Here is a 67,871-nt window from a genome sequence, read left to right as displayed (position 1 = left end):
TGAAATTTTATAGTTCTTTGGCATAGTATTCTTAAAACAATGTCGTCTCAAACAATAACTAATTTGTATCTGATTATCTTCGTGGTGGGCAGGATGTATGCGACTATTCTAAAACCTCGGGTATAGTAAGGGGAATTATTCCTTAAGGACACTCCGTTAAGTCGGGGTACTTGGCTTTATATTTCTGTTTCATCTTAATTTCTGAAAAAATAAAACACACTTCTTAGAAAGATCACTTTGATCTTGTTTTGAGGGTGCTTTTGTACTTCATAGTGTTCTTGTTTTAAACTTGAACTAGTGTTGAAGTTGTTGTGCCTAAATACAGATTCATGTACCCGAAATAATACATAAAATAACAATCTTAAGGAATAAATTTTTTGCAGAATCTGTATTGCTTGTTTTTCGAGATTAAAGCTTTAAGCTTTCTACTCCGTTTGAACTTAAATAGTGATTCGAAGAAATAAAATCTTCATCACAAGTTAAAGATTATTCAGTTGACGATTGAAAGTCATAAAAACTGCATCGTAACTAGAAACAAGAAGAAGAGTTTAAAGTTGCTTAACTTTATAAATAGTATTCTAAAAATACCAAATTTTATTGTCTTGCGGTGACAGGAAAAATGACTAACGAAAGTCAAATGCAAGATGCGGCTATGACTATGGGGGAAACTAGCATTGCTTCAAAAAGTCGAGTAAATGCTCCACAACCAATGGCACCTTCGGATAAGCCCAGAAAATTTGCGGGCATTGGCTTTAAGCGATGGCAGCAAAATATGTTGTTTTACCTCATCACTCTATGCCTTCAAAGGTTTACTAGTGAGGATGCTCCTGAGGTGCCTGAGGGAACCTCGGACAAACAGCATTTCATGATTGTATAGGCTTGGAAGCACTCAGACTTCCTTTACAGAAATTATATATTGAGTGGTCTCCAAGACGACCTCTACAATATTTATAGTAAAACTAAGACATCGAAGGAATTGTGAGGGGCACTAGAATAAAAATACAAGACAGAGGATGCGGGAATTAAGAAATTCTTTGTCGCAAGGTTCTGGACTTTAAAATGATAGTTATCAAATCGATTTTGTCTCAAGTGTAGGAATTGCAAGTAATCATTCACGATCTCCTAGAGGAAGGTATATCTTTGAAAAACACCTTAGTTGAACAAATTAAAAATGTTCTTAGTACTCACATAAACTGTTTTGTAAATTTGATTGTGAATGATGCTTTTCAAGTAGCAGCGATCATTGAGAAGCTACCACCTATATGGAAAGACTTCAAAAACTACTTGAAGCAAAAACGCAAGGAGATGACTGTCGAAGATCTTATTTTCTGACTACGTATTGAAGAGGATAATAAAGCTATCGAGAGAAGGTCAAAAAGGAATTCTGCAATTAATGGAGCAAATATTGTGGAAGATGACCAAAACAATTATAAGGAAAGGAAGTAAGTTGAACAAGGAAGCAATCAACCCAAGAAGAAATTCAAGGGAAAATGCTTCAATTGTGGAAATATTGGCCACAAGTCCATGGATTGTTGTACCCCTAAGAAAGGCAAGAAAAAAGACCAACCAAATATGATTGAGTCCAACAAAAAATGTGATGATCTGTGAGCTGTGTTTTCAGAATGCAACTTGGTGGAGAATCCTCGTGAGTGGTAGATGGATTCTGGTGCCACCCTCCATGTTTGTGCCAATAAAGAGTTATTTTCGTCATTCGCTCCAGCTCAAGTAGAAGAAATGATCTACATGGCTAACTTCTCTACGGCTAAGGTAGAAGGAACAAGAAAAGTGGGCCTAAAAATGACTTCCGAAAAGGTCTTGACACTTAACAATGTCTTGTACGTTCCAAAATTATGTAGGAACTTGATTTCCATTTCACTTCTAGACAAGAACGGATTCAAATGTGAAATCGTTTCTGGAAAAATTATAATTAGGAAAGGAGAAGTGTATGTAGGAAAAGGCCACTCACCGAGGGCCTTTATAAGATGAATGTAATGAATGTTGAAATCAATAAAGGTTTAAATTCTTCTTACTTTCTTGAGTCTTATAATTTGTGTCCTGAACATTTAGGCCATGGTAATTACAAAACGTTACGAAAACTAATTAACTTAGAGGTTTTGCCAAACTTTGAGTGCAATAAATCAAAGTGTCAAACCTGTGTAGAATCAAAGTATGCAAAGCATCCTTATAAGTCCATTGAAACGAATTCCAATTCCTTAGACTTAATACACATTGACATTTGTGATATGAATTTAACAACATCACGTGGTGGGAAAAAGTGTTTCATAACTTTTATTGACAATTGCACTAGATACTGTTTCATCTATTTGTTATATAGTGAGGATGAAGCAATAGATGCATTTAGACAATGATGTGTGAGCTAATGCTAACACATTTGAGGCTTTTAACTAAGAATAATTACAAAGTATTAAGAAACTTTTGTCGTTTTTTATTGTTTTATGTTTGATTTTGCAGTAGAAGCTATGATGCAAGAAAACCAACAAGGATGGAAACAAAGGAGTTTAAATCTGAAGTAATTCGAAGAGAAGTGTGGCTGATGATATTTCTAATAAGTCATCATCCCAGTGATAAGTTATCAGCTTCATCTTCAGCCTCAGACAGAGAATGCACCTGAGTTGAGAGTTGTGATGACATTTTATGATAAGCCGTCAAGGAGCTGATAGGTCATCAAAATTGTCGTCAGCCTAAGGCAGAACATGAGAGCTGAGGTAGAGACTTGACGATATTCGTGATAAGTCATCAAGAAGTTGATAGGATGTCATAGTTTGTCGCCAGCCTAAATCAGCGAGTATCAAAAGTAAAAAGGAGTTGACGACATTTGTGATAAGTTGCCATCCTCCTGATAGGTTGCCACGAATGTCGTCACCTAATTCGAGGGATTATTAAACTCTGTGATTTTGTTTTGTTATTTAGGCTAAACTATTTAAAGTCTTGTTCAGGATTTTCTTGAGAGTTCCAAACATCTTTTGGAGACACGTATTTTGATATTTTCTCTCTCTAGTTTCTTGACTTGAACAAGAAATTACTTTAAAGAGATTATTATCATTATTTTGGGATTACTATTGTGATCGAATTTGAGAATCTCTAGTTTCTATTCATCTTGTGGTAAGTTTATCTTTCAAATCATGAATATAACTAGTTATTTCGATTATTACATCATGAGCGGCTAAATTCTTTTAACCTGAATTATGAGATCTAGGGTTAAGTCTTGATAAGGTGCCAAGTGTTCAAGATTCAAAAGGTGGTAGGACTCCTTGATAATTCTGAGGTTTTAATTATCATCAATTGGTTGCAAATGATAGATAACACCTGCTTTGATTTGCTTGAGAAAGAAATCAAATATAGTGGGAAGTGAATTATTAACAGTGACTTGAAAGCACTAAAAACTTCCATTTAATAATTGACACTGTAACAAGGTTGATTAACCTGAGGTAAAATCTGGTCATGAATACAAATTCCCTAAGTCCGAGAGGATTAGGTAATTAAATTCTTAAGTAGGTCGAGAGATATTTAGGCATAACTTCGATAAAGATAACTTGTTGTCCTACCTACCGTGAGAATCTTGAGCCACCATTAGCATCTGTCAAGTACCAAAACCCCTAGTGAACATAATTTTGAATTTTCCATAAACTCTTGATTACGAACACTGTAACTAAAGTGACCAACACTTACTTGCTAAACTAAAAGCCTCCATTTCAGGAAACATCCAGCTATCAGTTGACCTATGGGATTCGACCCCAACCTAGTTGGGTTTTATATTGACAACGATCGCTTACGTCCTTATTAGAGAGTTGTAGTTTGACCGTTATCAATAATGGCACCATTGCCGGGGAATACGGTTGTAAATTGAAGTTGGGTGTGCTAATTGACTGTAAGTCAAGTTTCCTAGTTTTAAGTTTATTTGTTATTTTTGTTTATTGTAGGATCTTTGTAGTGTATGCCAAGCACCAGAAGTTCTGAAGAACCATTATTACCACTTAATCCAGAATCGCAACGAATTGGAATAATGGCAGAATAGCAAGAGGCTGACAGATTGGCAGCCTTAGCTAGAGCTCAGGTAAATGTGCAAAATGTCGGTCAACAAGCACGACATCAAAATCCTGAGTATGAAGATTTGGGAGATGAGGAGTTTCTAAATACTGGTAACCTAAGGCGTGCAGAGCAAGTAGCTGCACCAGTACAGCGTAATGTTAACAGGAATCATCCATTCTGAGAAAGGCAAGAGTACCAGCCGGTTCAGTATAACCTCAATGATGATATGATGGAATGGATGGAGCAGGTAAAATGGGTGCAATTATTCCTCCACCGTTGACACTTGGGGCTAAATTCAACATTACAAGTACTATGATTCAACTCCTCAATCTGAAACGGTTGTTTGGTGGCCTTCCCGGGGATGACCCGAGCTTGCATCTGGTGAATTTTGTCACCATCTGTAAATATTTTGATAAACCAGGAGTGAAACAGAATGCTATCCAGTTGATATTATTTCCGTTGTCTCTGTCTGGGGAGGTAACTTTATGGCTAAATGAGCTGATACTCTATTCTATAACCAACTGGAGGCAGTTGAAAGGAGCTTTCCTAGAAAGGTTCTTTCCGCCTTCTAGGAGAGTACAGTTGAGGGATGAGATCAGTAACTTTAGGCATCTCCCAACTGAAGCCTTGCATGAAACCTGTGAAAGATTCAAGAAGAAGCTGACATAGTGTCTGAACCACAATATGATGGACATATACTTGATGGAGACTTTGTACAGGGCTGTTAACTTTGTGACAAAGCTAATTGTAGATAATGTTGTTGGTGGTTTGTTTGTTGATATTACATTCCCATAGGCTTTAGAGATGCTAGAAAGAATGACCAAATAGAGTCAGGCATGGAATACCAGAGACTCTGTGGTAGCTAGCCCCACTGTGTTTGGGGTATTATTGCAGAACAACGCAAAAGAGATGAGGAGGATGACCAAGACATGGCTCACCTTAAAATGCAGATGGACTTTCTAACGAAGCACTTTCTATCAAGTAAGACTGATAAGGTGAAAGTTGTGGGATCTCAGGATTGTGTTGATGCTGATGCAAAAGAAGAGGTGAACTATGTTAATAATCAGAGAGGGTTTCCGAGGCAATGGCTAAGGGAATCAAGGTTGTAATTATTATGATAAGCCTGGTTATAAATATAGGGAGTTGGGAAATTAAAAGAACAACAATGATAGGAGTGGGCTTTATGTACCTTCTGGAAATCGTGCGGCTGCTACAAAAAGTTCTGAAAAGATATCCATAGAGGACATGATGGCTAAGTTGTTGAAGGGAGTGGAAGCTACTAACTCTGGTGTGACTACCATGAAAACTGATCTATCATCTATTAGTCAGTTGGTAAATTCACACTCCACCGCAATCAAATAGTTGGAGCAGCAGATGAGACAACTCTTTGAAGCATTCAACCAAAGGAAGAGAAGAACGTTACCAAGTGATACGGTCCAAAATCTGCAGAATGATGGAGATTACCACTGGAAGTGGTAAGATATTACCTGGCCCTTCTGTGGGCAAACATGCAGTTGATGAAGTAGTTGATGACGAACTGAAAGAAGGAGGTCCAGTGGAGTCTGAGAAGATGGATAATTCTGATGATGCTCTGGAAAAAAGAGAAAAAAGAGAAAAAGAAGGTAGTGTTGAAAACTATCCCAAGACCACCACCTCCCTTTCCTCGGTGGTTGAACAAAAAAACTGATGGTGCAAAATTCAACAAATTCATGGCAATGCTCAAGAATTGATAATAAATGTACCTTTGGTTGAGGCACTTGAGCAAATGCCAGGATACGCGAAGTTTATGAAAGACCTTGTCACAAAGAAATGGAAGGTTAGCCATGAGTCGAAGGACAGTCTTCTTCATTGTGGCGCTATCTCTACAAGGTCTTTAGTAGAGAAAAAGAAAGACCCGAGAGCGTTTACCATCCCGTGTACCATTGGGTACCTGAATTTCACAAAAGCGCTATGCGATTTGGGAGCCAGTATAAACCTAATGCCACTTGCGGTGTACAAAAAACTGGGTTTAGGAGATCCTGTCCTGATAAACATGCAATTGGTTATGGCAGATAGGTTTGTAAAGTGGCTAGTGGGCATATCACATTATGTATTGGTAAAGGTAGCCGACTTTATTCTGCTTGCTGATTTTGTAGTCCTTAACTGTGAGGTGGATTTCGAAGTGCCCATCATCTTGGGAAGACCATTCCTTACTACCAGAAGAATGATCGTAGATATGGAGCTGAATGAGCTGAAGTTCGGGCTAAATGGTAAAGAAGCACGATTCAGAATAGACTCATCTATGACACAGCAAAAAAAGATGAGTGTTTTCTCAATCGTGGATGTATTCTATGAAGATGGTAAAGAGGTATCAGCAGGTTATCTTGGAGAAGTCTGAGCAGTCAAGATAATCAAGTCGTGCCGCGACATTAAATCAGGCGTTATTTGGGAAGCAACCGAAAAATTTTATATTCCAGCAAATTATTTATTTTTTTAGTTAGGTTCTAGTGCAAAGAAAGTGGAATTGATGTATTCAGCCAAGTGCTCCTAACGATATTTTTTACGGGCTATCACAACTATGATAAGCCGTCAGATTTATCGTCAGAGACATCAGATCTGAGATAGGGTCTATTAAGGCTGATGACATTTTTGATAAGCTATCACATTTGTGACAGCTTATCAGAAATGTCGTCACAAAAAAACCCCAAAATTTGCTGAAAGTGTGGGCCTAGGTAAAAAGATCCAACCCGACCTAAGACACTTTCTTTCCACCTTCCCGCTTATTTCCTCTATTTTACTTAAAGTTTTATTTTCTGTCCATACTTAGTTTATTTTATTCCCTTTTTCAAAATGTTTCCAACTAAAACAAAAGAAAGCTTCCTTGTGTGTGTGGGTTTGCAATCAAAATCGAGAATATTTCTTTACTTTCTCTTGCTCGTGTAATCAAAGTGAAGGTACCCACTAGGTATGCTCAAAACCTAGCCCTTCTTTTTAATTGGCAAGTGATAAACTGAGGTGAACCCAAGTTCCCAAGAAGCTTAAATCAAGTTATCTTGCAAATGGATGAAAATTGGGAACTAGTGTTTGCTGTGCAAGCTTGGGACTTACAAGCTCAACTCAAAAAATGAGAACCAATGGGGTTTTAGGGAGAAAGCGGATTAAAAAGCAAGTTAAAGTTGAGTTAGAGTTGTATCCTGATCTGACGACATTCACGATAAGTTATCACAACTGTGATGGCTTATTAGAAATATCATCAAAGGTTGCTAAAAGTGTTGTGTGTTCTATTTAGAGTTGACGACATTCATGATAAGTTATCACAACTGTGACGGCTTATCAGAAATGTCGTCAGAAGTTGATAAAATTTCATGGGTTCTATTTAAAGCTGATGACATTTGTGATAAGCTATCACATTTGTGATGGCTTATCAGAAATGTCGTCACACCTGGGATCTGAAGTATGAATAAGCCCTTTCAAGGGGTGTAAAACTTAAAATGATTGAAGTGTTTGTGTTTATACTTTAAGGTTAGACTAACGGTTTTTATCTTGCTACAGGTTGTGAAATGGCACCTAAAGGAAAGAACTCAAAATCTATAAAGAAAGTTTACCTCAGAGACTCTTCAACAAAGAGTTTGATTATGAAGAGGAAGAGCCTCTGCTCAGGAAGCAAAAGAAGAAGAAAAGACCTAAAAAGCCTTTACCACCTCCACCAATTAAAGTGGAGAAGAGTGAAGAGAGTGACACTAAGCCAACAACATCTGAACATATAGCTTCTGAGAAGACGGCCTCTGAGCAATAAGATTCTGAACATGCTGAATCTGAAGAGCATGGTTCAGATCATCCTAATTCCGGGGAGCATGAGTCTAGGCAGCCTGAATCCGTGGGATCTTCAACTGATTCCCCTTCTGACGAGCCACAAGATGAGGAATAATCTCTGATTAGGGGAACTATGGTTAAATGTAAGAATCCTGAAGTCCGAGATGACACTAGGTGGCACATTCCTAAAGCTCAAAAAAAATTTTGATGGGCTTCATAGAACTAACGGAAGGGCTGTTAAGAGGCCAATCTTTGAAGAGAAGAGAATCATCATTAAAAGGTTGAGAAGATACCCCGAGGTGGAGCATCAATTTCATGATTACAATTTGGGATGGGCGACAAGAGGAGGAAATTCATTTTGCCCTACACTAGTTAGGTAGTTCTATGTAAAATACCAAGCTCGCTTGGAAAACATGTGTAGAGAAGGAGAGAAAGTAGCTAACCAACCTTTGTTGGATAAATTCCCGATACAGGGTGTAATGGTGGATGTTTCTGAAGCAACAATCAATAGGTTCCTTTATGTCCCAAACTTCACTTCTCAGGCCACTGCACCTACTTTCTATGCCCGTTTGAAGCATTGGGAAAATCAAAGGTCTTGGTTAGCCATGCTCATAGCTAATGGAGAACCAGAATGGATGAACAACCCAAGTGAAAGAATCTTCAAGGTCTCCCTGAATTTAGAGGCAAGATTTTAGTAGGGTATTGTACGTACCTGGTTGATGCCCACAGATGGCGATAATATCCTTGGGGACGAAAGAGCAATACTACTCACAATTTTTATGGCTAACCACAAATTGAACTTTGGAGAGATCATTGCCAAAGAGATAAAAATTTGGGTCTCAAGGTCCGATACAACATATACAACATATCCCTTCTCTTGTTTGATTACAAGGTTGTGTAGGGCAGCCAATGTGCCCAAGATTGTAGGGTTAGAAGAAGAACTCCTTGCTAAGAAGACCCACAATCCTATCCGAAATTAGGAAAATCAGTCGAGGCTAATGCTTGACAGGGGTGCAGAGATTCCAGATAATCCACCAGTTACAGGTACCAGCTTAGTTCCTAATGTAGAAGTACATGATCCGAGGCAGCACCACCAACATCTTCAGCACGAGCAGGTCCAGTGTCTGGAACTGAGACAAACTCTTCAGCTGCGGTGCCTACAGCAAATTTACCTTCAACCCTATGAATTTCAGAAGAGTAGCAAAGCAGTTCAAGTGGTGCGAGGCTCAGCTTAAACTCTTTCCTAAGAAATTTACGACTACAGTGGACAAGAGGGTTAAGGCTGCACTTGATCCCTAAAAGGCTCTGCTGAGTTGAATTGATGAATTGGAGAACCACTTCAAAGCACAGTCGAAAAAGAGGTCAACTCCAGAGATGGCATTATTCAGATCAGACCTAGACAAAGTAAAGGCAGGGGATGGGAAGCTACAACAACACCACTTTATGGTGTCAGCAAATTCGGCAGCTGAGAAGTCTGAGGGAGAAATCCCAATGCTTGACCTCATAGAGGATCCAGTGAAGAAAAAAAAAGAAGAAAGGTAAGAAGAAAGGAAAAGGTAAGAGAGAAAGGCCCGACAATAATGAAGAAATAAAAGCAGAGAAGAGGGAAAGAAAGAAGTATAAAAAGGAGGAGATGAAGAACGAGAGGATTGAGTCCTTAGTGGATAATGAGAGATGGGAGGCAACCATCCAAGCAAGAGCCGCAAGGGCCTCTACTAGTAGGCCTTCAGAGACTGATAGACCAACTGCACTAAAACAGAGCAAGGCTCCTGATGGATATAGGGCAACTAAGGATGCGTAAGCAGGGTTAGCAACCCATGACCCCCGGGATTGATCTATCCCAGGTATACTCTAATCCTAAGTTTAGATTTTCTTTGATTTTAAGTTAAGGGTGTAGGATAAATTATTGTTGTAAAATTTTGTAGCTGACTAGAAAAAATACTTGTACTTGAGGCAGTTGAATTGTTTTGTGATTTTTGTACACCTCTTCAAGTGGTCTACTTCTTTAACTGTGTAATTTACATTAAAGCGTGACCACTGTGCATCTTTGTATGGAATTAGTTATAGTAACACAATAATCATTTCTAAACAGCTGCACGAACTGAATGAGTAGTAGATTATGATATACCTGTGTGCCAAGTGTGTGTGAGATATTACTTAGTTTCCTTTGCATGCTGAATCTAGAACTTTCCCGATTAGTCTTACCTAGGTTGAAGGATAAGGGTTAGGAAAGGATCATAGAACGTTTTGATATGAGCTCACTTTATCCTAAATGACCTTTCCTTTGTGCATAATATCCCTTGATCCCTGTTTTGAGCCTGATTAGCCTATTTCTTTTTATGACATCTATCACCTTCCTATTTAGATCACAATTAACCTATTTTGGCCCTGGTCCTTCTTAGACACTGTGCACCTTGACTTAGGCAAATGGCCTAAGTTGAGGGTGGCTATCATAGGGGTGCGTGATACATAATGAGTATGAAGAAAGGTAGCATAAAATAAAAGAATAAAAAAAGCTGGGTGCAGAGAAAAAGAGCAAGAAAAAGAAAAATTGTGAAAAAGAATAAGTAATTATGGAAAAGACCGTACCCAGCCTAAATAAGTGTGACCAATAAAAGAAAAGAGTGGAAAAGGCTAATAAGTGAAACCCCAAAAAGCTATTTTAGTATCAATGAGGCTTAGTCACTTTAAATACCATCGAGTATCATACCAGCCCCTAACCTGCATCACAAGCCTAAGAGAAGACCTATAGTGATCTTAGCAGACCTATTTGAAGATCTAAGTAATGAAAATAAGGGCAAGTCTATGGTACTTGTCATACATTAGTTGGAACTTTGTTGTGAGAGTGAGTGTTTTAATTGTCCCCATGGTTACTATAGGATTATTTATATGAGATGAGGGGGATTTCTTTGCTTTGAGGGCACACCAGATATATTGCTAGTTGCTAACTTGTTTGGAGAGTGCAATACTAGTATATGCATGGTTAATGTAGCTGAATTAATGTCATATATTGATTTCTATGTGTTGCATTGGTGTTCTTCATTGTTCTTGAATTGACTGACCTTGGAGAGGGTGAAAGTGTTTTGAGATGATATGGATGATTGACTGCCTAATGTAATTTGTATTCTGTTAGTTGTGTTGAGTTACTTGAGGATAAGCAATTATTTTAAGTTGAGGGTGTTGATGTGTGAGCTAATGCTAACACATTTAAGGCTTTTAAATAAGAATAATTTCAAAGTCTTAAGCAACTTTTGTGGATTTAATTGTTTTATGTTTGATTTTGCAGTAAAAGCTATGATGCAAGAGAACCAACAAGGATGGAAGCAAAAGAGTTGAAATCTGAAGTAATTCAAAGAGAAGTATAGCTGACGACATTTTGAATAAGTCGTCAGCCCTGTGATAAGTTATCAGCTTCATCATCAGCCTCAGACAAAGAATGCACCTAAGTTGAGAGTTGTGATGATATTTTATGATAAGCCATCAAGGAGCTAATAGGTCATCAAAATTGCCATCAGCCTAAGGCAGAACATGAAAGTTGAGATAGAGACTTGATGACATTCGTGATAAGTTGTCAAGAAGTTGATAGGAAGTCACAGTTTGTCATCAGCCTAAAGCAGCGAGTATCAAAAGCAAAAAGGAGATGACGATATTTGTGATAAGTCGTCAGCCTCCTGATAGGTTGTCACGAATGTCGTCACCTAATTCGAGGGATTATTAAACCCTGTGATTTTGTTTCCTTATTCATGATAAACTATTTAAAGTCTTTTTTAGGGTTTTCTTGAGAGTTCTGAACATCTTTTGGAGACACATATTTTAATATTTTCTCTCTCTAGTTTCTTGACTTGAACAAGCAATTAATTTGAAGAGATTATTATCATTATTTTGGGATTACTATTGTGATCGAATCTAAGAATCTTTAGTTTCTATTTATCTTGTGGTAAGTTTATCTTTCAAATCATGAATATAACTAGTTGTTTCGATTATTACATAATGAGCGGCTAAATTTCTTTAACCTGAATTATGGGATCTAGGGTTAAGTATTGATAAGGTGCTGAGTGTTCAAGATTCAAAAGGTGGTAGGACTCCTTGATAATTTTGAGGTTTCAATTATCATCTATTTGTTGCAAATGATAGATAACACCTGCTTTGATTTGCTTGAGAAAGAAATCAAATATAGTGGGAAGTGAATTATTAACAGTGACTTGGAAGCACTAAAACTTCCATTTAATAATTGACGCTGTAACAAGGTTGATTAACCTGAGGTAAAATCTGGTCATGATTATAAATTCCCTAAGTCCGAGAGGATTAGGTAATTAAATGCTTAAGTAAGTCGAGAGACATTTAGGCATAACTTCGATAAAGATAACTTGTTGTCCTACCTACTGTGAGAATCTTGAGCCACCATTAGCATCTGTCAAGTACCAAAACCCCTAGTGAACATAATTTTGATTTTTCCATAAACTCTTGATTACGAACACTGTAACTAAAGTGACCAACAATTACTTACTAAACTAAAAACCTCCATTTCAGGAAACATCCAGCTATCAGTTGATTAAATTGCAAATGACTTAAGTTCACACCATATTCCTTGTGGGATTCGACCCCAACCTAGTTGAATTTTATATTGACAATGATCGCTTACATTCTCATTAGAGAGGTGTAGTTTGAGAATTATCAGGCAATACAAAACTGAAGTTGAAAATCAGTTAGAGAAAAAGATAAAAATGATAAGAAGTGATAGGGGCGGAGAATATGAATCTCCCTTCACCAAAATATGTGTAGAGAATGGAATCATCCATCAAACTACGACCCCGTATTCACCTCAATCTAATAGAATTACAGAAAAAAATATCGAACGTTGAAGGAAATGATGAATGCCTTACTTATAAGTTCCGGTTTACCACAGAACTTTTGGGGGGTGGCTATCCTTACAGCTAATGATATACTCAATAGAGTTCCACATAGTAAGACACAATTAATTCCTTATGTAAAATGGAAAGGAAGGAAACCCAACCTGAAATATTTCAAAGTGTGGGGGTGTCTAGCAAAGGTCCAAGTTCCTATGCCTAAAAAGGTTAAGATAGGTCCTAAGACAGTGGACTGTGTGTTCATAGGATATGCTAAAAGTAGAAAAGCATGTCAGTTTTTGGTTCATAAATCCAAACATCTAGATATAAATAAAAATATAGTAATTGAATTGGATAATACTGAATTCTTTGAAAACATTTACCCGTATAAAACTAGACATGAATAGTGTAGTAGGGGATCTAAACGACCTCAAGATGAACCAAGTGAGAATATGCATAATGAAGAGAACCAAGATGTAGTACACGTCAAAGAACTTCTATTATATTTGGATTAGATTTTTAAACATTTCTCTTAGAAAATGAGCCTCAAACGTTTAAAGAAGCAATGTCATCGTCAGACTCATCCTTTTGGAAAGAGGCAGTCAATAGTATTATTTATTCAATATTAAGCAGCCATACGTGGGAATTGGTTAATCTTCCTCCAGAAAATAAATCTTTAGGTTCTAAATGGATCTTCAAAAGGAAAATAAAAGCGGATGGTACTATTGACAAATACAAGGCAAGACTTGTAGTAAAAGGCTTCAAGCAAAAAAAAAAAGTCTTGATTACTTTGATACATACTCGCCAGTAACAAGGATAACATTGATTCGAATGTTAATTGCCTTGGCGGTAGTATATGGTCTTGAAATCCACCAAATGGATGTGAAAACCATATTCCTAAATGAAGAATTGGAGGAAGAAATTTACATGAAACAACCTGAGGGCTTTGTAGTTCTAGGAAAGGAGAATAAAGTGTGTAAACTTATTAAGTCATTATATGAACTAAAGCAAGCACCTAAATAATGCCATGCGAAGTTTAACCAAACCATGTTGGCAAATGGGTTCAAGATAAATGAATGTGGTAAATATGTTTACATTAAAGACACTCCAAATCACCAAGTCATTGTTTGTTTATATGTGGATGATATGTTGATCATCAGTAGAGATATTTCTGACATAAATGCAATGAAATAAATGCTTGAGAGAAAGTTTGATATGAAAGACCTTAAAGTTACGGATGTGATCTTAGGTATAAGAATCCATAGAACTCCACAAGGGTTGGCATTGTCACAGTCTCATTATATCAAAAATGTACTTGACAAATTCAAGTATATGGAATTCGGTATTGCCAAGACTCCTTTGGATGTGAGCTTTGCACTTCAAGAGAATGAAGGTGGAGGTGACTCACAATTGGAGTACGCAAGAGTATTGGGATGTTTAATGTATATAATTAACTATACACGACCATACATAGCATGCACAATCAGTAAGTTAAGTCGGTACATGAGTAATCCCAACAAAACTTATTGGATGGTAATGAAAAAAGTTTTGGGGTATCTTAAATACACTCAAGACAATGGTTTGCATTATAATAAATATCCCGCGGTACTTAAAGGATATAGTGATGCAAATTGGATCGATGGGTCAAACAAAGTAAAATCCACAAGTGGCTATGTATTTACTATCGGTGGAGGAGCAGTCTCTTAGAAATCATCCAAACAGACTTGTATTGCTCGCTCTACAATAGAATCTGAATTTATCGCATTCGATAAAACTGGTGAAGAAGCAAAATGGATCCAAAATTTCTTGGAAGATATTCCTTATTTGCCCAAACCGGTGGCACCAATATGTATACACTATGATAGCCAAGCGACAATAGGTAGGGTAGGGACCATAATGTACAACGGTAAATCTCGTCACATACGACGGAGATATAATACCGTTAGGAAACTTCTCTCTACTAGAATTATCACTGTTGACTATGTAAAGTCAAAGGATAACGTGTCGGATCCACTTACAAAAGGCCTATCTAGAGAAGGAGTGGAAAGGACATCCAAGGGAATGGGTTTATGGCCTAGGACAAGTCAGTATGGTGGTAAATCTACCTAGCAAAGTGGAGATCCCAAGATTTAGGTTCAAAGAGATCAAACAAAGTTGTATCTGATAGGTTCAACTTTGTCAAAATACCAATCCATTCTCATGATGTAGATAATGTTTAGTAAATAAGGATAAGACTTAAGGTGAGAAGTCTTTTAATGATTAAATAAATTTGGTAGATTTGACCAAATATTTTAATCTATGGGATTGAAAGTTTAGAAATCACCTATGTGAGGGCGAAGTGGAAGCCGCTTCAAGGAGAATGTTAGTAAAGGCCTATTCTCTAAGCTCTCATGAATCTGGGATGTGTTCATGGCTGAAAAGAACAAAATCGTGAGAACCATAAATGGTAAAAGGATGGTTGTGTGACATGTGTCATCTAGGTAAACATTAAAGCTCGACGGTTCAAAGATATTAAATCTACCGATTGACCGAGTGCACCTGATGCATGTTCACTACGGAAAGTTCAAAGGAAAACCCACTTATCTAGATGCAATCAGTCTTTGCTTAATGATCACATGCTTGTCCATAAAATTTTACGAAAAAATAGTCATTCCCCATTCATGTGGGGGATTGTTGGGTTCAATATGTATGAAAAAGGTGTGAATGGAAAATGAAGGGACACAACCTTTGAGGAAAAGACATTCATTTGGAAAAGGAGTGACTATTTAGATAGTTGTGTCTGTTCAGAAAAAGACACATTGTTTCAAATGAACAGAAATGACTCTTCTAAAGGATACACCTTTTCAGATGAATCATTGCCACCTTTGGGAAGGGGCACTTGATGGCTATATAAACCTACATTTATCCACAGGTTTATGAATGAAAATTTTTTTGAAATAAAAAACTCTTCTTGTCTTCAAAACATTCTTTGTGATCAATCAAATCGTTGAGTGAGTTCGACGAATCCAATTATTTGAGGTACCACTATAGTTGGATTAAAAGCCATTTTATCCTAGGAGAAAGATTCTAAAACCTTGGGTACAGTGAGGGAAATTATTCCTTAAGGACACTTTATGAAGTCGGGTGTCACGACCCGAACCGTGGCCCTGGCCGTGATAAGCATTCCAAACCATGAAGGCCCGAAACACCCCTATCTATCTGGTAATCATGCACATAATTCATATGATAGTAAGATATGTGGAAGATACACAATATTACGAAAAACATAGTCATAAATCAAATGAAATCAACAAAGGGGAAATAATGTCCCATAACATCTATCGACATCTGAACAACCATCTGCGAAATCTCTAATACATGACTGAAACAAATTACTGTCTGAAAACTGGGACAAGGCCCCCAGTAGACCCAAAACTACTAAATGATAAATGAACTGATAGACATCAGGCCTTCTGAAATATAGAAGACTCACCACTTGATCCTGCAAATCTGTCGGAAGAGATCTACTGGTTATTTGGACCCCTAAACTGTGCCTCTAAACCAGAGAGGGAAGGGGGTCAATACAAAAGTAATGGTATGCAGAGAAATCAAACACAAAATATAATATATTTTTTTCCAAATATAGGTGAGAGGCATTATAAAGCAGTTTTATATCAAATCATTTGAAAACACATGGGCATAATGTAATAGTTTTCAACAATAATGTAATGCAAATGAGCTAGGTAGAATACCCTACATATAATATTTACACCAACTGTCAAATCTCGGTTGCCACCGAGATTAGAGTATAAGTGAGGGGAAGACACACAAGATCACATAGCAGGGTGTCTCGACCCAATAAAGTATAGTAGTGCCTAAGATCACTTAGCCTGGGCTCCTAACCATAGTCCCAATTTGGGAATGACATAAAGTCAAGTACACAAGATCACTTAGCCTGGTACCAAATCCCCATGTCGGCAAATAGGGTTTCCAGCGATGAGCTCTTACACTCAAACGCCTTTTTTGGGCATCCACCTATCTCATGTAAAATCAATGCATCAAACTCCATTTAATTCAATCACATATCTTATTCTGTAGGGTATCATCATACCCGACTTGCAAGCCATCAATATCACATCATTCTTTCATGCAACCATTATATTCATCATATTTCAACATAACAACCCTCTCATTTCAAGTCAAAAATCATAACCATTTTCAAAATATTTCATGTCATGCTTGTCAAGATGATTTCAAATAATTCACATCATATGATGATTTAATACAAAATCATATCAAGAGAGGGATTTTCATATAATTCATACTCTCAAGCTAACATTTTTTCAGAATACATGCATATACGTATATCATATATCAAATCACTTTGGGAATGGACGTAAAGACCAAATCAATTTCATAAAACGTTTAAAACATAATCATATTCGTAATTTCAAAACCCCCATTTTGAAAGCATAAATTTATAAGCCCATGAGATTTTTGAGATAACCCCACATACCTCTATATACGAAGATGATAGGTGCTTCTTGAAGCCTACGTTCTGGGGATTCCAAATATGCAATTAGTTTCAAAAACCCACGGTTGAATCTTGAGTTGCTTGGGTTTTTATTTTGAAACCCTAAAGAGAGTTCTTGAGCAATTTTAATGAATGAAGGTGTATTTTGGGGTATTTGGGAACTGAAATTCGTGTTTATGGCTAAATAAGGGTGGGAAAAGGACCATTTTTCCCCAAAAATGGAGTGTTTAAGTCACTTGAGTAATAATATATGTGACTCACACCTTATCGCATAATTTAGGTTGTGAGGCGCACTCTTTATCGCATACATTAGGTTGTGCGTCGCACACCTTATGGCATAAGTTAGGGTATGCATCGCACACCTTATGCTGCACGACACACTCCACTTTGCAAAGCCATAACTTTTTCCTCGGGTGTCGGATTTTTGCAAAATTAGTATCGTTGGAAAGATAATTTGAATACCTTTCATTTGATATATAGCATGTACTCTAATTCAATATATACAAAGTGTAATGGTTGATTGAAGTTGACCTAAGTTTCAACGCTCACTAAAATTCGAACGATAGGAAAACTTTCAACTTGTCCTTGAGCTTGGGGACCTCTATGATCTCAATTCATGCTCAAATAGGTTTCCACACTACATAATTTATTAACACACTAAACTTGTATTGGATTTATGGCTTTTGGAACCTTTAAGTGAAGGAAATGATGATTTTCGTTCCTATCCGAAATGCAGGGTGTTACATCGGGGGACTTGGCTTTATATTTTTGTTTCATCTTAATTTCTGAAAAAATAAAAACACTTCTTAGAAAGATCACTTTGATATTGTGTTGAGGGTATTTTTGTACTTCATAGTGTTCTTGTTTTAAATTTAAACTAGTGTTGAAGTTGTTATGCCTAAACACAGATTCTTGTACCCGAAATACTACCTAAAACAACAAAAACTAGGATCAAAAGTTGAATATTGTATCCATTTCAAGTGTATTTATGTTTTGGATTTGTGTTAAGAATCATGAGAAGATTGATGTGTATATGATCAAGCAAAGTCGCTTGCCCAATTAGACTTTTAACTTAAGTATGACTTGCATAAATCTTTTAGGCAAAGTAATAGGGCAGCCTAGTGCACTATCCAGCTATGTGTGGGATCCGCGGACCCGTGACCTCCTGCTCAAATGACAAAAACTTTACCAACAATTTTTAAGCAAAGTAATTTGTCTCAATTTTGCTTGATTCACTTGATTCTTTTTTTTTTTTTTGTGCTTCCCTATCTTGTATGTTATCACAAAAAGGCTTAGCAATGGAAAGAGACAGCGATACCGAAAATGACTTAAATGTAGAAAGATGTCAAAAAGATTCTTTGTATTTTACATCAATAAAAAACATGTTGTTCCCACCTACAATATTGTTTATTACAACTTGTTCACATGCATCTACAATATTCTTTATTTGGTAGCAAGGACAAACCGGCACAATTTACTAGATACTCCAGTACTTATGTTCAAGAATATCAAATGCTACCTGATATTTTTTTTTAAAAAAAGGAGTGTTGAACTCTTCTTATTAGTCATTCTTTCAATATTAGTTGTTGAAGAAGCTAGCCATGGCAACAGGCAGTGTAAAGCTTCTAGGTGTATGGGCAAGCCCTTTCGTAAACCGGGTTGAAATAGCCCTCAAGATGAAGTCTGTTGAGCCTGAGTTTATACTAGAGACTACTTTAAACAAAAGTGAGCTGCTCCTCAAATCCAACCCTGTTTACAAGAAAATCCCAGTCCTGTTACATGATGAAAAGCCTATTTGTGAGTCCCTTGTCATCCTTCAGTACATCGATGACTCTTGGCCCAGTGGTCCCTCCATTCTTCCTTCTGATCCCTATGACCGTGCCATAGCACAGTTTTGGGCATCCTATATAGATGAAAAGGTGAAAACTTATTTCATATCCCATCTCATATACTATAATTGGTAACAGTTTAATTTGTAACTTACCGGAAACAGTCTCTCTACCTCTGAGGTAGAGGTAAGGTTAATGTACATCTACCCTTCCCAGACCCTACTTCGTAGGACTACACTAGATATGTTGTTGTTGAATTTGTAACTACTAAACTTAACATGTTTTTTGGACTAGTATTTAAACCTTATGGTTGATTTCACATATGGTCAGTGAATGTTATCATCCTTGGAAAACAAGTAGTAAGTTCATCAAAGTTTCTTCTTGTTTTACCTCTTTTCTTGAATTTTCCATTAAATCTGAAGAAAATGGTTGTAGTGGTATCCATTGGTAGTGGAGTTTATGAAAGCGGAAGGAAAGGAAGCAAAGGCAGCTGTACTGGAGAAAATATCTGAAGGGAATTTGCTGCTGGAAGAAGCTTTTATCAAGATCAACAAAGGTAAATCTTTCTTTGGTGGAGATAGAATTGGTTACCTTGACATTGTTCTTGGTAGTTTACTAGGATGGGTGAAGGCAATCGAGATGATGGATGAAATGAAGATACTGGATGAAACCAAGATGCCTAGTCTAGCAGAATGGGACAAGAGATTTTGCTCAGACAATGTTGTGAAGGATATCATTCCACAGCCTGAGAAACTTGCGGAAATTCATCGCAAGTTTCACCAGATGAAGAAAGCTACCTCAAATTAATAATGTTGCTTATTTCCGTCTGTACTTTTTTTGGAAAATGTGTCTCTTCCTAGATCTTGTTTAAATGGACGAAAATAAAAGAAGTTTGTGTTGTTACAGACAAACTCTCCTTGATAGAGATTAGTACATCTTGATCAAAGATAAACACTGCATATATATGCATTCATGAATTATTGATGCAACGGAATGATTCAATTACAAAGGGAAATATCATTTGTTGTCTGTCCATAATCGAAGCGCTTTAGTGAGGAACTCTGCTTCATATTTGACAATTTATGTATTTCTACCAGCTCGGAACAGATTAAAATGCAGAGAATGAAAATGCGTAAACAGCATATTAAGTTGCAGTGGTTACATTGACATTCGGACCCTTCTAAAGTTGGATGCTTTTTGCATTTGGTTGCCCTTACCGACTGTTATTCTGCAATGTTTAATGTCGGAATAAAAAATTGTAAATTAGTTCATCTTCTGAAACTTGCAAATAGATTAATAATACTTAAAACTATTACCATGCAAGGTAGATCAATTGCAGATCAACCCAATCTATAAATAAATATTAGTCTATCAAATCCTAGAAGGAGGTTGATTAATTCTTGGTAATTTTGTTGTTAGAAAGTACAAACATCAAAGTGTTAAGCAAAGATAACACTAAAATACATATTTGTTTATCATAGGATTATGCAAAGATAACATTAAAATGCATACTTACAAGTATATGTGCCTGCGTGATGCGCGGACAATATTAAAAAATTATAATCTTCTTTATTTGATCATATTGAATTCCTATTATTTTTAGTTCAGAGGTCACAACTTATCTTTAATATAACAATATAACCTTTGCACTCAAATTCAACATAACTTGTCATCTCCTTTTTTAAGATTATCTATTTATTTTATTATATGTAGTTACTTTTAATTGAGTAATTTCTAATGTTTTGTATTTTAATAGTAGGAAAACAAAATATAATACATTGGCAATATTCTTAAAACTACATAAAAATATGGATAGAAGATAGTTTTCAAATTTATACACAGACTGATAACTAATAAGTAAAATTTTATGTGGTAAGATTAAGCCTATTAAAAAGACATGATATCTATTTTATGGTTGACAACGTATTCCATTACACGAAGTTTGATTGGTTTATTTTTAAAAATCCCCTCATAAAAAGTGTTTTTTTACTTATCCAATGTTCAACTATCTTAAATTTTTTTTTATTCTCAAAAGGGAAAAGGGTCAAATTTACCCTCTACTTTGAAAAATTAGCTAAATATACCCTTCGTCATACTTTGTAGTCAAATTTACCCTTGGTGTCATACTTTTGGGCCAAATTTACCCCTCTACTTTAGAAATTGACTAAATATATCCTTCATCATACTTTGAGGTCAAATTTACCCTTGATGTTGTCATACTTTGAAATCAAATTTACCCTCGTTGTTAAGAAACTTTTCATATGTACACTTTTTAAATAGAAAAGCTCAAATGAACGTTAAATATCCCATTTTTTAAAAATAAAATACACCTTAATCTAAACCTTCTGATCTGACTCAAGCCACAAAAAAAGACACAAATAATAAATATACCCCCTTCAGTTTTGTTGGCCAATTTTTCAGCGATATTAAGCCACTAGATATTTATCAAGCATAGCTCATGAAAAATTGATTTGCATCAGTGCAAACATAAAGAAATATATTTCTTTCTCAGTTCGTGGATCTGCATCAATGGAAAACTCATGAAAAATGGCACTTAACAAACTAATGCAATAGATTATACCCATTGAATATTTCTCTGGATGATTGAGTTAAGAAGTCTCCTTATGTGCCAATCGGGCATCTCTTCATTCATATATATTTATATGCAATTTAGATTTATACAAAATTTTTATCATGTCATTTACTCAAAAAATTTATTCACTGGTTCTAGAAGTTTGATACACATAGAATTGCATATCAAAATTTGAAATTTGAACGTAATCAAATAAGAGCAAAGTTTGTAATAGACGTTTTCTCTAGTTTCATGCTTCTCCGTTATCCCATTTCATTTTACGTTTTGTTCATTTGTAAACTACCTACCAGTGTTGCACGTTGAAAAAGAAGTATTTTTGTTAGTTGAAAAAATTCGACCAACAAAACTAAGGGAGGGGTATATTTGTTGGTATATTTTTTATGGGTTAGATTAGGATGTGATTTATTTTTAAAAAAATTAGAGAATTTAACGTTGATTTGGGCTTTTCTGTTAAAGGAAGGTTGAAAGTAAAAACTTTCTTAACCACGAGGGTAAATATGGCCCCAAAGTATGAAATCGAGGGTAAATTTGACCTCAAAATATGACGAAAGGTATATTTAACCAATTTTTCAAAGTAGAGAGGTAAATTTGGCCCCAAAGTATAACAACGAAGATAAATTTGACCCCAAAATATGACGAAGGGTATATTTAGCTAATTTTTTAAAGTAGAGAGACAAATTTGACCCTTTTCCCTTCTCAAAAAGATACTATCAGCAATATATAGTGATGTTATGTATGTATGAAATGTATGTATGAAGGAAACAAAGACTGTCAATAAACAAATACATAACTGTCTCTTTACGAAGAAAGTCTTTTCTAAACATATTCATTCTCCTAACCATATAAAGTATGTTTTTATAACTTGCTTTTAGTTACAGTTAATAAAGTACTCCCTCCGTCTCAAATTACCTGTCCCAAATTTCCTAATTTGATGTCCCATTTTACTTGTCTTTTTTCATTAATCAAGACAAGACAAATTTTTTCTTTCATGTTTTTTTCCTTTGCATTAATTATTTTTTCTTCAAATTAAGATGTAAATATCATTTAATATGGGTACTATGATAAATTAGGCTTGCTATTAATTATTTTTCTTAATCAATGTGTTATCTCAATTTGAGACGGATAATTTGAGACGGAGGGAGTAGCTTGGAAAAATAATCAAATTGACAACCCAAGTTCTTCACCAATTCCGTAGATCCTATTTGACTGCCCAAGTACTTAACTCAGTTCCCCTAAAATATCCCGTAACCATAACTGATCATAGACTCATTGTTTGGTATAAAACACCATTTTATGGAGTCACCATTTTAGGTGAAAATATCATTCACCTAAATTAATAAAGTAATAAAGATTTTATTTGAGATTAAAAATTCTAGTGTTGATGCTCCTTTCTCCAATATAATATGCTTGTCTTCACAACTATCCCCTTACAAAAAAGAAATTCATTATTACGATTTGATGACAAAATAGTAAATATTATATGGAGAAAAGTGTGTATATCCTGGTATAATATATTTTATGTTGCATGAGCCAAATAATGATAATTATAAGATTAAAATGTCGAAATTACAAGATTGATGGCAAAAGATCATTATAATATAAGGAAAAACCAGTTGTTGTTCACATCTAACAGTATCTATCGCTAGTTAAGATGGTCAAGCTACATTACAAAATAATAGTTTCTTGAAAAAAGGCTCAAATATGTCACTGAACTATCAGAAGTTGCTCATTTATGCTATCAGTTAAAAGTTCAGCTTATTCATGCCATCGCCGTTAAAAATTCAGCTCATTCATGCCATTGTTTTTGAATGGTGGGTTTTCAAAAGTTGATTTGCCACGTGGCCTCTTATTAGAGGTTCACATCATTAAATTGGACCCACTAAAAACTTGATCCATTAAAAAAAATCCACCCACTCCCGAGCTATTACCTTTATCCACTTTCAAATTTTTCTCTCGCACACAAGGATATCATTTTCGTATATCATCTTCTTGCGGTACCAAGTAATAAGTTGCTTCATTTCTCTATCCTAATGTTGAAAAAATAATTACAGGTTTGCATTTACAATTATTTAGGCAGAAGTAAAACTGAATTGCTGCTTATTTACAATTATTTTTAAGCTATACAAAAAAAAATCTCTTCAGTTCTTCAGAATTGGATTGCCTTGAGAAGAATTCAACGACAAAGCCACATGTCTCTCTAAAAAACATATGATGAAATGATAGTTAGAAGTTGGCTAAAGACTAATGTATAATGAAACATTATGGTACTAACCTCCTATCGCGATGAGCTTCTCAACATGCGATACAATGTGTTTTCCATAAGTGTATTTCTTGAGGGAAGTAAGGTATATTTTAATACGCGAAAGAATTAGTTCACAACTTTGATCATCACATATCTCAAGAACCTTTTACACTACATAGTTATAAGAATCCTTGATAACGAATTAGTCCTCCGTCCTTATAATCATAGATTTCGGGCATCGAAGCTCAGACAAGATGATATAAGAAAATGGTATTAGGATTTTTCGGATATCTGATTGATCCCTGCGTGCGAGAGAAAAAACTAAAAGCGGATTAAGGTAATAGGTCGGGCGTGGGTGGTTTCTTTTTAATGGATCAAGTTTTTAGTGTGTCCAATATAATAACGTGGACCTCTAATAAGAGGCCACGTGGCAAAGCTGTTTTTGAAAATCCATCATTAAAAAATAATGGCATGGATGAGCTGGTTTGGTAACAGAGATGACATGAATGAGCTGAACATTTAACTGATTACAAAAATAATCCCTTTCTGATATCATATTTGAGCCCTTCCCCTATTTTTTGTTTTTTGGAATCAGTATAAGGTAATCTAGTGCTAGTGGCAAAGGGCTATAGTTGTTGGCTTGAAGACGCAGGTTTGAACCTAACTGTACATATGTCATCTTTTTAACTTGAATTATAGGTTCTATAGGAAATAACTACCCTATGTTTAAGGTTAGGTCTGCGTACGCCTACCCTCCACAGACCCTATTTTGTTGGATTGTACTGGGTATTTATTTATTTTTTTTAATCAGCTCGCATATGCATAATTTGGCTGGTGAAATTAAGGAGATTGTTCTTGTAATTTAAAAAATTACGCTCTTAATAGTCTCACTTGAGAATATTTTATTCAAAAGAACAAAAGAAAGTAGGACTATGATGATTCATTAACGTTGTACTAATCTCAAACACTATTTTGCACATAAAACTTTGAGAAAATAGGCAAAGGTACAAAGTGTACAATCACGGGGTTCAGAGACTCATCCACTTCTTATTAACATGTGGCCTTCAAAAAAGAATGAGTGAAAGAAAAAGAAGAACAACTCTATATCTTGAGCATCCTCCTCCTAATCGGGTCATCTCTTCAATCGAATTTGCAAGTTTTGTCACTCCTCATGGAACATGTGGAAGCTTTAGCCATTGTCAATGCAGGAGTCATGTTGGGTGTATTTATGCATTCTAGCTTTACTATTCTAGCCTTTTTAGCCTTGTTTTGAGGATGATTCTTATGCTATGTGTGTTAATAATGATATAAATGAGCAATTATGTGTTCAAGTACGTGTTTACAATGTTTAATGATGTTTCCACATGAGTTTTGATTCAATTCGACCATTTAGAGTTCAACCGAGAAAGCTAGTGTGACTAGCTTGAGCTAGGTGTTGTCTAGTCTCTTGTGTTGAGTTCTAATGTATTTTAATGAGTTACTAAGGTTATTAGTATGTTTTGATATGTGAAACAACTTATTTATAATGTTCAAGGGTCAATTGGATCAATAAAAGAGTGAAAACAATGAGTTAAAGCTCAATATGAATTTAGCCTATGCTTAGCTCGTGTTTCTAGTTCATCGGTGAGGATGTTGTGTTGTTTTGAGCTCTTAATTTATGTGTTTAATGATTTATGATGCTTGGTTCATGTATTATGATGATATATTAAGGATATAAAAGCTTCAAATCAAGTGGAAACAACTCAATAAGGCTCGGAATGCTCAACAAAAGTATATGACGTAAGTTGGATGCAAGTTGGACCCCTGAAAAGTATTGGGCGAGTGTGGACTGTAATGGTGTCCAATGGAGGAGTTCAAAACATTACTAGATTTATAAGAGGCCCAAGGTTTTGAAAGTATGACTCGTGTATCTTAATTTGGAGTTTCCAGAGGCCCCGCGACACATTGAAATCGCGAACAACTACTGGAATTTGACAGATTGTTTGACAATTGTGAATTTGCATGTCTCTGCGTCATGCCGATGCCCAAAATTGGGATAATTCTACCCATCTAAAGTAAAATAGCGTGGAAACCAAATACAAGTCGGTTTATGACTTGTATACTATAAATATAACGTCTCAAACTCCGTTTTGATCATCTTGGGACCTCTAGGAAACCCGAGATCAACTTGAAACATCATTGGAGGATACCACAACTTATTTTTAGGTTTTGTCACTTTAATTTAGTTTTTTTTTTATGATTTGTATCATCATTCCAAGGGATTGGATGATGAATATTTCTATTAAAGGCTAAAATCCTCTTTACGGGTTTGAGGACAAGAACATGAATACTTTTAAATATTCTTTATTGTAGTTTAATTTTGGATTATCATATGGGTTGTTCTTAATTTTTTGAGCCTACTATTTTAATGATTAGCTACCATTAGAATAAATCTATATTTTTATGTGAATCCAGGAGGAGAATCATAGAATAGAACGAAGAAATTAGGGAGCAAGGTTCTTATTTTCTTATAAAATAAGGGATGACATCTAGGATAGGGATATACCTAGAAGCTTACTTGGTTCTCTTGCAAGAAGATAACTTCATGAATCTAGAAGAATTTTTGTATCTCTGCAGGAGTTATAGGTACAATGTTTACTAGATAGAATATTTGAGGTCGTGAGACTAAAATCGTCACATAAACCTTGCGAATCAACAATCCAATAACTAAGTAAACTGCGATAGGAATAGAGATTTGTATGATTGTTCGAAATACCTCAACCCTGGGTTTTCTTCCATTGATTGTCCCAAGTATTTTATTTTTACGTATTATTTATTTTATTTTTAATTTGCAAAGTTACAAACTCTCTCCTTGCTTACTTTTTCTCAATTAGTTAAACTAGAATTATATAGGCCGTGAACACAAGTTCCTGAGAGATCGATACTTGGGCTTTCTTGAAGCCACTATATTACTTAATAAGACCACTTACACTTGCGTATACGCTTGGGCACTGTCAAGTTTTTGGCGCCGTTCCTGGGGACTTGTAGTTAGGCAACTATCTTAATTTTAGTTTTTCTATATTGAGTTATTAATAGTTTTTGTTTTTTTTGTTTCTTTCTAATTTTTTCTTTATTCCTATTTTTCTCACACTCTTCTTGAGATGTCAATCTTGGATAGATGATTTTTGAGGGATGATGATTCTTGTCATTTTTTTGGAGGACCCCACCATGAGGTTTTTTGTCCAGATTTTGATCCAAGCATTTGGAGGGGACCTGTTTGTTTCCAACCTTTGGAGCAACCCACAAGTTGGTGTGTGGTTTGTTACAGTCTATATCACTCTGCAGATATGTATTCTTTTAATACTGATTTAGTCATATTTGCGAAGACAACTATGGAGGTTAAGGATATACCACCACCACCACAAGAATCGCAGCCATTCGACTGTCATCTTTCTTTTAAGATTGAAATTGAGAAGGTGAATAAAAGTGGGAGTGTTGAGGATAGTATAAATTTTGAAGTAGGATTTGTTGGTCCACACTTCAAGAACTTTTCTATATTATATTTAGATGATATCTTGTCTGTAGAATCATTTAAAATAGTGGAAGAGTGTAAAGATGAGGAACAAGAATCGTATATTCTTGATTTTACATCGGATAAACAATATAAAAACACACCTCACCTCAAGGCCGAGTGGTTCATCATGAATTGTCCATTACTCGGTTCATTAATCTCTGTACCACCTCCATATAATCGAGGCAAAAAGATGGATGCAATATTGGAAGTGAAATCCATATCCTCAAGGTGGAGGAAAAAGTTGATTGGGTCATGCCGTGACACTAAATTAGGCGCTTCTTGGGAGGCAACCCAAGGTAAGTAGGTTTTATTTTCAGTTTTTAATTTTTATTTCACGTAGTTTTTTGTTTTTGGTTGAGTCACAGGTTAACGGGAAGTCTGAGTACCGTAAACTTGAGCTTGAAGCATGGCAAAGATGGAGTGTGGGGTTCCATGGATCTCCTCTTTATGTGAAGATGCTACTAGCTAGGCCTAGAGGCCTCAAGGAGTATTTCTATTTCTTACTTTTAAGTTCACTTTGGGGATAAAGTAGATTTTTAAGTGTAGGGTGGGGAAATTACCAAATTTTGACTCAATTTAAAAAAAATTGGTTAGGAATAAGTGAGATATTCTTGTTGGTTCTATTTTTGATTACATGATGCAAGTGGGTTTGTTGAAAAAAGCATGTTGATTGAGTGAATTACTATTTTTGAGACTCTTATGCTCATGTTTTGTGACTCTAGTATTTGTTGGCTTAATTTTGAATTCATACTATTGTTTGGTTGGGAGTCTATGATGATCCTATTGAGTTGAGCATGTGCCATGTGTGTGTGAGATTTTTATGTATTCCCTGTCGCATGTGATGTCTAGAACTTGCCCGGTGTGTATGTAAAGCGAAATAAAGAATGTCAGTTTAGGAAATGATATAGGCATTTCTTTGATAACAATATTTTATACCTTCTTTTTACCTACCCTTATGCATTATCCTAGTTAACTCCCATTGAGCCTTTAACTTTTTCTTTGGTAACCTTATAAGTAGCCTAATCTCTATCAAAGCCTAATCTCTTCTTTGATAGACCATAATTTGATCCAAAAAGCTTGTAAGTGCTTTATTGAAAAAAAAATGAATTTGAGAAAGGAGTTTGAGAAATTGAAGAAGAAAAGGGTGAAATTGATGCCCCAAGGTAATAGTTATTGGTGTATAATTGATTTGTGGTGGATGGTTGTGATATAATTTATGCTAAAAATATTGCCATGATTGTTAAAAAATGAGAAAATTGACTCTTGTGGTAGTAAACTATGTGTCCACCAAGTGTTTGTAAAAATGCTTAAACGAGATAGGTAGACAACAGTGGTTTAATTTGATTGTTGGAGATTGGTTTTAAATGTATAATGTAGTGTATTAAAGTGCTTAGAGAGGTCAGCCACTATTCTTCGCCAAAATAGTTCCTACCCGTCCCTTAGCCTACATTACAACCCGAAAAAGTCCTAATTGATCCTAAGCTTTACATTCGACTATTAGTGGAACACTACACTAAGGGCAAGCCTATGGTTCATTATGTGTAACTTGTGAATTCTTTCTAATAGTGAGCGTAATTTGATTCTTGTACCCATTACATTATAAATTACATTATTTTGAGTGATTGTGGGTAACTCTCTTGTTGTGAGGGGCACATGTTTGATAAATGTAGGTGATTTGTATGATGTCCTTGATTGAGTAATAAGCATGAATTTACCAACTAGATGAGTCAATTCTTGAGGCTAGGTATTTTTTGGAGTAGTGTTCTTGAGCTTTCAATTGTGTAAAACATGCTTAGTGTAGAAACTTGCATTCATGCAGTCATTGTACTGCTAGCTTAAGTGTCTTTCATGTAGTGGAAGTGTGGAGTCTCTTCAGCTCATGGTATTTATAGTTAAGAGTTGTTCGAGGACGAACAAGGCTTTAAGTGTGGGGTGGTGATGTTGGGTGTATTTATGCATTCTAACGTTACTATTCTAGCCTTTTTAGCCTTGTTTTGAGGATGATTCTTATGATATGTACGATAATAATGATATAAATGAGCAATTATGTGTCCAATTACATGTTTACAATGTTTAATGGTGTTTCCACATGAGTTTTGATTCAATTCGACCATTTAGACTTCAACCGAGAAAGCTAGTGTCACTAGCTTGAGCTAGGTGTTGTCTAGTCTATTGTGTTGAGTTCTAATGTATTTTAATGAGTTAATAAGGTTTTTAGTATGTTTTTATATGTTAAAAAAATTATTTATAATGTTCAAGGGTCAATTGGATCAAGAAAAGAGTGAAAACAATGAGTTAAAGCTCAATATGAATTTAGCCTATGCTTAGCTCGTCTTTCTAGTTCATCGGTGAGGATGTTGTGTTGTTTTGAGCTCTTAATTAATGTGTTTAATGATTTAGGATGCTTGGTTCATGTATTATGATGATATATTAAGGATATAAAAGCTTCAAATCAAGTGGAAACAACTCAATAAGGCTCGGAATGCTCAACAAAAGTATATGACGCAAGTTGGATACAAGTTGGACCCCTGAAAAGTATTGGGCGAGTGTGGACTGTAATGGTGTCCAATGGAGGAGTTAAAAACATTACTAGATTCATAAGAGGCCCAAGGTTTTGAAAGTATGACTCGTGTATCCTAATTTGGAGTTTCCAGAGGCCCCGCGACACGTTGAAATCGCGAACAGCTACTGGAATTTGACAGATTGTTTGACAATTGTGAATTTGCATGTCTCTGCGTCATGCCGATGCCCAAAATTGGGATAATTCTACCCATCTAAAGTAAAATAGCGTGGAAACCAAATACAAGTCGGTTTATGACTTGTATACTATAAATATAACGTCTCAAACTCCGTTTTGATCATCCTGGGACCGCTAGGAAACCCGAGATCAACTTGGAACATCATTGGAGGATACCACAACTTATTTTTAGGTTTTGTCACTTTAATTTAGTTTTTTTTTATGATTTGTATCATCATTCCAAGGGATTGGATGATGAATATTTCCATTAAAGGCTAAAACCCTTTTTCCGTGGTTGAGGACAAGAACATGAATACTTTTAAATATTCTTTATTGTAGTTTAATTTTGGATTATTATATGGGTTGTTCTTAATTTCTTGAGCCTACTATTTTAATGATTAGCTACCATTAGAATAAATCTATATTTTTATGTGAATCCGGGAGGAGAATCATAGAATAGAACGAAGAAATTAGGGAGCAAGGTTCTTATTTTCTTATAAAATAAGGGATGACATCTAGGATAGGGATATACCTAGAAGCCTTGCTTGTTTCACTTGCAAGAAGACAACTTCATGAATCTAGAAGAATTTTTGTATCTCTGCAGGAGTTATAGGTACAATGTCGTCACATAAACCTTGCGAATCAACAATCCAATACCCAAGTAAACTGTGATAGGAATTGAGATTTGTATGATTGTTCGAAATGCCTCAACCCTGGGTTTTCTTCCATTGATTATCCCAAGTATTTTATTTTTACGCATTATTTATTTTATTTTTAATTTGCAAAAGTACAAACTCTCTCCTTGTTTACTTTTTCTCAATTAGTTAAACTAGAATTAGATAGGCGACAAACGCAAGTCCCTGAGAGATCGATACTTGGGCTTCCTTGAAGCCACTATGTTACTTGATAAGACCACGTACACTTGCGTGTGTGCTTGGGCACTGTCAAGGAGCAACGATGCTATTTTAATTCTAAAGAAGGTTAGATCCAGTTTATTTTATAAAACATGAAACTGGTTGATCCAGTTAGAACTCTCATACCAAATTTCAATTCAACCATCTTTGAAATATTGCATCGGATCAAAAATCTGCATTCTTGGAGATATAATAAATGTATTTGGTGACCCATGTATAGGAGTCACAAAAAGTTAATTTGTAGAATCTTCCCGTACATGATACCTCATAGAACTATTAGACCGAGAAGGCACATTCCTAAGTGTAGAAGTTATAGATGGTTAGATAAACTATTACTAAGTTACAAATCAGAAAGATATTGCTTAGCAACTTATATGTCTCCTAGAGTAAGAACACTTTGGCTTCCCTCAACAATTTAATGAGATTATAATAAAAAATGGCTCCAACACTTTTGTCCTTGCTCACCGAAAACTTATGCATGATTTTTGCCCTCTTTATTCACATATCCATATACAATTATATTTATAGCAATATTTTAGTTAACAAACAATACAAGGACTGTTAACAAATAATTCACTACTATTCTTATACACTACCAAAACACCTCTTATTGGTTAATATCTTTGTATCATCAAGCAGAAGCAATACTTGGGGCGTCTGTTGAACCTGTAATTTACTTGGAGCTTAATGGAGTGATTGTGGCTTATATTTTTATTCCCTACCCATAATTTGCATCATCACCCCTCTCTTGACTGGACTAACATAGCCTAGCTGGTAAGTCTTGCCAAAAATTCCTTTGACATCTTTAGATAGATTGAAAAACTTAAATTGTGTCTCTAGATAAGCAAAAGCAATATATCCTGGTAATTGATAATTGTGAACCTTTGTTTTCTCTCACCAATGGGGAATACATTTACATTCAATTGCAATAGTCTAGAAACTGTGGCCCTCATGCTGTTAAGATCATCTGTCCTTTTGACCACCACTAATCTCTCAGCAGTGTTAAGACTCTATTCTGCATCTCTATCTGTCGGAACATCAACTGTCTTGTCTCACTATTCCACTGTACAGTTAGAGCATCAACATTTACGTCTAAGTTTAACACTTTCTTTGCTCCTACAACTAATGTATGGGTGTCAAACATGACTGAAAATATTTGAACCCATGAAAAGTCACACTTCTTTCCCCTGTAGTTGTGTACCAATTAGATATGCATTAATGTGGTGGTTTTCATATGAGAGAATAGGAATATCAGTTTCCTTTACTCCATGGAAGTAGAACATCATGTCGTCATAGCCCATAAATCTGAGATCGTAGCATCAAGCACCATAACCATCATACCTATCTTGTAGCCTTTGAACTTCCTATTATTTTCCAATACCTGATTCATATGCAATAGAAAATTTCTTAAATTGGCATCTTTCCTTGTATCTTTAGGCTTTTGTTAGAGAACACATGTATGATATCTCAAAAATAGGGTTTCTATAGTATTGCCTTCACATATACCTGTGTAGTGACCTTTCCTAATTATTGTGTCCCCATATTTTGACTTCAATATGCAACCTATTGTGTCATCAGAGGTTTTAACTATTTTCTGCAAAATTATATATGGTTTAAAAATTAAGTTAGAATTTCTACCTAAGCCAATAATCATGAGATATATGATCAAATTTCAAAAGAATAGTAAATCAAACAAACCAAAAGACATATGCGAGCCCCCAATTTCGAGAATATGAATGAAACAGAAATTCAAGGATGAAATATAAAAATAAATTCCATATCTCTTACTCAGGTAGATAAGTTTTCCACTGGATTCTTCTTTAATCCAGAGGAAAGTGAAAGAAAAGTAAATCACATTGATATACAGATAGAGAGGATTGAAGGTTGAATTTAATACACATTGATACAGGCATACATATTGGGTACATAAAATTCAAGGAATTTGCATAAATTGCAATGAAAATTGGATTGTGAAAAAGTACAAACATAATAATGGACAATTTTACCCAATCAACTAAAGGCATCTTTAAGCTGATAGATCTATAATATCCCATGATAAATCTACATGACTTTTTCTATTTCTTTCATCACCAAAATTCAGAATTGATCTTATCATAGATAGAGAATTCATATTGAAACCCAATATAACCATCAATTTTTAGCTTTAAATATAAGACTAAAAAATACACATACTCAAATCAACAACAAATGAACACTACAGATAAAATGTTTAAAGCAAGTACGGTAACAATAGATGAGAAAGAAATGAACCTTTTACTCAAAATTTGTAATTTTTTATGGTCAAGGGACTGAATGCATCGACTGGTACATTGAAAATGTACTAAACCACTCAAATAGAATCTTAACTCTTCAACCAAAACACGTTTCCAACATTTAAGGATATGTTGTTGCAACTAGATAATCGGTGCATACAACATTGCTATAGAGAAGGAAATAAAGTAGTTGATTGCCTAGAAAATTGGGGTCTGCAATATGTGTTAGGGCATGAGAAGTTTTGATGATAGACATGTGAATGAAATATGTTGTGCAAGTTGTTCCATATAAGTGAAACTACTTCTATCAGATGAAGTGCATGCTGAAATTATTACAGGACTGTCAAAGTATTAGGACAAGAATGGAAAAGCAAGGGATGTTCAGATTTGTTTCAAAGTCTATAAGAAGATAATTGTAGCATTCAGAAGTTGAGTTGATTAGGGAGTCTAAAAGGTTAAAGGATAAAGCAAAAGAATCCTACTCAATCTAGAAGAGAGATAGGCGGCTACAACAAGAAGTGAAGTTACTTGATAGAGTCCCATAGAAGATAGAAGAAGAGATAAAAAAGAAATGCATCAGAAGGTGTACATATATATGACAAGCTGCATTCAAGTAACTTACTCAATGCACTAAAAAGATAATCAACAATCAGCATATCAGTTCACATACTTGAAGATGAACCTGGTCTCTTACTTAGAAAGTCATAGACTATGTGTAGTGGTAGGTTCTTTGAGTTGTAATGATTCATTGTTCTAGTCTCAGTGATCTATAAACTGAGTTAGGAGTTGTGTCTTCAAGTTGGAGAACTCGAAGATTTGGGAACACCTATCTTAGAAAGATTTGTGTTTTATAGTGATAGGAGTTAGAAGTTTTAATTCCTAGTTTACAAGAAGTCTTGTAATTTTGTTGATTGTTGAGGCTCAAGTATTATAGTGAAGTTGGGGTTAAATCCTATAGGGGTACAGGTCGTGGTTTCTTACACCTTTCTTGAGTCGGGTGTTTTCCTCATAAAAACACTGTGTTTGATATTTACTTCTGTGAACCACGTTTACTTGTTTCACAGATAGGAAACTAGTAGGGCTCATACTCTAACAAATGGTATTAAAGAGAGGTTGTCTTAAATAAGGCTAGCACCTAAGAAAAAATCAATATGATGAATTTTGCACCTCCTACTGGTCACAGTGATGGTCAATCAACTACTAGACCTCCACTTTTTTATGGCTCTTACTTTATCTAGTGGAAAGCAAGGATAGAGATGTTCATTCAAAGTGAAGACTATGAATTATGAGACAGGATTACTGATGGTCCCACTATTCCAATGAAGATGGTTGATGGTGAACAAGTCAAGAAAGTAAGGAGTAAATTTACTCCTGATGACTTGTTGGCTTTAAAGAAAAATTCAAAGGCCAAGAACATCTTGGTTTGTGGACTAGGACCTGTTGAATACAATAGGGTATCCACCGGTACTACTGCTAAGCAACTTTGGGATGCACTGGTAAATGGTCATGAATGCAGTTCTCAAGTAAGAAAATTCAGGATTGCTCTCCCCTGTTTACTGAGTATGAGGCATTCAAAATGAAGGAAAATGAAACCCTGCATTAGATAATGACAAGGCTCACAACCTTAACAAATAAGTTTACTTCCTTAGGAAAAGTCATCTCTAAGGAAAAACAAGTTGAAAAGGTACTGAGGGTGTTACCTAAATCAAAATGGAATGTTAAGGTGACTGCAATCAGGGAGGCAAATAAGGATCTTGAAGGCATGACCCTGGATGAATTAGTAGGTAACTTAAGGACTTATGAAATAGAAGTTGATGGAGTCATAGAACAAGCAGCCCCTGAGAAAATCTTAGCATAAAAAGCTTCTGATAGTGATGAGGAGTTTAAAATTGATAAGGAGCAAGTTGCCTTCATAACCAACAACTTCAGCAAATTCTTTAAGAAGAAGAAGGGAACAGGTACTAAGAAATGTTCAAATGACAATCCAAATGGGTGCTACAAATATGACAAAACTGATTATTAGATCATACACTGTCCAAATTAGGAAATAGAATGGAAGAAAGAAACGGCTGAAAAGGAACCGAAGGCAAAAATAAAGGAGGAGCATATAATGATAGCAGCTCGGGGATCTAATTCAGATGAAGATAAAGTTGATGAAAATACATTCATGGCTTTTAGAGATTCAGAATTAGATGAAAAAGATGAGGGCTCTAAGGTAAGTATACTTGAACTCAAAGAAAAAATGCAATTATTCTCAAAACCAAAACTTATTTCCTTGATGAGTGCATTGATTGATGATTTCCAAGAGTTAACCTCTGATAGGGATGAATCGTTCAACATCTAGCAAGTCTCAAATTTGATCTCATTGATCTAAAGACTTGCTTAGATACAGTTGACAAGGAAAATTTCACTCTCAAGAAATAAGTTTCAGAACTTGAGATTTCAAACAACAATCTTAAGTCTAAAGTTCTCAAATTAACTCTCACTAAAAATGGGAAAAAGGCCATGAGTAAAGAACAAGAAAATGTTGAACTTGAGATAGCTAAATACAAACAAGAATACCATAATTTAACTGAAAAAATGAATAAGTTGATTTAGGAAGTTTCTGAATTAAAACTGGATCTTGAAAGGGAAACTGGGTGGACAAATTCCTCAAGAATTATTCACAAATTAAGTGAGAGAAATTTCAATGAAAAGGCAGGTTTAGGATTCCACAAAAGCTTTGATGATCCTAAAGATTTATGTTACATCTGTGGAAACCTTGGACATCCCACCACTAAATGTCCAGTGGTTTGAAAAAGCAGGTCAAACAGTCAAAACCTAGCTAGCAGATCTTTTCAGACCAAAAGGAACAACACCAGTTCTGGTCAGAGAAATAGGTCGCACTACTTGTTGCCTGCATGGACAAAAAGAAATTTAATTCATCCTTTCACTCATAAAATAGGACCCAATCTTGTCTGGGTTCCTACGTCTAACCATTGATTTCTTTTGCAGGAGAAAGTGAAAGGAAGCAAAAGGTACTAGTATTTAGACAGTGCTTGCTCAAGACATATGACTGGTGATAAGAAAAAGCTCCTTTACTCTCCAAAATAAATAGAGGAGTTTCTTTTGGTAATGGAAAATAGGGAATCATAACTGGAGTTGGAAAGATTGGCTCATCTGAGTCAAAAGCATTACAAGATGTCTATCTTGTATAAGGGTTAAAGCGTAATCTGCTAAGCATCTCACAACTGTGTAACAAAGGTAATAAAGTTATTTTTACTACTGCAGAAGTCAAAGTCAAAAGGATAGACACCAAAAAGATTGTGCTCACTGCAAGGAGATACAAAAATGTATACAAGCTGACATCATGGCACTACCAGAACTTGAGTTGACTTATCTGAGTGCTGTAGAATAATTCCCTTCTTTGGCAAAGAAGACTTGGTCATGCAAGTCTGAAACAACTAAACATACTTTCATTGAAAGACATGGTATTGTGATTATCCAAGACCATGTTAAAGAAAGAAAAGCTATGTAGTGCATGTGTAAGGGGAAAGAAGGTAAGATCTTCTTTTAAGTCAAAGAACCATGTTAGCACTACCAAGTGCCTTAACCTGGATCATATAGACTTATGTGGACCCATGAGACTTTAAAATAGAGGTGGAAAAAGATATCTTTTTGTAGTTGTTGATGACTATTCCAGATTCATATAGACTTTGTTTCTAGCCTCTAAAGAAGATGCCTTTGATGTCTTTGAAATCTTCATTAAGAAAATTAAAAATAAACTAGGCATTTCATTAGTTTCCATAAGGTCTGACAATGGTTCAGAATTTGTCAATGTAAAATTCTTGAAATACTATTCAGCAAATTGTATAGATCACAACTTCTTAGCTCCTAGAACACCACAACAAAATGGAGTGGTGGAAAGGAAAAGTAGAACCTTGGAAGAAATGGCTAGAACAATGATGGTTGCAGCAAATGTTGCTAAGAACCTTTGGGCTGAGGCAATAAGTACTGCAGCATATATCATAAATAGATACATGATCATACCTATGTTAGAGAAGACTCCCTATGAATTACTAAAAGGAAGAAAGCCTAACATCTCTTACTTTAGAACCTTTGGATGTAAATATTTCATACATAATAATGGAAAGGATAATCTAGGAAAATTTGATGCCAAAAGTGATGAGAGAAACTTCTTAGGTTATTCACTTCATAGTAAATCCCATAGGATTTTAAACAATAGAACTAACTATGTTGAAGAAAGCATGCGTGTAATTTTTAATGAATCCTATGTTAAGACTAACCTGCAGGAAGAAAATGATAGTGAGGAACAGGTTACACAACCTGATTCACTGACTGGAGCTACCAAACTTAGAGGCACCTCAACAGAGGGAACTGAAGCTAAAGACATAGTGATAAGGGGAACTGAGCCACCAACTACCCCAGATAAGAATGTCATTAATGATCCTAGTAGCTCACTAGGCTTGATTCCAAAGGGATACAAGTATCAAGGTTCACATCCTATAGAAAATGTTCTTACTAAGCTCACCTCTGGGATCACTACAAGATCTGGACTGAGAAGTATGTGTGTCTTCAAGGCATTTCTGTCAGAAATAAATCCAAAGAAGATAACTGAAGCATTGCTTGATTCTGATTGGATCATAGCCATGCAGGAAGAGCTGAATCAATTTGAAAGAAGCAAAGTATGGCATTTAGTTCCTCTTCCAAAAGATAGATCAGAATTGGAACTAAGTAGGTATACAGGAATAAAGTTGATAAGCATGGAACAGTCACCAGAAACAAAGCAAAGTTGGTGGTCCAAGGATACAACAAGGAGGATGGAATTGACTTTGATGAGACTTTTGCTCCTATAGCAAGATTTGAAGCTATAAGATTACTTGTTGCTTTTACTGCCTACAAGGAGTTTATACTTTACCAAATGGATGTGAAGAGTACATTTCTAAATGACATTCTCAAAGAAAAGGTGTATGTCAAGAAACCTCTAGGATTTGAAAGCAGGGAGTTTCTTGATCATGTGTATAAACTGGATAAAGCCTTGTATGGGTTGAAACAAGCACCTAGATCTTGGTATGAGAGGTTGTTAAAGTTTCTACTGGAGAATGGCCATTCCAAAGGTAAAATTGACAATAACCTTTTCTTAAAAACTAATAGAAAGGATTTGTTAGTTGTGCAGGTATATGTGGATGACATTATTTTTGGATCAACCAACATGAATATGACTCATGAGTTTGTCAAACTCATAAGTTGTGAATTTGAGATGAGCATGATGGAAGAGCTGAATTACTTTTGGGATTGCAAATTAAACAGTCAGCATCAGGGACAATGATACACCAACAGAAGTATGTCAAAGAGATTCTCAAAAGATTCTCCATGGAAAAAGCTAAAGAAATCAGCACTCCTATTGCCACTGCCACAAAGCTTGATCTAGATGAATCAGGTCCTGATGCGAAGCAAACAATGCATAGAGATATGATAGGGTCACTATTGTACCTCACTGGAAGCAGGCCTGATATTGTGTTTAGTGTAGGGCTATGTGATAGGTTTCAAGCTAAGCCCAAGGAATCACATCTAAAATCAGTAAAAAGAATCTTTAGATACCTAAAGGGAACCAGTGATCTTGGATTATGGTATCCCAAAGGTAGAAACCTTGATTTGGAAGAATATTCTGATGATGATTATACAGGATACATGGTGGACAGGAAAAGCACTACAGGTATGGAACACTTCTTGGGATCATGTTTGATTACCTGGTCCATAAAGAAGCAAAATTTAGTTGTCTTATCCACTACTGAGGCTGAATATATGGCTACTGGGTTATGTTGTGCGCAGTTATTGTGGATCAAACAACAACTTTTGGAATTTGGGATAGATGTAGGTTGTGTTCCAATTTTTTGTGAAAACACAAGTGCTATAAACATTGCCAAAATCTTGTCCAACATAAGAGAACTAATCATATTGATATTAACCAAAACTTTCTTAGAGACAATATTGAAAAAGGCCATAAATCAATTATGTTTTGTTTGACTGAAGAATAAATTGCTGACATATTTACTAAGGCTTTAAGTAGAGAACACTTTGAATAAAATATATTAGCCTTGGGGGTGATTAAAATTGTATAAATCTCCCCCAATGATTGACTAGAATAATTATACCTTAGTGATTGTTGATTAATTCAATCTTACATATTTAATTATGTATCTTAATTCCAAGATTTTAGAGTAAATTAACTCATCTATGTGTTAGGTTTTGCAGATAGACTGGACCATCAAGGCAAGGTTGTTTATTGACTAATCAGAACTCAGGTATGATTATTATTTTCCCATAGTAGCATTAAGAGAAATAGGTTATCTATATGGTTCCTTTCTGTTATGATTAAAAACACCAAAAACCCAAAAGTTTTTCTTCTTCAAAAGGCTGAAAGATCTTTCCCATCAGCACATAACCCCTACCTCATTACGGTTCTTCCAAATACAGTCCCCTCACATTTTATCTTCCTTCTTTTCCTTCTTAAATTGCCTCTTGTCTTTCTTCTATATCCACTTCTTCTTCAACCTTTGCCAATCAAAATAAATTATGGTGTATTCCTCATCATCTTCTTCCTTAGAATCTTCTACCAGTCCTTCAACCGCTATTATTCTTCACCCAAACATCACCTTACCTTCAGTAATATCCCGTATATTTCTACGCTAGAAAATGAACCATTGTTCCTACACAAGAAACCTCTTATCCTGTGATTCATGTTTGAGTACATGAACTATGATGTGTATCCTAGTGATAATAGAGCTTATGATGTGTTAAGCATGTTCAGAAGAGTCATTTAGAGTAAGCCAAGCTAAGAACTTGTGAATCCACCAAGTTTTTGTGTGTGATTTCACATAGGTCATCTTTGAACAAGAATAACTTGGTTTATAGGTGGTATTTTGGAAGATTCATACCTCCAAATTGTATATAATTCAATAAGCTTTCCATCGATACCAAACTCGCCTAAAACGGACACCCGGTGAAAAAGTTATGGCGATTTAAAGTTTCAACAATATCATTTCAGTCAGTGGCACGTTGCAACGTAAGCCAAAATGACGTTTGTCAATTTCCAATGTCTCTCCGCAATTCTAGCACATTACGGTGAGTTTCCAGGTCACAAACAGGTGGCAACGCAATGTCTCCGCATCACGTCGGTACCCCAAATCGGGTAATTTTCACAAAAATTTAAATGACGCATCTAGAGGAGTATTAGCGATAAACATGGAATTTAGCCCAATCCAACCATACTATACTCTCTTTTCTCAAAATTCTCTCAATAACCTCATAGGGTTTTCATAGGAGCTTTAAGATTCAAAGGATTTCACCATTAATTTTCATGGATCTTCTATCCGAGGTATGCATAGTGTTCATCCACGGATTCCTTTCATCCGTGGAGTTCAAGAATTAATCTTTAAATAATAAATCATGAATCTTTTGTGGTGATATGATTGTATTCATGTTGGTAGTTGTGGTTATGCTATAGAGTAGTGATTTGATGAATTTTCATGAAGGTTTTGATAATGTAGTTGGAACTCATGAATTTGGGTGGTTTAATGTGATGTAAATTTATGAACACACCTATTCTTTAAAGAGTGCATGCAAGGTGTTTTATAAAATACTTAGAATGCTAGGAATTTCATGTTTACATGGTCCCATATTATCTACATGACAAGGCCATGTTAACTATACAATTCAATATGAGTTCCATGCCATTATTTTATTGCTACTATTGTGGTATGAAGAATTTATGATAATTGAGTGATATAATATGTACATGATTATATATTCCATGCACTCCTTACTATGCACAAGATGTTGAAAACTACATGTAGTATATTATCCCCTACTTATGATATTATGGATTGTGGACTCCAATCTTGTGATCAAGTTATGTCATGTGTGTCAATTTTCTTATATCGAGTTCTGAGGGTATTCGTACCCAAAAATTATAGTTGTGTGCCTAGAGCCATTTCATGTTGTCACAATAATCTCACTCAAGCCATAATCTATAGAACTCAGTCAGTCATGTGACTCAGGAAACCTCAGAAATCTCATGATCTCAGTAAATTCTCAAATAGTAGTACTATTCTGTCAATCAATGAAAGTCAGTCACTCAGTCCATGCACAGTCAGTTAAATTATGATCAGTCCCTTTAGATATGAGTAGGTGTTAGCACCGAGTGAACCCAAGGATGGGAACTCACCTGTTATATGAGGGTGTGATTCTTAGCAGTCATCCTTGCATTCTTGAACTATATAGCCAGCATAGGTTAAGACATCATCGCTGGCTATAAAAGGGTGGATGAGGTGGCTTAACCTGTTATATGAGGGTTTCCACCGTTGTCACTAGAGTTACCTGTTATATGAGGGTTGCTCATACATTATCCTTACCAGTGGCACGGTATTGACACCCTTTTAGTAAGGGCAGATATTAGACCCCATCTTAGCCATAATAGCACATATGGGGCATGTCAGTTAAATAACTACCTCCCACAGTTTCAAACTCAGTCTTAGTAAAAGTACTCAGATAGTTCTTCAGATATCAGTATACTAGGACTGTCAGATACAGTCAAATTCAGTTATAGTATGGAACTCAAATAGTTCCACTAGATTCAAGACTGCTAAACAGAGTCGCCCATATTATCAGAACTACAGCTTCAGTCATGTCAGTTATCAGCAAACCATGTATTAGAGTACAGATCTAGATATCACGTACTCACAATCTCAGTTACTATGTATATATGTTTGTATTTCTACATTTATATCAGTTAGTCAGTTAGCTTTGTTCATGCATGTAAACCCTTTGCATTTAGCCTACCTTATTCGTATACTCAGTACTACAGTTGTACTGATGCATTTGTGCTATGGTTCTTTCTTTTCATGTGACACTATAGGTTCAGCGACACGAGTTTCAGACCAATAGTAGCAGTTGCGATCCAGTATACATAGTTGTAGTGAGTCCTCTTCATTCGAGGACTATATGATCTGATTTATTTATTATTTTAGTTAGTTTTTTTTGTTTATGGAGTTAGTTGGAGACATGCTCCTTCAACTCCTTATTAATACGGTACTTAGAGGCTTTCAGATTTAGTTCAGATTTATCTCAGACTTCAGTTGTTTTGGGTATTTTTCACCCACACGGATGTTATATTTTGATAGATCCTTTATTTAGTTGAACCTTATGGACTACATGTTCATTTTTTCTGCATTATTACATGTATATTATGTAGTGTACAGGTACAGATATCAGTCATGGGTTTGCTTGTGGTCCTTACCAGTGGCGTGGTATTAACACCCTTCCAGTCAGGGCAGAGATTGGACCCCATCTTAGCCATAATGGCACATATGGGGTATGTCGGTTAAATAACTACCTCTCATAGTTTCAGACTCAATCTCAGTAAAATAATTCAGATAGTTCTTCAAATATTAGTATACCAGGACTGTCAGATACAGTTAAATTCAGTTATAGTACGAAACTCAGATAGTTTCACCTGATTCAAGACTATCAGACACAGTCGCCTATGTTATCAGAACTACAATTTCAGTCATGTCAGTTATCAGTAAACCATGTATTAGCATACAAATCTAGATATCACGTACTCACGATCTCAGTTACTATGTATGTATGTTTGTACTATTACGTTCATACCAGTTAGTCAGTTAGCATTGTTCATGCATGTAAACCCTTTGTATTTAGCCTACCTCACTCATATACTCAGTACTCCAGTTATACTGACGTATTTATTCTATGGTGCTTTCTTTTTATGTTACACCATAGGTTCACCGACACGAGTTCCAGACCAACAGTAGTAGTCACAATCCAGTATACAGACAGTGAGTCCTGTTCATTCAAGGACTATATGATTTGATTCATTTATTATTTCAGTTAGTCTTTTTTTGTTTATGGAGTTAGTTGGAGACATGTACCTTCAACTCATTATTCAGACAGTACTTAGAGGCTTTCAGATTTAGTTCAGATTTATTTTAGACTTCAGTTGTTTTGGGTAATTATTACCTACAAGGATGTTATGTTTTGATAGATCCTTTATTCAGTTGAACCTTATGGCCTACATGTTCATGTTTTCTGTATTATTACATGTATATTATGCAGTATACAGGTACAGATATCAGTCATGGGTTAGGTTGTGGTCTTTTGGGGTCATAAGCACTGTGTAGCATTCCGGTTTAGAAAATTAGGGTATTACAAACTTGGTATCAGAGCCTAACGTTCAATAGAGTCCTAGGAAGTCTAAAATCCGCATCTAGTAGAGTCTTGTACATGTGTGTTTTGTGCACCACACTTATGTGCAGAAGGCTATGAGATGTTTTAGGAATAATTTCCCTTCTTTCATGTCTCAGATCATGCTATAGCAAGGTTCTCTAAGGAACCCATCCAGATTCACATCATGCTTCCCTCATGTCAACTTTACCTTACTTCCAAGGTAACAGAAATAGTGAAGCTCAAGTCCTAAAGATAGGGCTTTCTCAGATAGTATCCCTCAGTTCCCTTATACTCCTAAGTTATACGGATCTTATTCATGATCATGAGAACTTGTTCTCGAACCTAGATTTAGATATGCCATCTGATCCCTTCTCTGAATCCTATGACAACATAGACCTAGAATTTTTAAGCATAAACTCAGGAGTTAACAGTGGTAGAGTTGGGATAGTATCATCCAGTTTGATCAGATTATGTATTCATGGGGATAATTATGCCAAAATAAATTAGTAGGCTTGAACTGTGTGAGTTAAAAATTTAAGTTTATTGACTTGAAATTAAGCATGACGGTGTGAATGTGATATTAGTAGTATGTGAGGTAACAGAGGCAGATAATGGGTTTAGTAAGGCAAGCATGTGTTTGACAGAGTGTAAGTATGTGATTAAGATTAAAGTTTAGTTCAGAGATTAGTTTAGTGTTCATAGGCTTATAATGATGGCTTTAAGCTAAGGTCAAGATGATAGATCAAGTAACCCAGTCAGGATCTTAGATTCTAGTAGTAGCATCAGTATGTACAGAAAAGCAGTTAGGAAAGACGATTCCTGAGCCATCCTTATCTCAGTGTAAAGCTTTGTACTTCATTCAGCATAATTCCTATGCATGCTTCATGTCTCAGATTCCATGAATATATCTTATGTTCACATGCCTCCCATAAAATTGTGTGTGCTTTTAGTTCCCAGCATAGGGAGTTCAGTTCTAGCTCACTCAGTGTTATGAATCATATTCCACGAATTCAGAAATTTCAAACTCAGGTCATGCAGCTCATGACTCATGTACATATGTCATGCCTTATAGTATATTTAGTTTCCATGACTCATGTTATGCCCCTACATATAGGATAAATTCAGACTATGTCATGTTTATCCTCAGTTTAGGCCTTTTTGGTAAATCCATGTTATTGACATTCTATTCCTCAAGTTTAAGTTATATGTCAAGTTCAGTCAGTGCCAATTTATGTTTCAGGTTCTCCTGATGTAATCCTTCAGTAAGATTTCCTTATGGAACATTGTAGTGATGAGCAGTTGCTTAGATAGGAGATGAAAGTGTTTTATGTTAAGAGAAGATTGTGGCATACTTACTATATACGAGGGGATAGTTACATAGATAGGCTTGAATACTATGTTAGTGTGCAAGTAAGTGGTTATCATGAGGTTGTATTTAGAAGATGGGGAAGTAGAGAGTGTGAATGTATATTTAGATCCTTGACTTATATCAATCCCCATCGCGCACTATGGAAACTCAGTTTTTATCTTAGTTACAATTTCACTATTCAGCACCCAGTAATCAGTGTTTAGTTCCAGAATTTAGTATTTTAGTATCATTCTGAACCTTAGTTATCAGCATTCAGTTATCAGAACCCAGCATTTAGCTCCAGTAAGAATCTCAGTTACAGTTTTAGTTTTAGTGCCAACTTCAGTTTAGTAATCAGATCAGAAAGTTAGTTTAGTTCCAGACTTGCTTGACCCATGCTATAACTATCAGTTACTCAGTCAGTAGTATTTCAGTACCTCAGTCTATAGGATGTTTCTAAATCATGTTATACGCCTAGCCTTGCATTCTTAAGGTGATACAGTTTTTCTCATTCATGCTTAGTTACCTCATGTTATCCAGTCAATTATTACCTCCTATGCATAATATTCTACAGCCTTAGTCCAGTTATTTAGACTAAGTACAGACAAGTCTCACATGCCCAATATTCAGCTATCAGTTATTCAGTTAATCAGATAAGTTAGTATATTCATACAGTCATACTCAGCACCTTATAAATCTTTCAGTTGTCTTAGTTGCAGTGCGTAAAATTTAGTTGCTTTATCTTAGATTCTATATAAGGCCTCAAGTTTCAGATCTCAGATAATCAGTCATGATTTAGTTCCTAGCTGCCTTGCGTATCACCTCAGTTTCCCTCAGTAGCTCAGCAATATAATATTCCTATAGGGACCTAGTGTCCCAAGGGGGAGATATGCTATGATCCCTCAAACTTTTATAAAATAAGTGTCCCATTCTCTTTTCATGTAACGAATCCATTTTAGAGTAGGGATACTCATAAGTTGGCCCTCTACCTCCAAATCTCAGTCGTAACCTTGTACTCAATAGCTCAATTTAGTCCATGATAAGATACTCTATCTATGTCATGCATTACAGACTCAGTTTAGTTCATGTATCACGTTCCAGACTCAGTTATGTTCTTATGTTTTCGCTTATGCATATTGAGTAATTAATCTCAGACTCATCAGTATATTTGGTTTAAGGTAATAGTTTTCTTTGAGCTTACTTATTCTCATGTTCAGATTTTAGTACCAAGCTTGGTATCCCATTCCATGCTCAGTTTTTAATTCAACTTGGTGTCTTTACCATTGCATGTTAAGTCGCATGTTCATGATTCAGTTTAGTCGTGTATTAATGCATCAGATATGTGTGATCAGCTTATCAGTACTTCCAGTCATACATTCATGTATCATGTCAGCCATATAATCATGCATCAGATATGCATGGATTTAGCTTATCAATTTTTGTATCACATATGCATTCTCATTGTGAGAAACTTAGTTCATTAGAACACTTAGTCCTTCATTCATGAATCAGTTACCCATGCATCAGATATGCATATTCAGTATGATATTCTTATTTTTCATTCATGCCAGTCATAAACCAAGGTTTCAGTAGTATATGTCTTGTACGTACTCCAATTTATTTTTACTCCCCTTTCAGTCAGTCTTATTCGAGGACAAATATTCCCAAGGGGGAGATATTGTAATACCCCATATATTTCTAAGATAGAAAATGAACCATTGTTCCTACTCATGAAACCTCTTATCCTATGATTCATGTTTAAGTACATGAATTATGATGAGCATCCTAGTGATAATAGAGCTTATGATGTGATAATCATGTTCATAAGAGTCACTTAGAGTAAGTCAAGCTAAGAACTTTTGAATCCACCAAGTTTTCATGTGTTATTTAACATAGGTCATCTTTAAATGAGCATCACTTGGTTTATAGGTGGTATTTTGGCAGATTCATACCCTCCAAATTGTAGAGAATTGAATAATATTTTCGTCGATAACAAACTCACCTAAAATGGACACCCGGTGAAGAAGTTATGGCAATTTAAAGTTTCAGCAGCGTCATTTCAATCAGTGGCGCATTGCGCCATAAGCCAAAATGATGTTTGTCAATTTATAGTTTCTCTCCGCAATTCCAGAGTATCGCGGTGAGTTCCTAGGTCACAAACGGGTGGTAATGCGATGTCTCTGCGTCGCGTCGGGGGCCCTAATCAGGTAATTTTCATAGAAATTTAAATGATGCATCTAGAGGGGTATTTGTGTCATATTTCCACCCCTATATATTCCATAAACACGGAATTTAGCCCAATCCAACCACATTATACTCTCTTTTCTCAAAATTCTCTCAAGAACCCCATAGGGTTTTCATAGGAGCTTCAACATTCAAATGATTTCACCATTAATTTTCATGGATCTTCTATCCAAGGTATGCGTAGTGTTCATCCACAGATGCCTTTCGTCCATGGAGTTGAAGAATCAATCTTTAAATACTAAATCATCAATTTTTTTGTGGTGATATAATTGTATTATGTTGGTGGTTGTGGTTATGCTATAGAGTAGTGATTTGATGAATTTTCATGAAGGTTTTGTTCATGTAGTTGGAACCCATGAATTTGGGTTGTTTAATGTGATGTAAATTTATGAACACGTCTATGCTTTAAAGAGTGCATGCAAGGTGTTTTATAATATATTTAGAATGCTAGGAATTTCATGTTTACATGGTCCCATATTATCTACATGACAAGTCCATGTTAACTATACAATTCAATATGAGTTCCATGCCATTATTTTGTTGCTATTGTTGTGGTATGAAGCATTTATGATAATTGAGTGATAACATGTACATGATATATATATATTCCATACACTCCCCACTATGCACAAGATGTTGAAAACTACATGTAGTGTATTATCCCCTACTTATGATATTATGAATTGTGGACTCCAATATTGTGATCAAGTCATGTCATGTGTGTCAGTTTTCTTCTATCGAGTCCTGGGGGTATTCGTACCCAAAAAATATAGCTATATGCCTAGAGGTATATCGTGTTGTCACAATAATCTTAGTCAAGCCATGATCTATAGAACTCAGTCAGTCATGTGACTCAAGAAACCTCAGAAATCTCATGATCTCAGTAAATTCTCAAATAGTAGTACTATTCTGTCAGTCAATGAAAGTCAGTTACACAGTCCATGCACAGTCAGTAAATTGTGATCAGTCCCTTCAGATGGGAGTAGGTGTTAGCACCGAGTGAACCCAAGGATGGGAACTTAGCTGTTATATGAGGGTGTGATTCTTAGCAGTCATCCTTGCATTCTTGAACTATGTAGCCAGCATAGGTTGAGACATCATCGCCTGCTATATAAAGGTGGATGAGGTGGCTTAACCTGTTATATGAGGGTTTCCGCCGTTCTCACTAGAGTTACCTGTTATATAAGGGTTTCTCACACGTTGTCCTTACCAGTGGCGCGGTATTGACACCCTTCCAGTAAGGGTAGATATTAGACCCCATCTTAGCCATAATGGCACATATGGGGCATGTCAGTTAAACAACTACCTCCCACAGTTTTAGATTCAGTCTTAGGAAATTTTGGAGAAAAACGAGCTATTGAATGCTCTTAATGGACTTAAATCCATGGTTTACCCGGATGAATTGGAGTGGAAATGACCAAAATACCCTTAAAAATCAAATAATGTCAAATTTGTCCTTTAGTGGACTGTTTTGATAGGCTGAAGTAGATCGATCATAACTTTTTTCTCCGATGGCCAAATTGGATGACACTAATTTAATTGGAAAGAGGACTTTCAGAGCTTTCTGTTGATATATAGTAGCTCACCCAGATCATTATTTACAAGGAGTTATGATCGTTTGAAGTTGACCCTAAAATTCGTCTGGCCTTAGTATTTTTTTCCTGCACATTTACTGTTCACCACTATTCACGATTAGACCAGAATGATCATAACTCATCGCTCGAGTGTCCGTTTTGGATGATCCACATATCGTTGTAAAGCTTATTTGATGCTCTACGCGATGACGGGTTCCATATAAAGAAATTCCACACAGAAAAATTATTAATCACGATAAAAAATAGAATTCAACACATTTTCATCCGAGATCTTAACGAAAAAAAATTTCGGAGCATCACCGTAGCATGTGTTATTCAGGAGATGTAAGAAAATCAACTAACTTGTCGACATAAGATTTTTTTCTTAGAGAAAAGTTTGTTAAGATAAGAATTAAATAAAATGAATACACATAAAAATCTTCCTATACCAAGTTAAAGATGGCTAAAGATGAAAAGTGTCCTATCCTATAAATGAAGTGAGTGACAACATCTAATTGAGACGTACGTGAAAATTCAGTAGTTCCACACATTTTTCTAAACTCTCCACCATTTTAATTGAAAAAAAAAAATTGCAAAGTAAACTTATAAAAGAAAACATTTAAGCATCAATTTCGAGGCTTCCGAATATATAAAAGAAAACATTTAAGCATCAGTTTTGAGGCTTCCAAATAGGAACATGAAGTAGGAAGAGAAGAAACCCATGATAAATTTAGGATGAATCGTCACAAAATTCTACTTAGTTCCTGATAAGACTCGGGACATGTTGATCTGCAAATATTTAGAAATTTAACAATCAATCTGTCAACATCATCTAACCAAAAAAATAATGAATTGATAAATAAAGAAAACTCAAATGCAAAATTTGACAGAGCAAGACCACATGATTCCCAAAACCTAGTGAATTAGATATGCAAACATAATCAAAATAACATATATTATAAAATTAGCAATTAGATTGTCAAAAGAAAAAAAATTGAAAAGAATAAGAAACCTTTAATTGTGAAGAGTTTAATGGAATGTATGAGGAAACCTTCAATTGTGATTAAGGAAACCTTCAATTGTGATTAAGGATTACAGGTTATTAGAAAGGTCATTCCTTTTCTGCTTCAGACAAAATTACTATGCAGTTATTCCAAAAACAACGTGTACTAAGGGAATCTGTAAGAAGTTGCATTAGTTTCAAAATCAATATAACTGTTAAAAGTTGGATTCTAAAAAAAAACGGGCAACATTAAACTAACAGTAAAAATTTAAATTTATACAAAAATGTTAAAAGTAAATTAAAAAAAAAATTGTAATCAACCAAATTATTTTTTGTCCTAAACTATCAAGTGGCTTATTTTTAGGTTGCCACTGAGGTTAATGTGGAGGCTTTGTCATCTTCTTTTAATAATATATAGATTTGTTTACTAGTTTAGAGAAAGTGCTTTGCACGTTTTAAATAAATTATATTTCAATACAATAATATTTAAACAGTAAATATTTTAATACTTTCTTTGAGCTATTAAAAAATGAAATTAAAAGTAAATAGAAAATAACTACAAGTAATTTAGGATGAGAAAATTTGGCTAATAAGCCTCTTCAAGTTTTCAATTAACAAAATGGACTACTTTTGTTTTCTCATTTTAAAATAAAATTAAAAAATAACTTTAAAGAAGAATTGGACTATAATAACATATTAAAAACCGTGGGAGCTATTTACAAATATACTTAAAACATAAAACCCTAACTTATTTTTTCAATTTCAAATTACTTTTTTTCCCTCTCTCCAACTTTTTTTCTCCTCCATTCGTACTAGAAATTCATTATTTCTTCAAGTTTCTCCTTTTTGAACCTAGTATTTTATTTCTAAATGTTCTGTCTCCTCCCAAATTTATGAATTTTCTACTCTCCTTTAATTTTAGTCCCTTTTTTAAAAAAAAAGTTTGTGTATATATATATAATCGATCGGATCAATAACTGATATATCCATATATCGGTCAGATGGATAATCGATCTATCTATATATCGTTCAGATCAATAATCAAATTGTCTGATCGATAATCGATCTGTCCATATATTGGTCGGATCAATAATCGATCTGTCAGATAGATAATAGATTTGTCCATATATTGGTCGGATTGATAATGGATCTGTCGAATCGATAATTTATCTGTCCATAGAATGATTGGATCGGTAATAAATCTATCCATTGCAAATCAAGTTTTGAACTAATTTATAAAATGCGTAAAAGATTTTGGTGGGAGAGGTTTTGTCTAAATTCTGTAAGTTGGTAATTTGTGGACTAATTTGTAACTTTAAAACTTATAAATAAATATTAAATCACAAATAAATTTAAATTTTCAAAAAGTGGGTCATCCCCTCTTCCCGAAAAAAAACTTGAAGCCTATTTAATTAAAAAATAGGCTAGAAAAGGCCATTTAACAAAGAATCCCAATCAGAAACTTATTTAACATGATTTTACTTTAGAGGCATAGCACTTTAATGTAAAAACTGTTGAGATAGTAAGAAGTGTGAATGGAAAATGAAAACGTGATTTTTTTTTTTTTTTGAAAAGATGCTAAGAGAAAGAATGCAATTTGAATAGGCACATTTTCGGATTGAATGATTAAGACCTTTCCGAAGAGTTACACCTTTATGAAGGGGTGCACCTTTTTGAACCATTGTTTCTCTTCATGAAGAAACACCTTAATAGCTATAAATACCTGAATTTTTTCTTAGATAGAGACAATTATTTTTTAGTAGAAAAATAATCTTATGCTTCTTCTAAAAATTCTCGAGTGATCATCAAATCATTTAGTGTGCTCGAAGTTTCTGAAAATTTGAGGTACCATTATTTTCAGAAAGAGAATTATTTTATCTTGGGTGGAAAGATTCCATAACCTCGGATACTTGAGGGGAATAAATTTCTTAAGGACACACTATGTATTCAGTGGACTTGATTCTATAATTTTCTACTTCATCTTCTTTCTTAAAGTTGATAAACACTTTATTTTGATAGTTCATTTGATTATTTATTTGAACTTGTATTTGAAGTTGTTGTAACTTCATTGTTGTTCTTAAAAGTTGTTCTTGAACTTAGTATTGAAGTTTGATTTGAAACATACATATTTTTGTACCCATCGAAACAACAATCTTAAGGAATTTATACTACTCCTTATTATTTGGTTTTACTATTTTTCAGTAAATAGGTTGAACTTAATAGTTCTTCAACTGTTTGAACTTGTGTTTGAAATTCTTGAAACTTCATTCTGATAGTTCATAAGTTGGTTAAACTTGTGTTGAAGTTCTTAACATTTGGTTTTGCTATTTTCCAGAAAATAGTTTGAACTTTATTTTAATGATGTTCATAAGTTGGATTGAACTTATTATTAAAATTTCAAAGTTGTAAATACAAAGTTTAAACTTTATTTGATTGTTCATATGTTAATTTGAACATGTGTTTGAAGTTATTGTTGAAAAATACAAATTTTACCAAAATTGAGAAAAACAACAATTTTAAAAAAAGTATAAAAATATTTACTTTTGAGCTTGCTTGGTGAAGGGAAAAAAATTTATATCGCTATTTATAAATCAAGTATTTGGTTAATCTGTATTGGGTCTGATTTTGTGGAGACTAAACTCTTTTGATTCATACTCCCTTGGTTAGAAGAATATAAAAGCTTCATCGAGAAATCAATGTTGGAATTCAGTTCGAAGAATATAAAAACTTCACCGATTCGTTAAAATCTTTGTATTGGTTTTTGGGGTTTAAAATATATTGGGTTTCACTCTGTTTTAATTTGATTATGATTTAAAGTCATAAAAACTTCATCATGTCTCAACGTTCATTCGGTTGATGATTTGAAGATATAAAAACTTCATCATTGACTAGAAACAAGTTGGCTAAAGATTAAAGTCTTTATTGTTAGTATTCTGAAATACTAAAGAGTATGTCAAAGATTGACAGAAAAATGACGAATGAAATTGAACAACAAATTGATTTGATTGTGAATGGTGTTGTCCCAATGGCTACCAATTGTTGCATCATTAAGTCGTTCAGATATTGCTCTAGTAATAAAAATGACAGAGAAATTAGAAAAATATTTTGGTGTGAACTTCAAAGACTGATAGCAAATGATGTCATTTTGGCTGGACAAACTTGAAATGTAAATGTTCACAAGTATAGATCCTCATATTTCCCCAAAAAAAAATAATTATTGAAAATAAATTATCTAATTTGAAAGAGCATATGAATCATTCCAAGATAGATGAGGATAATGAGTTGAATGAAAAATCATTAATAATGGTTGCAAATTCTGTTAAGGATGATACTCCAAATAATAAGAAGATGAAGAAGTCTTCTGGACAAGATAAAGAGCAAAATAAGAAAATATTCTAAGACAATTGCTACATTTGTAGTGAAGTTGGCTACAAAGCTCTAAATAGTCAAGTTCTAAATAAGAACAAGAAAAGAGATTAGATAAAATGTTGGAAACAACTAGAAAGATTGAAAATTATTGTGATATGATCACTGAAGCAATATAGTCGGATATCTAAATGAATGATGCTTTAATTTAGGAGCCACTAGACATGTTTGAGCGGACAAAGAAGCTTTTGCTACTTCTGATCATGTAGGTCACAAAGAAGGAAATAATCCAACAACCAAGGTTGAAGGAAAGTGAGAAGATATTTTCAAAAGTGACTTTAGGTAAGGTGTTTACTCTCAACAATGTTCTCCATGTTTCTACTATTAGGAAAATCTTAGTGTCGACAACACTTTTCGTTAAAAATGAATGAAAGTGTGTGTTTGTTTGGGAGAAAGTTGTAATAAGCAAGAATGAAACGTATGTAGAAAAGGGCTACCTCAATGAGGGTCCTTTCAAACTTTATATAATGGTTGTTGAAATTAAAAAAAGCTGAGGCTTCTTCTTACTTGCTAGAGTCAAATGATTTGTGGCATAGTCGTTTAGGACATGTCAGGTAAAAAACTAATTAGTTTGGAAGTGTTGCCTAACTTTGACTACAACAAATCAAAGTGTCAATTATGTGTGGAATCTAAGGATGCTAAGCATTCGTATAAGTCTGTTGAAAGGAATTCAGGTCCCTTAGACTTAATCCATACCGACATTTGCGATATAAAGTCAATACCTTTTTGTGGTAAGTAAAAAGTATTTTATAACTTTTATTGACGATTGCACTAGATACTGTTATATTTATTTACTGAATAGTAAGGATGAAATAATAGACGCGTTTAGGCAATAAAAAATAAAAAATAAAAATTAGTTAGAGAAAAGGATCAAAACGATAAAAGTGAAGGGGGAGAATATGAATCTATTTTTGCAGAAATATGTGTGGGGAATGGAAATGTCTCTCAATCTAATGGAATTACAGAAACAAAGAACTAACCTTACAAAAAATGATGAATGTCTTACTTATACCGCAAAAACATAAGGGAAAAAACCATCCTTACAGCTAACTAAATACTCAATAGAGTGCCCCATAGTAACACACTATCAATTACATATGAAAAATGAAAAGAAAGAAAACCCAACTTGAAATATTTTAAAGTGTGAGGGTCTCTAGAGAAAATCCAAATTCTGAAGCCTAAAAGAATGAAAATAGGACCTAAGACAGTAGACTGCATGTTCATTAAATATGTTAAAGGCAGTAAAGCATGTCCGTTTTTAGTTCATAAATCCAAACATTTAGATATAAATGAAAAAAAGGTGATTGAATCAAATAATGTTGAGTTCTTTGAACACATTTATCCGTATAAAACTAGACATGAATAGTCTAACGGAGGGTCTAAAAGATCACGAGATGAACCAAGCGAGAATGTACATAATAATGAGAATTCAAGATGTAGTACACATCAAAGAACATTAACTTCTTTTGGATTAGATTTTGTAACGTTTCTCCTAGAAAATAAGCCTCAAACGTTTAAAGAAGCGATGTCTTCTTCAGACTCATCCTTTTGGAAAGAGGAAGTCAATAGTGAGATTGATTCAATCCTGAGCAATCATACTTGGGAATTGGTTAATCTTCCTTCAGGAAATAAACCTTTAGGTTTTAAATAGATCTTCAAAAGGAAAATGAAAGTGGATGGTCCTATTAACAAATACAAGGTAAGACTTATAGTGAAAGACTTCAAATAGAAGGAAGGCCTTGATTATTTTGATACATACTCGCTTGTAACTAGGATAACATCAATTCAGATGTTAGTTGCCTTGGCAGCGGTATATAATCTTGAAATTCATCAAATAGATGTGAAAACAACATTCCTAAGTGGAGAGTTAGAGGAAAAAATTTACATAGAACAACCTGAGAGTTTTGTGGTTCCTGGTAAAGAAAATAAGGTGTGCAAACTTGTTAAGTCACTTTATGGACTAAAACAAGCACCCAAACAGTGGTATACAAAGTTTGACCAACCCATTTTGGCAAATGAGTTTCAGATAAATGAATGTAATACATCTGTTTACATTAATGATACTCTAAATCACAAGTCATTGTTTGTTTGTATGTGGATGACATGTTGATATCAGTAGAGATATTTCTGGAATAAATGCTACTAAATAAATGTTTGAGAGCAAGTTTGATATAAAATACCTTGCAGTTGCGGATGTGATCTTAGGGATAAGAATCCATAAAACTCCACAAGTGTCGGCATTGTCACAGTGTTATTACATTGGAAAGGTACTTGACAAGTTCAAGTATTTGGATTTTGGTATTGCCAAGACTCCATTAGATGTGAGCTTTGCACTTCAAAAGAATGAAAGTGAAAGTGACTCACAGTTGGACTACACAAGAGTATTGGGATGTTTAATGTATATCATGAACTGTACACGGCCTGATATAGCATGTGCTATTAGTAAATTGAGTATCTACACGAGTAATCCCAATAAAACTCATTGGATGGCAATGAAAAGAGTTTTGGGGTATCTAAAATACACCCAAGACTATGCTTTGAATTATAATAAATATCTAATAGTAATTGAAGGATATAGTAATGCAAATGGAATCACCGTATCGAATGAAGTAAAATCCACGAGTAGATATGTATTTACTTTAGGTGGAGGAACAGTCTCTTGAAAATCCTCCAAACAGACATGTATTGTCCGCTCTACAATGGAATCTAAATTTATCATATTAGATGTGAAGAAGTTGAATGGCTCCGAAATTTCTTAGAAGATATTCCTTATTGGGCCAAACTATTAGCACCAGTATGTATACACTATGATAGTCAAATGACGATAGGTAAGGTAGGGAGCATAATGTATAACAATAAATCTCGTCATATAAGATGGAGACATAATCCCGTTAGAGAACTACTCTCTAGTGGAATTATCATGGTTGACTATGTGAAGTCAAAGGATAATGTGTCAAATCTACTTACCAAAGGCCTATCTAGAGAGGGGGTTGAGAGAACATCAAAGGGAATGGGTTTACGGCCTAGGACAAGTCAACATGGCGATAACTCTACCTAGTATATCGGAGATCCCAAGAGATAGTTTCAACAAAATCAAACAAAATTATGACTAATGGTTCAACATTGTCAATATACTCAACCAATTCTCATTATGTAGACAATGTTTAGGAAACAAGGATAAGACTTGTGGTGTGAAGGTTTTTTAATGGTTATCTAAATTTTGGCAGATTTGACCAAATAGTTTAATCTGTAGATTGAACGTTTAGAAATCACCTATGTGAGGGTGAAGTGAAAACCTCTTTAAGGAGAATGTTAGTAAAGTCCTATTCTCTATGCTCTCATGAAATCAAGACGTGTCCATGGCTGAAACAAATAAAATCGTAAGAATCATAAACGGTAAAAGGTTGGTTGTGTGACATATGTTGTCTAGGAGTACATTAAAGTTCGACGATTTAAAGATGTCAAATCTACCGACTAACCGAGTGCATCCGATGTATGTTCACTATGAAAAGTTTAAGGGGAACCTATTTATCCAGATACAATCAGTCTTTGCTTGTTGATCACATACTTTTTCATAAATTTTTTATAAGATAGTCATTCCCCATTCATGTGGGAGATTGTTTGGGATATTAAGAGATGCCATAAATTTTTGATAAGATAGTTATTCTCCATTTATGTAGGGAGTTATTGGAATATTAAGAGGTGTGAATGGAAAATAGAAAGATGATGTTTTTTTCAAAAAGACACTAAGAGAAAGGATGCAATTTGAATAGGCACTTTTTTGAATTGAATGGTTATGACCTTTCCAATGGGTTGTGACTTTTCAAAGAGTTGCACCTTCATGATGGGTGCACCTTTTTGAACCATTGCTTCTCTTTATGAAGCAACACCTTAATGACTATAAATACTTGAATTTTTTCTTAGGTACAGACAATTATTTTTGAGTAGAAAAACAACTTCTTCTTCTAAAAACTCTCGTGTGATTATCAAATCTTGAGTATGTTTGAAGTTTTTGAAAATTTGAGGTACCGATATTTTAAGAAAGAGAATCATTTTATCCTGGGAGGAAAAGATTTCATAACCTCGGGTAATTGAGGGGAATAAATTCCTTAAGGACACACGTGCATTTAGTGGACTTGATTCCACAATTTTCTACTTCATCTTCTTTCTTAAAGTTGATAAATACTTCACTTTGATAGTTCATTTGATTATTCATTTGAAGTTTTTGTAACTTCATTTTAGTTCTTGAAAGTTGTTTTTGAACTTAGTTACAAAGTTTGATTGGAAACATACAGATTTTTGAGCCCATCAAAACAACAAAAACAAAGAGATGCTCAAAGATGTATTAATAACATACATATAATGGAAGTATTTACCTCATAAAATTATTGATTATGTATGAAATTGAAACCAAATTACTACTACCTATTATCAATCACATCGTGACCAACCCAACGTTTCATGTCATAAGTCATTATAATGAATATCTATCTGTATATAATAGGAGAGTCAAAAAAATGCCACATGTCAGCACCACAAAATCTTTATTTATAATAATTAAATAAAATTATCAATTAACAATTAAAAAATTAAAAAATAATTAATCATTTGAAAATAAATGATCAGTTCTAAAGATAAAACAGTCAATTTAAAACTTACTCCCACAGATTCACAATTGATAAAAGTGTTAGATATTTATTTAAAAAGAAGTCTCTCTTCCTCTCATCTGGCAAAGCAAAACTCTCCATTGAATTCTCAAAAGGTGAATTTTCTTTCCACAATTTTTTTTCCGATCGTCAGAAATTCGGGTTTTCGACAAAAGAATAATTTTGTAGTCCAATTTCATAATCTTTTTTCTAGCAAAACAGAATTAGGTTTTGTGGGGAATAGAAATCAGGAAGAAATGGACAATCGATTCATGCATCATGGTCAATTCACTGCTGCACTGATTTGTCAGAATTCTTGGGAATAGAAATTGGAAAAAAATAGGAAATCGATTCATATGAATGACCAATTCTCTGATGTACTGATTTATCTGAACTCTTACGCAATTCTAAGCAAGTATAATTTGTCATCGTTTTCCTTGTATAATTACTTTAAACTTATTTTTATCCTTATTTTTTATATTTTTCAATTCTATTCTGAATCAATATTTGAAACTATGGATATATACTGTAAGACGAGTCTGAGAGGAATCTGGGTGTAAATTTTCTAAGTTATTTTCTTATTTTGACACAATATAATTTTTTTGTTATGAATTTGATGGAGTTTAAACTAGAACTATGCTTATACTTTGGATAATTTTTCTATTGTTTGCACCCAATTTTAACTATATATAGATGTATATATGTATCATCGGATAACTTTTATCCTTCTGAGTTTTTTATGTATGTATTTTACAAGTTGAGGTTAAACATATCAGTGCAGTACTAAATTCGAAGTCAAATATCAACAAACTCTTAACTATAAAGTACTGACCTATTTACCAACTACTGCTCTCTCCTTATCTTAAAATTTTTATTTCCATTTACTAATTTGTTCAACTTATGTGACCTCTAGGCATTAGACAGACCTCTATATTTACTTGGAAATAATTTTCATTTTGGTTATTTGGAAAAACTAGACAATTTTTCTTTGCGTGCATATGATGTTTTTCGACGAAGTTAGTTGATGAGGATAAGTCCATACTGTAAGTTCGCATTATGCAGCAGCCTTTCGTGACACACAATGCATTCAGAAAGGTATGTCCAACAAGTAACCCTACTCAACTGCTACTACTCTCTCTATTATCTACAACTATACAACTTAATGAGACAAGTAAATCCTTATATTATGAATTAGGTTAACGTCTTCTAAGAGTTCTCTTGATTATCCTATAATTTTGATAGTGTGCTTAAATTGATATTTTACTGTTTTTTTATTTTCTTTTCAAAAATGAATATTGCAAATCGACATTATAATTTATTTTTTGCTCCTATTAGGCTTTCAGTGTAATTCTTTTACCTTTTTGTTGTCTAAAAGAACTTAAATTTAACAAAAATATCGAGTAATCTTGTAACATCCTGCATTTTCAAACTAGAAAATGAACTTTTATTCCTATGTGTGTAAGCACTAATAGAAATTTTTTCCAAGTGAGAATAAGTATCATGATATTTATCCTAGTGTTTGAAGTGTTTTCAAGGTGAAAAATCTTCATAGGAATCACTTAGAATGAAGTTGAGCTAAGAACCTTTGATTCGGCCAAATCTTTATAATCGATTTTGAAGGATCTACTTTGAACGTATATAACTTTCTATACAAGTAGAATTTTGCAGCTCAAGAATCACCAAATTGTAGATAATTGAGTTAGCTTTCTAACGATACCAATTTTCCCTTAATCCGTTACCTGGGAAAAAAGTTATAGCTATTTTCATGAGGAAGGCAGTGAGGTCGCGCGATTAGCGTGCGGCACACACTCCAATCCACCCCTAGTTTACAGCTTTTGATTCCGCATTTTAAGGGCTTTTTAGTCTTTTCTTCATTTATATCTCCTAGCCCATGCCGGATAACCGTTACGGGATGATATTTTCCTCCTATTTTATCAATTAAATATCTCAAATCCTCTAAAAAACATAATCCTAGGTCCTCCCTAAAGATCAAGAATTTAAGCCTTTCAAGTCAAGATTCTCAAGAAAGGTTTCAAGATTAGGTTTCCAATCTTCAAACTAATTAATATAAGGTACGTGGGGTTTTCTTAAACTACATGGGCTTGATGAAATTGTTTTAATAAGGTTTTGGAATGTTGAGAAATCATATGTTTATGAAGGGTTTTGAATTACATTAAGAAGTATGCATTATCAACGTTTGTCTTAAGGCCTTCCCTTAAACTTGAATTTTTACTCGTTTATATGTATATATGTGTTTTGAATTTTGGAATATGAATGGAGAGCATGAATAACGTATTTCTCTCTCTCATGGTGTTATTTCTTGATTTATAAGTTATGGGTTACTCAATTGCATGTCTTAAAGCATGAACCAAGGGTTTTACTATCTTATATGAACTTTATGTTGGTTGAGAATTGTAAAGAGGGATAATTTTCATTTTAAATGTTAAATATGATAATCAAAGGAATTGTATGATTGTTTTTGAGAAATTGACCCCGATTTGTTGAAATATTGAAAAAGAGAATCTTTGTATGGTTTGACATATGTTTTGAAACATGAATCCTATTGTACTGTTTGAATGACTTAGTGGTCTAAACATTATTTAAATAAAAGAGTTGTAATATGATAATGTATGGCTTAGATATATGACTTGCAACTCTTGGTATGACATACTAAATAGATGAATGCCATAGCAGATTCAGAGCAGACTAAAATACAGATTTTACTTAAATTTTTAATTCAGAAAGATGCATGTTTAGAAAAGGTTAAAAATGGGCCTAAAGAGGGTTAGATGGTTACCCGAAGAAAGTACGAGTTGAAAGACTCAACGCTAGAAATCATGATTTGCCATCATAGGATTATGGTACCCTGCTTTGTGATCTTGTGTACCTTGATTCAGGTTGTCCTAAATTGGGACTATGGTTAGGAGCCCTGTTTTGTGATCTTGTGCACTACCATGACATGTTGATTTGTTTAGGGATTTTGACACCCTTTTGTGTGATCTTGTATATCCCCCTTATAGATACTTCAATCCTTGGGCAAACTTGGATTGGAGGCTTGGCCATTGAGTCAAGGGTAGATTCTATATTGCCCGTGGAATTATAGATTGTTGGGTGTACCATCTATCTCAGAAATAAAATAAAGAGTGGATCATGGTTTCAAATAATGTTTCTAAGTCATTAAAGAATGCCCATGTGTTTTCATATATATGTAAAATATTTCATAAATTGCTCTCACTTATGTTATATAAAAGTATGTTATTCTGGATTGCTCTACGTACCAGTATATTTGTATTGACCCTCTATATTTCAGAATTTGAGGATCAGTCCCGAGGTCCTGCTAAACTGTAGACCATTGCCAGATGAGTGGAGTTGGTGAGCCTCCCTTATTTTAGTAGGCCTTATTTCATGATTTCATTGTTTTTAGTTCATGGTCCAACCGGGGGCCTGGATATTGTTTTATTTCAGTTAGTAGAGATTTCACAGATAGGTGTTAGATGGATTTGGGTCTTATTGAAATTATAACCATATGGTTTTATTGAAATTGGATGACCATGATTCTATTTTGTTTTCTGCATTTCCTTATAGTTTATGAATTGTGTATATGATTACCAGTAGAGAAGGGCTCTCAGGCCTTTATGATTTGGGATTCACATAGTGGACTGGGCCTCGGTTCAGTTTGTTACAAACTTGGTATCAAAGCACAGTTCATGGTCCCAGGATATCTGCAAAATCATGTCTAGTAGAGTCTTTCTTATGGGTTTGTTATGCACTACACTTATAATCAGGAGGCTACCAGCCATTTAGGAGTTGTTTCTTATTCATTCATACTCCAGTTCATGCTATAGTGTCATCCATAAGAAAGTTATCTAAATTCCTTCCTTGTTCTAATTTCATTGGCCAGGCCTCATCGTTGATTTGATATAAGTCTAAGAGTCTAGCTCCCCTAGTGATGTGGTTCTCTCTAACTGAATTATCTATAAAGCTATGAGATAACACGAGGACTTGAGAGGAGTCCATTAGTGCTTCAAGGTGTATTGATTTAATTGTATACCTTTATCCTAATAAAATCATGTTTTTTAGCCTAAGGTACAAAGTGTATTCAATCCTCTTTCAAAATTATTATTGCAGATGTCATGCTTAAGGGTAATGATATATAGCAGAATGTTGGAACTGTATTACCACCTGAGTAGTAGTATATGTTCAACTGTCATAACCTATTATTAGTGAGATGGCCAAGAAGTTAGTTACTTAAAGCCACAAGATTAGAAGCCAGGGTGAGGGTGAATTTTCCGTGAAGAAGCTAATTTAGTTATATAACTGTAGATTGAGGAGTGGCTTGTCATTTAATAGTGATAGACTAATGTGGTAGCAATATTTGTAGATTGTATGCTAGTGTGTGGAGAAAGTGTTTGGCATGATTAGTATCTATTCAAAATAGGAAAGAATCTCAGAATAGATAGTTTTGGTGGTGGTAGAAATCACGTATAGGTTGTGTATGGAAAGAGGTAGACTAGTCAGTAAGTTATGGGTAGAGGCTCATCAGTGTGAATGAAATTTAAAGGTAGACGAAATGTATGCATGGGTAAGTAAGTATTATGTTAGAAATTTGAATGTATTGATAAGATCATAATGGATTATGTTATAAGATTAACATCGATTGTCCCTATTAGTTTACTTTACCTCCCTTAATTATCTTTTCTCTAGTAGTTGTAAGCTAGTAATGCACGTGAGAAGGTGTGTGGTAAATTCTAAGATATGGTAGTAATATCGTGAAGAGAAAGAACTTATGGGTAGTAATTAAGTTAAATGGCGTAGTTGGGTTGATTCCCTAATTTAAGGGAATAGTATGGTATGTAACCTATTTCATTGGTGGTACATGATTGATTGTAGGCTATAGGCTTGAACTTGAGATATGGGCAGTGGTAAAAAGGATAGTAACTTAAGATTAGTGATACATGTTTTGTATGAGTAAGTAGTAGGCTTAATATGAGGTGTGAAATAGCTTAGGTTGGAAACTTATGGAAAAGGGAGTGGATAATTTTGATATTTATGTACATGAGGACTAGAGTTAACATGATGAATTATGGTTGAGTCATTAAGTGTATAAGAGCGTGAGTATATAAAAATAAGTTGAACCCAAAGATAGTATGTGGTTAGATAAAGTGTGATGTGTATGAGTGTCATGTGTACCTAGGTCATATTTTTTAATTTTGTAGTATGGAGAAGTCTGGAGAGTTATTATACTGTATTCGTTAGAGTTGAATTGAAGTAATATAGGTAGTCAACATACGCCTTTGGTATAGTTTTACAAATTTTATTATATTGTAAGTTATGTGATTAGCGGTCTACTATTAGAATGTTAAGTAGTGGAAAGTGCATTTTATGTGGTAGGAAGAGAAGATGTGTATGTATATGAGAGCGTGAGATGTAGGGTGATGGCTATAGAGGCTAGCGAAAATTAAGAGTAGCATTTTCGTAAAGCAATGCCTTTAGAGTATAGTTAAAAGGTAAAAGTTTAGCATTTATGTGCATGGTGATACCCTATTATGTTGAGTGTTGTGCTTATAAATTTAATGAGAAGATATGTCCTCAAGTCCAGAATTGTGACTTTGATCTAAGAGGGAGATGATGAGTTAAAGTAGTTCCCAAATTTTCTTGTGGTGTAAAGTTTCGAGTGAGAATCATGATAAATCAATTCCTATTCAAGCAAGCTCCTCTTCTCCTCCTACTTTAATTAGAGTGGACATCTACTAATGTCTTAGGTATTCAAGTCCTACCTATGTCTAAGGTTTGAGCCCTTTATGTAACCCATGTCATGTCCCGACTTCGAAACTAGGGTCAATAATGTCCCTCAGTGATCTAATATTTCAAGTATTCAAGTTCTATGTTATGATGTTCATGATCCATAAATCTGTGTCCTAAATCATGCTTGGTTCTAAGGAACTATACTTCATATGTTATTGATTCATTGTATTTCGGGGTTAGCCAAAAGGATAAAGTTGTGCGAACTCATGACTATTTCAGCTCTGAAAATGAGAAGCAATAGCTTCGAGTGGAAGTCCTTGTATCAATCGTTGACTTCATGAATTCCAATCTTATGATGTACGACTAGTGATGTAAGTGCTCATGTTTCTCTCTATGGTTTGTCCTAAGGACTCATGCCATGTTGTGTTTATGCCAGAGTGACTCTCTACTTATGATCCAAACCCTTGATATATGAAACACTTTGTGATTGTCTCGTATCTTCACCTCATGTCCCACCTTAAGTAGATCAACAAATATGGGTTATAATTGAGTAGTGTTTCTTCCATTCATGATGCTTATCCTTGGGGCCCTTAATGACCCTCCGAATGATAGTATGATAGTTGTTATGAAAGAGTAGTAGTGACTTAGGAAGGGGGAGTAGATGTTCTTGAATGTGAAAATTTTGATTTGAACTCTTTAACTAAGGTTAATGGTAATGGGGGAAAGAAGGGGAACGACTTTCATTATGAGAAATAGTTGGGAAGGAGGTATGTAGCGAAAATATTTATGAGAGTGATTACAATTGTTGGTTTTGGTGAGAGATCCATTAAGTGGGTGTAGTAATGATAAGTTTGAATGTTGTGATTGATGAAAACACAAACCAATGTGCCATGTGGTTAGTATTCCTTGAATTAAGACTTGATATTATTGGATTATAGTGATGAGGTAAGGTATTTTCTTAATGTGATGTAGAGTACAAGGTCCCGTAGTTTAAGTTAGCATTTTTTCTTAACTTTGAATTATGCTTCAAAATGGAAGTACTATATGGGGAAACTCAAACTCTTGTGGTTAGAAGTGTTATGGGAGAATTGTAAGTTGGAAATGATGAAGTATGTTATTTGTTATTTGGGGCATAGTTGAGTAGTGTCTCTCAGTTTTAGGTCCATTCATTGTATCATGAGAGGTGGAGAATGCTTCTATACCTATCTTTTGTGAAATCTTATTTCATGATTTGTACCAATGAAAATCATACTTTTGATCACTAAATAAACTCATGCCCTATGTTGTGATGATTATGATCCCTTGAACTCATGTGCAAAGTCATTTTATGTCAATTCCTATTATCTCACGCTTCGTGTTCGCATGTTTCACTAGGGTTATCATGAAGCTTGTTTGATCTCAAGCTTTTGCATATTTCGTTGAGGAAAAATGCTCAAAATCAAAGTTATATTCTAAATTCTAGACTTTTAAAGCTTCAAAAAGCCCCTACCCATCATTTGGGGATGAATGATCCCAAGGGGGAGATAATGTAACACCCCGTATTTTTGAACTAGAAACCGAACTGTTGTTCCTATGTGTGTAAACACTAATAGAAATTATTTCCAAGTGAGAATAAGTGTCATGATCTTTATCCTCGTGTTTGAAGTGCTTTCGAGGTAAAAAATACTCATTGGAATCACTTAGAGCGAAGTTGAGCTAAGAACCTTAGATTCGGCCAAATCCTTGTATTCGATTTTTTAAGGGTCTACTTTGAATGTATATAACTTTCGATAAAAGTACAATATTACAGCTCAAGACCCACCAAATTGTAGATAATTGAGTTAACTTTCCAACGATACCAATTTTACCTTAATCCGTTACCCGAAGGAAAAGTTATAGCCATTTTCGTGAGAGAGACAGTGAGGTTGTACGATTAGCATGCGGCGCACACTCCAGTTCACCCCTAGTTTACAGTTGTTGATTCTGTATTTTTAAGGGCTTTTTAGTATTTTTCTTCACTTATAACTCCCAGCCCACGCCTGATAACCCTCAAGGGACGATATTTTCCTCTTATTTCATCCATTAAACATCTCAAATCCTCTAAAAAACATAACCCTAACTCCTCCCCAAAGATTAAGAATTTAAGCTATTCAATTCAAGATTCTCAAGAAAGGTTTCAGGATAAGGTTTCCAATCTTCAAACTAATCAATATAAGGTACGTGGGGTTTTTCTAAACTACATGGGCATGATGTAATCATTTTAATAAGGTTTTGGAATGTTGAGAAATCATATGTTTATGAAGGGTTTCGAATTACATTAAGAAGTATGCATTGTGAACGTTTTGATCTTGAGGCCTTCCTTTAAAATTAAATTTTTACTCGTGTATATGTATATATGTGTTTTCAATTTTGGAATATGAATTAAGAGCATAAATAATGTATTTCCCTCTCTCATGGTGTTATTTCTTAAATTACAAGTTATGGGTTACTCAATTGCATGTCTTAAAGCATAAACCAAGGGTTTTACTATCTTATATGAACTTTATGTTGGTTGAGAATTGTAAAGAGGGATAATTTCTCATTTTAAATGTTAAATATGATAATCAAAGGAATTGTATGATTGTTTTTGAGAAATTGACCCTGATTTGTTGAAATATTGAAAAAGAGAATCTTTGTATGGTTTAACATATGTTTTGAAACATGAATCCTATTGTACTATTTGAATGACTTAGTGGTCTAAACATTATTTAAATAAAAGAGCTGTAATATGATAATGTATGGCTTAGATATATGACTTGCAACTCTTGGTATGACATACTAAATAGATGAATGCCGTAGCAGATTCAGAACAGACTAAAATATAGATTTTACTCAAATTTTGAATGCAGAAAGATTCATGTTTAGAAAAGGTTGAAAATGGGGATTTTGGCACCCTGTTGTGTGATCTTATGTGTCCCCCTTATAGATACTCCAATTCTTGCGGCAAACTTGGATTGGGAGCTTGGCCGCCGTGTCAAGGACAGATTTCATATAGCCCGTGGAATTATAGATTATAGGGTGTACCATTTAGCTCAGAAGTAAAATAAAGAGTGGATCATGGTTTCAAATAAATGTTGTCAAGTCTTTAAAAAATGTCCATTTGTTTTCATATATTGTATGTAAAATATTTCATAAATTGCTCTCACTTATTCTATATAAAAGTATGTTATTTTGAATTGCTCTGTGTACCAGTACATTTGTATTGACTCCCTATATTTCAGAATCTGAGGATCAGTCCCGGGGTCCCGCTAAGCTGTAGACCATTGTCAGACGATTGGAGTTGGTGAGCCTCCCTTATTTCGGAAGGCCTTATCTCATGATTTCATTGTTTTTAGTTCATAGTCTGATAAGGGAATTTGTCCCGATCTTCAAACAGATGTTGTTTTCTTTCAGTTAGTAAAGATTTCACAGACAGGTGTTAGATGGATTTGGATCTTGTTGAAATTATAACTTTATGGTTTTGTTGAAATTGGATAACCATGATACCATTTTATTTTCCGCATTTCCTTATTGTTTATGAATTGTGTATGTGATTGTCAGTAGAGAAGGGCTCTTGGGCCTTCATGGTTCAGGATATTCATTGTGTCCTAGGCCTCGGTTCGGGTAATGACAAATCTTCAATAGACTTCTTGATTGACAAATTGGAGTTGTACAAGAATCCTACATTTCCTATCTCTTACAAAATATGTAAAATGAAAATCAGGTAAAATTGTTCAAGAATTCTACTGAAGATTACTGAAACTTTCTCTATTGAAGGTAAATTCATATTCAAAAAAAAGAGTGTATTCTGAAAAGTGGAAAATTACTATCAACTATGTTTTCAGCAGCAACTCTAATTCGTAATCTGTTTTTGTTATATTTATTCATTTACGTTGGTTCCACTGCAGGCTAATGCTAAAATTCTTTGTCTTGATTTTTCAAAGAATCATGTGGTTTCTTCGAATTTATTGGATGTTCGATAATAGAATGATTGACCATTGATCTGTGAGAGTGAGCCGATACTTTTGAATTTTGAAACTAAAAATAATTAACTGCCTAAATAATAAAATTTTCATTCACATTGAATAAAATGTTCAAAAAGATTTTCTCATGAATTTTCTGTACTTACAGAATTAAGAAGTTGTTGAGTTATTGATTAGGTAAGAAGAGTTTTAGCAACTTCAGAAAAATATTGATGGAATTTGCAGGAATGGTTTATCAGTGTGCATTTTTTTCTTTTCATAAAGTAGTTATTTTAAGAGTCATCCATCAAGAAGTTAATATTTTTAGGTTATATGAT

At 34.6% G+C, this 67,871-nt stretch overlaps 1 protein-coding gene across 1 annotated transcript; it reads left to right on the top strand.

Moving 5' to 3' along the window:
- The first annotated feature begins 18,619 nt into the window (after positions 1 to 18,619).
- LOC107848341 (glutathione S-transferase U17) lies at positions 18,620 to 19,942 on the top strand. Its single transcript, XM_016693090.2, has 2 exons — positions 18,620 to 19,121; positions 19,467 to 19,942. Exons 1-2 carry the CDS (start codon positions 18,804 to 18,806, stop codon positions 19,836 to 19,838), a joined length of 690 nt encoding a protein of 229 aa, XP_016548576.1. The 5' UTR covers positions 18,620 to 18,803; the 3' UTR covers positions 19,839 to 19,942.
- Positions 19,943 to 67,871: the final 47,929 nt, after the last annotated feature.

The sequence above is a fragment of the Capsicum annuum genome, chromosome 11, assembly GCF_002878395.1.
Source record: "Capsicum annuum cultivar UCD-10X-F1 chromosome 11, UCD10Xv1.1, whole genome shotgun sequence".
NCBI lineage: Eukaryota > Viridiplantae > Streptophyta > Magnoliopsida > Solanales > Solanaceae > Capsicum > Capsicum annuum.
Note: the sequence above shows the minus strand (reverse complement) of the source record. Positions and strands in the feature narration are given on the sequence as shown.

Bases quoted from the DNA above. Each gene is read 5' to 3' on its own strand.
- LOC107848341 (XM_016693090.2), top strand. From the start codon at position 18,804: ATGGCAACAGGCAGTGTAAAGCTTCTAGGTGTATGGGCAAGCCCTTTC. The intron at 19,122-19,466 runs GTGAAAACTTAT...AAATGGTTGTAG, and splicing joins CATCCTATATAGATGAAAAG to TGGTATCCATTGGTAGTGGA.